The sequence below is a fragment of the Vicugna pacos genome, chromosome 1 (assembly GCF_048564905.1).
Source record: "Vicugna pacos chromosome 1, VicPac4, whole genome shotgun sequence".
Classification (NCBI taxonomy): domain Eukaryota; kingdom Metazoa; phylum Chordata; class Mammalia; order Artiodactyla; family Camelidae; genus Vicugna; species Vicugna pacos.
In genome coordinates this window covers 65,552,111-65,624,199 of record NC_132987.1, presented here as the reverse complement: position 1 = coordinate 65,624,199, position 72,089 = coordinate 65,552,111, and the positions used below count along the sequence as shown (strand labels likewise).

Genomic DNA, 72,089 nt, shown 5'->3' with positions numbered 1-72,089 from the left:
AAAGTTTAAAGTCCTTTCCTTGCAGCTTACCTTATTTTTTTTCCTAAACCACAGCAGCAATGTCACATTGAGGTCTCTCTCTCTGTGCAAGCACCACTATACTAAGACATATTTCTTACTGAATTTCAATAGGAGTGAAAATTATTTCTGAGTCCTTAGTTCTTTTAGCCAAGAAGTATATAGTAATTAAAGTACTATATGTAAACAGGAACAAGAAGTAATTTATAGCTTATGTGCGATCATTTTATTCTTTCATGAATTTCCATATTTATGTATTTGAATAAAACCTATGAATACTAACTGGCTCTTTATTCCAGCAAATGAGATGGCTGGGGAGTGTACTGAAGAAGGAAGGTGTGGGGCACATAATTGAAAAATAAGATGGAACGATGGACTTGAGATGCATGTCTGCCACTAAATCATCTTGTGACTCTGACTAACAACACTTTGTTCTGATTCTTCACCAGGAAGATTATGGTAATAGAACTATTTGGAAAGCATGGCGTGAGAGTCTATTTTTTTAAAAGAACATCAAAAATATTTTTGGACTTTTGGGCCCAAACAGGCAAACCAAAACAAGAGTCTGGGAAATTAGAATCCTGGTTTAGCCTGAAACATTTTACCCTTGGTTAACAGTTTGTAATATTTGAAGAAGCTACTTTAAATCTAGGATTTCAATAGATTAATAATTCTCATGCATTGTTTATTCACCCAAAGAGACAGATGAATGGGCAACTTACAAAAGATGAATCCATTTGGCCAAGAAACATATAAAACAATTTCCATCTTCTCTAATCATATAAAAATTCCAAGTTAAACAACAAGGTAACTTTTTTTCCACTTCTCAGATTGGAAAAAAATAAATAGTCTGATGATACAAGTCTGGCTTTGGTTAGGATGTGGGGAAATGCACGCATTATTAGCAAGAGTATAAATTAGCACAGGAGTTTTAAGAGCAATCCGGTAGTAGTTTCAAGACATTTTAAATCTGCATTCCCTTTGACTGAGAAATTCCACTTCAAGGAATCTGTCCTACCAAAATACTTACTTATGATAGTCTTTGTGACATCAGCGTTTGCAATGACCTGAAAAGGGAACCTCAACATCCATTAATAGAAAGTGATTGAGTAGCTTACAGTGATCCATATTACCACCTGCTACCGTGAAAAAGAATGAAGTGAATCCACAGATACTGACTGGGGTAGGAAGAAGGACTGTGCATGAAATATTGTCATAAGAACAAATTATAGAACAATATGTAGAATATGATCTCATTTTTTGAAAAAGCTTTTTGTGAAAGATACTCAAATAGCAAGAGGAAGATTGTAAAAACAAGTTAAAAGTTAAAAGTTATAGGATGACTTCTTTTTTACTTTATATATGTCTACATTATAATTTTCTAAACAAGTATAAATTACTTTTCTGTTAAGATAGTTTAAAATCGTGTGTAATTTTACATGGACAGGCTCTTACAACTATCTCTTCCTCCATCTCCCTCACTGCACTGGGGCAAGTTTTTCATGTGGATTTTCTCTTCTTGTTTTGGTAGGCATTTTTATATAAACAACTTTTTCCTCTAATTATGAAAGAATATCTATTTATTGGAGAAAATTTGCAAATTTCAGAGAGTCTGTCAAATAAAATGAAACAACACTAATCTCACTCTGTAGAAATAAACTGTACATATATTTTTCTGTATCATCTTTCAGCCTTTTTGAAATAAATCCTTAAAATTTAGAATTATATGGTAACATACTGATTTTTTCTTGTATACTAATTTTTTAAAAATAATAGTTACTATTTTATTATTTTTGTTTCATTTGGGGGGAGAGGTAATTAGGTTTATTTATTTATTTATTTATTTTTAACAGAGGTACTGGAGATTGAACCCAGGACCTCGTGCATGCTAAGTACATAATCTATCACTGAGCTATACCCTCCTCTCTGTATACTGATTTTTAACTTGACGTTTTATTATGAGTACTTCCCCTTGTTATTAACCTCTTTTGACATAATTTTAATAGTTACAGAACATAGCGTGTTATGACTAATTCTGTCAAGTACTTCACATTAAACATTTTGGTAATTACTAATTTTTTGCTATTATAAAGAATATGTATATATATGTATATAAAAATATACATTCTGTTATATCCCTTGATTGTTTCTTCAGGATAAATTTCTAGGAAAACAAGGAGGAGTGCATAAATATTTTAAGGACTCAATACATACTGCCAAATTGGCTCCGGGGAAAACTGAATTAATTTACAATTTTACCAGAAGAGGATCAAAGGGAATGAAGCTTCAATTACCCTACTCTGGCCAGTGGCTTAATTTCTAATTTAAATAAATAATAAAAAGAAACTAAAATAATAAGAAGAAACCTGTTTAACAGGTAAAAAATATTTTCCTTTTTAAAATTTATATTTACTTCATTGTTAGTGCAGTTGAAATATTTAAACATATTTTTACTTCAGTTTGTAGCTTAAAAAAGAATATTTCTCTTTATAGTAAAAAAATTGTCATAATTAATAATTCCTTAATATTATCTAATGTCTATTTCATAGTTAGATTGCAGTATTTGTCTCAAAAATGTCTTTTCTGGTTTGTTCAAAACAAAATCCAACCTGAGACTGTGCATTGAACCTGGTTATTATATCTTTTAAGAGTCTTTTAATCTACAGTTCCTGCCTTCTTTTCTTTTTTTCCCATGCACTGACTTACTGAAGAGATTGGGCCAGTTGTCTGCAGAATGTTTTATTTTTTCCAGATTTGCCTGCTTTTTCTTCCCTGTGGTGCTGTTCACCTTGATCCTCTATTGCCTGTATTTTTTTTGTAAACAAGGAGCTAGCTCTAAAGGCATGACAGATTCAAGTTGAACATTTTTGGAAAGACTACATCATAAGCATTGTATATTTGTTACTGCATCATATCAGGGGACTGACTATTAACATCTTGTGGTCAGTCACTAGGGATGTTAAAACTGACCCCTGATGACAGTTGTGCAACCTTCTCCCTCCATTGTGCAGGTAGGATTTCCTCTTTGCAACTGCACAGTAATCTGCGTGGTACACTTTTGCACCAGAGGAATGTCCTCTGTCCATCCACCATTCACCTACCAACATTACTACCAATTGTTAATTTCTGTTTAAATCAGTGTTTTCATTTGGGTTGAAACTGATGATTTTAGAATTCTATTTTTCCTTCTGTAATGCTTATTTTCTAATATTCTATAAAATAGAGCTTTCTCTCAACAATTGGGATCACTTGTTTACTCTGAAATACCGTTGCTACTGGAAAGGCAAGATGTTAATTTTTTATTACCCTTTCATTACCATTTAAATGTTTATTGTCCACTTATAGTTCTTTTGTGAATTATGTTTTTAGTTTCCTTGCCTATTTGCAATGACAGTGTTCCTAATTCTCTTGTTGATATGTTGGCATTCTTTGTCAGAGTTGCATGTATTTCCCTCAACTTTTTATCTGGTTTTTAATTTTATTTGCTTTTGTGTACAGATATTTTACATTTTTATTTAATCTGGTCTCCTAATCTTCTTTGTGGTTTCTTCATTGCTTTCATGCTTAGAAATCCTTCTTTATCCCAAAGCCAGATCCACCTTTATCTTCCTATAGCTGTTTTAATAGTTGGCTTTTTTTTACAACTATAGAATGAGCTTATTTTTAAAACACCATTGCCTGCAGGATAAAAGTCAAACTTGGCAGCTTGGTGTATCAGCTCTTTGGAGTCTGGTCTTTCTTTTGGCTTTATTTCCAGTCTACACTCTAGCACCAGGAGACGGCAACAGTTTCATGAATTGTTAATGCTGTACCAAATGTCTATGCCTTTACAAAAATGGATCCCTTCTCTGTGACCCATGGCCTGATAAACATTTCTTCTTTTTTTATCACTTCTTTTTGTAAAAAGTTTTCTGTGTTTCTCTCCATCTCACTTAGTCACCCCTTTGTGATCCCCCTAGAGCTTCTTGGTCATGTTGACATTATCTTATTGGATCATTATTGTCTATATACATGTTTCTCTCCCCTGCTCCTGGCTGTAGGCACCTGAAGGGGCAGAACCATATCACTGTAGTCACTGACAGCACACAGAGGGCACACAATCTGTTAAATGTGTGAAAAGTTAATGAAAGTACAGTTTTGGACAATAAACCAAGATAATAGTTTACAAAGGCCTTTGCAGAGTGGTGGAAATGTCACTTCAGAATTTCCAACATACAGATAAAAAGTCTTTCTTCCTTTGTTTCTAAGAAATATGGCTGTCAAAGACAGTGCTGACCTGAACGAAAAATAACATCATGTAAATATGATACCTATATGATAAGGACGGCTTTGACATGCATGTTAGTGACAAAGAAACAATGCCACAATGGCAAAATTATGGATGAAACTGCAGTGCTGAGAAATCCTTGCCCTCCGGCCTATCTATCTCCACACTCTCTCCAGCACTTCATTTGTGGACTTTTGAATGATGGTCATTCTGACTGTGTGAGGTAATACCTCACTGTAGTTTTGATTTGTGTTTCTCTGATAATTAGCAATATTGAGCATTTTTTCATGTACCTATTGGCCATTTGTATGTCTTCACTGGAGAATTGCTTGTTTAGGTCTTCTGCCCATTTTTGGATTGGGTTGTTTGCTCTTTTCCTTATTAAGGCGTATGAGCTGTTTATATATTCTGGAAATTAAACCTTTGTCATTTGCATATTTTGCAAATACTTTCTCCCATTCTGTAGGTTGTTGTTTTGTTTTGCTTATGGTTTCCTTTGCTGTGCAACACATGTAATTTTAGACATTTAGTTTAAAGAGGAAAAGAAACATAAGATTAATTATGGTAATATATTTTAACCTACACGTTAACATATTATGACTTCAACATACATAATATTTTTAAAGTTTGACATTACTTCAGTTTTAAAATTTAAACTTAAATTTAACTGAAGTTAAAAAATTAAAATGATCAAAATTGGGACATTTAGTATTAATACAATACTGCTATCTAATCCACTGTCCATGTTCAAACAGCATTGGTTGAAATAATGTTCTTTGTGGCTATTTCTTCCCACAGTCCAGAATCTAATTCAGGATCATACATGGCATTTAGTTGTCATGTCTCTTTAGTCTCTTTGAATCTGGAAATAGTATCAACCTTTCTGGACATTGAGACTTTTGAAGAGTATAGGCCAGTTGTTATGAAGAACGTCCTTCAGTTTGGGTTTGTCTGATGTTTCCACGTGATTATTTTCCTTTTTGGCAAGAATCCCACAGAAAATCTGAGTTTTTTACAATAGACAGAGGGACTCCCTGCCCAGAGCTTCCTTCAAGGGAGGGCATGTGGAATGTTACAGACTAAATGTTTGTTTCCCCCATATTCACTTGTTGAAGACCTACACTCCAATGTGATGATATTAGGAGATGAGGTAATGAGGTTTAGATGAGGCCATGAGGGTGGTGCTCCCATGATGGGATTAGTGCCCTTATAAGAAAAGGAAGGGACACCACAGCTTACTCTTTTACCATGTCAGGATATAGGAAGAAGGCAGCCAGCCATCTGCAAGCCAGTAAGAGGGCCCTCACCAAGAACTAAATCTGCCAGCACCTTGATCTTGGACTTCCCAGCCTCCAGAACTGTGGGAAATAAGTGTTAATTGTTTAAGCCACTCACTATATGGTAACTTGCTATAGCAGCTCGAGTACACTAAGACGGGAGGACTTGTCACACAGCTACAAGGAGAGTGGTCAGCAGACAGCCTTAGCCAACAGCTCCTTTATTGTCAGCCTCAGTTTCAGAGAGCCACCTTGTGGGATGTCATATCCACCTCAGGAATTCCACATCTGGTGACTTAGGAAGCAAGACTATCAAAGCCTGGCCATGTGGCCTGGCATAGGACACAGTAAAAGGCTATACTTGCTCCAGAACTCCTGCTGGGCTGCCTGAGGCACTTCTCTGTCAGGTTTGCACGACATTTCAACTGCTTTCTCTGCCAATACTGTTTCTCCCCTTCCCTTCACAAGTGTTGGTCTCTCATAAACATTTCATACCCCAACTCCACTTAGCACCTATTTCCAAAGAACCCAACCTGTAATGTTACCAGAAATAGGATGATGCAAAAAATAGGCCATAATATGAATGTTTGCAATTGAATCATCTACCAGCTAGCTGGGGATAGATGGAGTATTGACAGCCCCACTTGTTAAATTCTTCAGCAGTGGTAGGTTGGGAGGGATACAGGTGGAAGGGAATATATAAGCAGGTACAATGTACCAAGCATCCAAGGTATATGGAGAAAAGAATAGCTGTGAAGGTAGTATTTTGGATGGTTATTGCTGACTGCCTTTCAGGTTCTACATAGAAATATAATAAACAGCCAAAGGCAAGTAACAGGCAATTGAAAATCAGGTATTAAAACTAAAGGACCACTTTGATTACTTCTATATAAAAAGAGAGAATCTCATCTTTAGCAAGAAGGCAGAGAAAGTTCAGGAGAAAGCCAAGGACTTAAGAGGTTAAAAGCTAGTCAAGGCAGGAACATTATGCCAAATTCTGATTCCTGGTCAGGAAGCATTGGTTGGAAAACAGGGCACATGAGAAAGGGTTATATGTACAGAGGACCCTGAAATTTTGACACCCCCATCTCACTCCTGTCTCCTCTGAACCTTCTGAGCTTGTAGAAGTGGCTGCGGCCCAGCCTTCCATATTACGAGCTGGTACCTGTGCCTCACACAGCAACATATGCCCCTGTCCTCACCTCTCCTTTTGGCCACCAGGTCTATGATGAGGGCTAAGTGACAGCATAACCCAGCTGAAGACATGGTGATCCTAGTAAGGAAGGAAAGAAGCCACACACTAAGGAGGTTGCAAGATCTTACCAACACATAGCAGAAGGAGTAGGGCAGTGTATGTGTGACTGGATTCTTAGGCTACTTAATCTAAGGGGTCAGAGCATATAATTGTATAAAGTTTACTGACTTGGGAGCATTTTCCTGAGATTCAGGATTTAACACCCAGCAAGAACCCAGGACCCCAATAGGTGTTGAGAATTCACTCCTTGGACTGCTCCTTCAAGCATGGAAAAGTGATGGCTCACATGGTGAAGCTGAAACACAGAATGGCCATGCCAGGCAGGAAAGGACAGGATTAAAAGTGGAAGTGAGCATGCTGGAATGGTTACACTACATAGGGCTGGTCTTACTGCTGGATGATATGTTCATGGGAAGGCCCAGAGGAATGAGCTGTGAGGAGTAGGGCATTGCTAAGCAGCTCAGTGGGGGCTCTCTTTGTAAGCCAGGGCCGATGGCAGCCAAAGCCATTAGAGAATCAGGCTCCCTGATATTACAAGACCCTGACCAAACAGAAGCTAAGTGTCAATGATTAACAACCAGACGCTGAGGTGGGACCATGATTATTGTAATGACTGGCAAAGTCGGAGTGGCAGCCCGCTGACCTGACTGCAACGAATTATAAAAATGGTTACTGGAACATGGCCTCTACTGAGGCAAAATAGATGGGCTGCTGACAAGCTTAATTTTTTTTGTTTTGTTTTGTGGGGAGGTAATTAGGCTTATTTTTAGTAGAGGTGCTGGGGATTGAACCCAGGATCTCATGCAAGCTAAACACGTGCTCTACCACTGAGCTATACCCTCCCCCACTGACAAGCTGAATATTGCTTGGCTCTTACTAACAGAAAACTGAGAGGCTGAGGGCACTCATCTCACAAAAAAACTCATGATTATTCCTAACGGGAACAATACATGAGTCTGGGTTCCAAGGGGTAGAAGCAGATTGGCATCTCGTATTATGACTATTCATGATGCATACGGGGACTTTGTATTTCTTGTCTCCATAACCCTGGGCTCTCAGGGGTTTGAGTTCCTGGTCTCCAAAAGTGCCAAATGTTTGGCAGGTGATAAAAGAGTCCCATTGGATTATGAGCTACAGCTGCTGCCTGAGCACTTTGGGCTCCTTGTGTCCAGGGGCCAGGCAAGAAGAGGGTCACTGTCTTGCCAGGAATTACGGAGCATCAGGAGGAGGTGGGGCTGCTTTTACACAACTGGCTGGGGTAGGGAGGAACACGGGTGGAATGCAGGTGACCCACTCAGGAGCCTCATTGTACTTCCTTGCCCAACTGTGACTACAGAAAATCAGGAACAACAACCACAGAACAGGGCATGATGACCAGGGGATGAGAGTCTGGGTTATGCCACTGGTAAGTCACTGAGGCCACCGAGTTGGAAATTGAAGACGAAGACAATTAGAATGGATAGTGAAGGAGGGGGATGATGATACGCATCAGTTGTAGCTTTGATACCAATGGTATCAGCTGTAGCTTGTCTCCCTCCCTTCCTACCTGTAAGTTTCCCCTCAGGAAGAGGTCCACCAGATTTCTGGAGAAGTGGATATAAGCAACACAAGGCGCTGGTTGTGGTAGATATGAAGCTAAGCTGCCTAGACACTTCTGTCAGTGAAGAAATTGCTACCCGGCATCAAGGAGTGTAGCCCCTTTGGGGTCTGCATCAGCTGCAGAGAACAGCCTCATCTGCGGTCACATCCTTCCCAGGATAGCCTGCATCTGGTCACTGAATGAGGTGAGACTGTACAAGATTGGTCATTTCCGCCCCATGGGACATTCTGATAGGCAGTATTGACTCCAGAGCGTCCCACTGGATCGGTCGAGGCTTTGTCAGGTCAGAATGGCAGTTCAAACTCTTCTGAATCCTGCATCTACTCTGTTAACCCCTTCATAGGTGTTAATTGCTAATACACATCTCGCACTCTGAACTCTTCCTTAGTATCTCCAGAAAACTCAGTCTGTGACAGTGTCCTTTTCAGTGCATCATATTAGGAAGCACATAGAGTTAGTTTGTCCCAAAATAGTGACATGAGCCTTGGTGACTTGGTGGTGTCTGCCAGGCTTCTCCACTGTAAAGTTTCTGGTTCTCCCTTTGCTTAGTAGACAATTTGGGGAGTTGTTTTGAGAATATATAAATATCCTGTCCCTCATTAAACTTTAGTCTACTTTGGCATCGGTATCCATTAACAGTTTTCTATGTCCGTTATTCTTTCTATATTACTCGGTCTTCTGTAAGGAAGAGCTTTCTCTCCTTATCTATTTATCTATATCTGTCTAATCTGTCTATCTATCTATCTATCTATTGTCTATCTATAGGCTTATCTATCTAGCATTTAAATTTATATTTGTATGGACTCACGGATTGTTCGTTTCACTCATTTTTGTTTCATTCAATGAGTTTTAAAAATTACAATCATTGTTTAGTTTGATACTCATATTGTCCCAGATCGGATCAGTGGGAATACCTTCAAGCTGGCTCCTATGTCCTTTGGATACATCTCTGCCATTCTTTAGCAATTCTTTGTTTTCTGGCACAAGAAAGTCCAGGCTTCTTTCTGTGCCCCAGGCCTGAGATCAACCTTTTATCCAACGACCTCTGGTCCCTTCTAGTGGAAATGGCATTTTGCTCCCTTATTTTCAGATAACTCCTTATTTTTTAACTCCCTTCCCTTACATGAGAGACCTGGCCTCCATTATTCTCAGTGTATTTATTCATTTGCTCAAGCCTAGGAAACACAGAAATAGTTTCAGAGTTGCTAATTAGACTTTAATATTTGTATGCCATTTTTGAGTAAAATTTACATACAATGAAATGCAAAAATCTAAAGTGTACCATTAAAAGAATTCTGAAAAATTTGTTAACCTGTGAAATTCAAACCCCTATCAAGATACAGAACATTATCACCACCCTAGAACAGTCCCTTATGCCCCTTTCTAGTCAATCCAACCACTAGAGGCAACCATTTTTATGATTTTCTTTTCACTATAGATCAGTTTTACTTTTTTAGATCTTCATTTAAATGGAAAAATACAGAATGTACTTTTTAGTGTCTGGTTTCTTTTGCTCCGCATAATATTTTTAAAGTTTTTTTTTGGTCCAGAATATGGTCTAACTTGGTGAATAGTACATGTGCACTGGAAAAGAATGTATATTCTGCTGTTGTTTGGTGAAGTGTTCTATAAATACCAGTTGTGCCAAGTTGGTTGTTAGTATTGTTCATGTTTTCTATCTCCTTATTAATTTTTTATCTAGTTGTTCTATCACTTACTGAGAAAAAATTGTTGAAATCTCCAACTATAATTGTGGACTCATCTGTTTCTCCTTTCAGTTCTGTTTGCTTTTGCTTTGTGTACTACTAAACTCTGTTATTAGATGCTTTTCTGTGTGTTATATCTTTTGATGAAATATGTCCTTTAACATTATGAAACATCCCTCTTTAACCTTGATAATATTTCTTGTTCTGAAGTTCAGTTTGCCTGATTTTAACATAGCTACTTCACCTTTCTTGTGATTAGTGATTTTTCCTTTAACATTCTTTTACTTTTAACTGATCTATGGCTCTAGATTTACAGTGGATTTCTTGTAGATAGCATATAGTTGGGTCTTGACCAATTTTTAAAATTCAGTAGGGCAATCTTGACGTTTCAATACTGTTTAGACCATTTACATTTAATGAAATTATCAGTATGGGTTGGGTTTAAATCTATCATATTGGCTGCTTGGTTTTTATTTGCCTATCTGTTCTTCATTTTATTTTTCCTTTTTTTCCCTTGCCGCCTTTTGGATTAATTGAGTATTTTATGGTATTTTAGTTTTAATTCCTCTATTGGCTTATTAGATTTTAGACACCTTTTTTTGTCACTTCTCTTACAATATGTCCCTTTAACTCAACACAATCTGCCTTCAAATTATACCACATCATGTATGGTATAAGAACCTTATAACTATATATCCAGTCACTATTCTTTTACATTGTTAACATATATTTTACTTCTTCATTTGTTAAAACCTCATAAAACATTGCTACTGTTTTTGATTTAAGTGGTTAATTATATATAGATAAATTTTAAAAAGAAGACAAAATCTTTATATTATGTTACACATTCACTATTTTTAAACACTATTTGTCTCTTCTGTGAATTTGAATTTCCACTTGGAATCATTTTTGTTTAATTTGAAGAACTTGCTCTAGCATTTATTATAATTTAGATATGCAGCAACAAATTCTCTCATCTTTTGTTTGCCTGAAAATACCTTTATTTCACCTTCATTTTTTGAAAGAAATTTTGCTGGATATAAAATTCTAGACTGATAGAGCTTTTTCATTCAGATTTAATTTCATTAAATTCTGGCTTACATTCTTTCTGATGTGGAGTCAGTAGTAATTCTTGTCTCTGTTCCCTGTATACAATGTGGCTTTTTCTCTGGTTGTTTCTAATATTTTTCTTTTAATTGTTGGTTTTCAGCAATGTAAGTTTCCTTGCTGAGGATTCTTCATGTTTGTCCTGTTAGGGGTTGGTTTGCTTTCTTGGATCTGTGCATTTACATTTTTCCTTAAATTTAGAAAAGTTTTGGCCATTATTTCTTTAAATATTTTTAAGTCATCTCTCCTCTCTTTCTGGGTCTCTGATTACATGTGTTAGGTAACTTGGTATTGTCCTGCAGGTCACTGAGACTGTTCATTTTCTTTTCAACTTTTCTTCTCTTCATGCTTTGGTGTAGATAATTCCTTTGTACTATTACCTCATTCACAAATCTTTTCTTCTGTAGCATCTAAGCTGCTTTTAAGACCATCCAATGAAGCTTTAATCTTGAATATTGTATTTTTCTGCTCTAGAATTTCTATTTAGTTTTTTTTATAGTTTTCATTTATTTCATTTGATTTATGTTTTCCTTTAAATTCTTGATATTTTAATAGCTTCTTTAAGTAATTCTCTGCTAATTTCATCATCTTTGTCATTTCTGAGCCTATTGACCAATTCTTCTCCTGTTTATTATTCACATTTTTCTGCTTCTTCACATACATAGTAAGTTTTATTGGGTACTGGACATTATAGGTGTTACATGGTGTAGTGCCTAGATTTTGTTGTCTCTCTTTAAAGATTGTTAAGTTTCATTCAAGCAAGCAGTTAATTTACTTGCAGATAAGCTTTTTCAGCTTTGTTTAAGTGAGGCTAGAATAGACTTTACTCTTAGGCTGGGTTAGCCTTATCTCTAAGTGTGGCCTTTCTGAGGTCTTTTTACCAAATGCCCCACATGTTTAATAAGGTTTTTCCACTCCAGCTGATCAAAACTTTAATGTTTCCAAACTCTATTCTAGCCCTACACAAAAGAGTCAAGGAGACTCACGCATGTTTCCGGAGCTCTTTCTCTGAACTTTGTCTCGATCTCCTAGTTCCAGTTTCTCTCTCCGTAGCTAGCAAGAGTACTGTATTCTGCTTAACTTTCTTCTATCCTGCACTTAGGCAAATACCTCCAGAAAGGAATCTGGGGAAATCTTTGGGTTTATCTTACTTGTTTTCCTTCTTTCCAGGATCTCAGTCTTACTGTGCTTGTTGTCCAATGTCTGAAGACACTAATTTCACATCTTTGGTCCAATTTTCTATTGTTTGTGGTAGGAAAGTTAGTCTGGTACCAGTTTCTTATTCATGGTTGGATCACCCATGACATTTTTAAAATGTAAACTTTCTATTGAATAATGAAAGACATACTGAAAACTTGCATGTATCTTAAGTGTACAACTTGACGGATTTTCATGAATTAAATACACTGGTGTAATCAAGACCCAGATCAAGAACATTATTAGAACTCCAGAAGCCCCCTAGTGGCCCTTTCCAAACACTAATACCACCTAAGGGTAACCAATATCCTGACTTCTACTCATATACTATTTTTGTCTGTTTTGAATATTCTATAAGTGGAATTGAGTAGTATATAATTTTTGTGTCTGGCTTATATCAGTCAGTTTTATGATTGCAAGATTCATCCATGCTATGCACGCAGTTGATGATTGTTCATCCTCTTTCCTGTATACTACTCCATTATGTGAATATTCTAAAATTTATTTATCCTATAGAATTTATATATATGTGTTTTGGTAACCATTGGAATACATTTCTGTTACATATATACCTAAGAGTGGAATTGCTGAGTTAAACCCACTCCAACAAACACCAAATTTATACAATTAGTCTAGACATTTCTTCTGAACTCCAGTTATATATCCAAATCTGTTTGTCATCTCCATTTATAAGCATCTCAAATTTAACATATCCCAAACCATTTGCTCCTCCTTCCATGTTTCTGAATCAGTAAATGGCTTCTTAATTCACCTAGTTACTTGCAGAGTCATCCTTAATGCTCCTCTTTTCCATACCCTTCTCAGCAAGCCAATTCATTATTAAGTCCCTTGGATTCCACCTCTGATTTATATGTCTCAAAATTATCCAACTCTTTGTCTCTACTCTACTCTACTCTACTGCCATCACCCTAGTTTAAGCCACTATCATCTCTGGCCTTGACTAATGTAACTGTCTCCAAACTGGATTCCCAGCAACCTCTCCTGCCCTCTTGCAAACTATTCTCTACAAACAGCCTAAGTGAGCTTTTAAATATGTAAATCAGATCCTACTTAACACTCTATTAGCTGCCCATTGACCTTAGGATACTTTCCAAAATACAGTATAAAATCTATAATGTGGCCAGGAAGAGCCTGCATAGTCTGGCCTCTGCCTCATCTCAACTCAAGCTTGCCCTCTACACCTCAACCACACTGACTTCCTTTCACTTCCTAGAACAGATTAAATTCTTTCATGCCCTGACAACCTCAGACATAATGTTCCTTTGCCCTGCAACATTCTTTAAGGCTCTTTCATATGCCTGGAACTTAAAAGGCACTCCTTCAAAGAGCTCTCTTCCCTGATAGTCCTGATTAATCTATCATCGCACCCACTAATTTTCCTTCATAGAACTAATCACAATTTATAATCTTGTAATGATTTATGCTTTAACATCCCTTGCTCCTACCATACTTTAGATTCCATGGAGTGTTGTTTAGATTCACTCCTCTAACCCAGTGCCTCTAATACCATGCTTGGCACATGGTATGCAGTCAGTAAGTGCTTGTTTAATAATGCATGACGGATACAAAAGCTGGAAGGGGCCGTAGGAACAGCATCTGGCACTTCTTTGCCAAGATTAGGTGCCTCCCCGTGTGTGATGGTAGATGGGGCAGGTCCTCTGCTTGTTCACTTAGAGGGGATTTTTCCCCCCTGCTCCTTCGGTGTTTGCTGTAGGGCCGCGTGAGAAACAAACTGCCTCCAGATACAGGCGGCAGGCGAGAGAGATCAGCCTTACTTGTGAGGGGCAGCATTATCTGTCACCAGAGAATTCTGCACTCTCTTGGAGTAGAAGCGTGAAAAGTAGCTGATCTTCCCTGGAGGGGGCGGGGCAGTGTGTCCTTCCCCCACTACCTGATTGGCCTGGCGAGCCGAGGGGACGGGGGCGGGGCTTCATCCCGCCGGGCGCCAGCCACGTTGCACGCGGGGCTGCCCCGAGGAAAGGCCACTCCCCGGCCCCACAATGCATTGCGGGCCGCGTCACTCGGAGCGGCGGGTCCCAGCTCGACAGGTACGGCCCGGCCCCTCCTAGTCCTCGTTCTTCCCTTCTCACGGTCGCCCGGACGCCTGGCTGGCCGTTCCCTCTCTCTTCGTCTTCTTCCACAGCCTCCGCCCTCTCTCTCGAGACTACAGACCTACTCCGGGCGGGAACAAAGCTCGTGGCGTGGGGGCGGGAGCTGGGAGTCGTCGGAACCGTGGAGCGTTGGAGGGGCAGGATTGTGGGACTTTGTCCCCTTCGACTTGAGGGGTCTGTGGGGCCGCGCAAATGGCAGTTGCCCTTCAGCTGACTTGCCCAGTTATGGGGCAGCGTGGGCAGGGGACCGAGGGGTGGGACAGTCGCTCTGGGCTGCCAGCAGTGGAGGGCATTCCCTGGCGCCCAGGTGTCAGAAACACGGTGACCTAACTGGGCTGCTTAGGTGGCCCAGAGAACTTGACGTGACATTTCCTCTTTTAGGCAGAGTGTCTTACTTTGCCTTTTGTGGGATCGAATGAGTATTGAGCCCAAAGATTTGCCCACGTTGACTCACGAAAGACTCTTACGGCCCTGTTAATGTTAATGGCACTTTGGGAACGGTGTTTCATTAGGGACACCTGAGCAATTGACGCCACAGATGGAAGAGAGTTCCGAAATAGGAGACCGAACCACCGCCGGCTTTAATTTGTCTGCCATTGAAAACAGCGTTGGCGTTTTCTCTTCCTTAGTTTCCTAGATTATCCACCTGGGGCAGTGGCAGAGCTTGAGAACCAGCTCCTCCTGTGCCTCTTCAGCCAAGGCAAAGCCCAGGGCTAAATTAGTGTCAGCCACCTGGTGGGAGATGTTGGGATCCCAGTTAACAGGTGGAACAGCCACTCTTTAAACTCTGAGTCACATTTCGGCTTAACTGGCATTTGCTCACGAGCTAAGTAAGATAATAAGAATTCAGGCAATGCCTCCAAAAGTACCTACAATTTCTAGTGTAGGAAGGCGGTGTAGCTCAGTGTTTGAACCTGATGTCTGTGACTATGCCCTGCCCTAAGTTAAGGGACATTTTGGCATTTCCTATGTTGAGAACCATGATTTCAATTTAGTGCCTTTTCTTGGTGTATGACTGATTCTTAAAAATCTAAGTGTATTTTATACTGGTGTATGAACAGAGCCCAGGTCTTACCAAAGGGGTGCCTGTGACCTTCTTATCCTTGTAGTTGAGTAAGAAGCTCAGATATGTTGAGAGGCAGTGTCTCACAGGACAGGTAGAGTTAGGCCCAAGTTTGTCTGTCACTTGCTAGTTTAGGGATTGAATAAGTTACTTTTCTGAGCTTGAATTTCCTCAGAGGTAAAGTGGAGCTGATAGTATCTACCTAACAGGTTATTGCAAGGCTTAAATGAGATAGTGTGAAAAGGTGTCTGGTAAATAGAGGGCAGTCAATAAATACTAATATCAAACACTTAATATTGTACTTTTAGTCTGCAAGGTGATGTTTCAGTTTCCTTACATGTCCCGATGAGGTAGGTACCATTAGTATCTTTTTTTTTTAAAACCCTATGGGATAGATACTGTTGGTAGCCACAATTGACAGATGAGGATATTGAATATAAAAAGGCAAAGCTTGCCCAAGTTTACACAGTTACTACATGGTGGAACCAGTTTTTGAAACCAAGGAAGTCTGGTTCCAGAGTTCATCCTATGAACTACAGTCCTATACTGCTTCTTAAAGAAAATGTAAGCTGGTTTTTAAAATTACTGTTATTTCGAAATGAGTAGCCAGTTTCTGTATCATTGGGTTCTTGCTCCTTGTTGGTTGTAGGAGGTAGCATAGTGATGTAGGGATACAAGAGAGTTAGGTTTAAGCACCAGTTCCGCTCTGTATTAGCAGTGTGTTGTTGATAAAGGGCTCCTCAGTTTCCTCATCTGTAAAATGGAGATTATATCTGCCTCACTCTTTGTGAACTGTGGGGTGTTACACAAATGATTGAGGCATTTGTGCATGTGTTGGAGGCCTTGTTCCAAGATGTGGGTATAATCTCCTCTGGAGCCTGAGGGCTTATACATATTGTGCAGTACAGGCACCTATAATAGCAATACCAAAGGCTGCTAGTAAGGTGGAGGGCTCAGGCAAAGCTGCAAAATAAACTCTGTTTGTTCTTGCTACCCTTTCCTCTTCTTTTCAAGCTCTATCTCCCTGGTGCCTTCTTGCTAACCTATGGCTGTATCCTTCCCTTTGCACTCAGTCTTGCCCCCACCCTGTGTATCACAGTTAGTATAGCTTTCTTCCCAAATAATCCCCCAGTTCCCACAGGCACTTTTAATAAAATAATATGTACCAAGATAGTGTTTCCCAAACTTTGGTAACATCAAATAGGTAAGATAATTTGAATGATAAACAATGAACATTAAAAAAATTCTCCCAAAATTTTCACACACATATTTTAGTGAAACAAAAGAAATATTCTGTGTATTTTAATTTAAATTAGGACAAGAACCTAACACCTTAAAACTGATTTCACAGATACTATTCTTAAGGATAGGGCAAAAAAAAATAAATCAATTGAAAGACTTGTATTTGGTCAGTAATAGTACAGGTGGGATGCAGATATGATAAGACTTCTAAAAATGGTACTTGAGTGAAGTTTGGAAAATAATGAACTAAAATAAAATATGAGTGATCAACCCATTATGAAATGTTTTTATCTTAAAAGAGGCATTTATGAAAACATCTTGCTGGAAAATAGATATAAAATGTACTCATATGTTGGGTTTTGTTATTTTTTTGAGAGATTGCCTCCCTGGTACCTTGGGCCCACAGTCATTACCCCAAAAGGTTGTGAAGCAGAGAGGTGAGCACCTTGTTATCTTGGGTCTAAAGGGTTGCTAACCACTGCTATTGGAGTTTGGCATTGCAGGAGTTTATTTTCCTCAGACTTCCATAAATGTTTACCCAGAGCCACCTAGGTTCTAACTTGGGCTTTTTCCTAGCAGTTACTATTGGAGAAAGATATACAGGCCAGGAGTCAGATTCCCTCTAAGTCTTCTCCTGCTGCGTAAAGGCACATGTTACATTTTCTGCGTTAAAAGTAAAGGAAAATGGACCAGTGACCTAAAAGTGTATCTATGACTCTGGTAGAACTATTACTGCTCTTGAATCTTCCCATGCAAGTATTTTTAACTTCTTCCTTTCCTCAGTTTCCACTGGCTCTTCTTTGGTTTTTCCAACCATGAAACTCTAAGGGTTTTCTAACCCTAGCTTGGCCTTGACGTGAGCAGATACCTTTTTCTCCTGCCATAGCCCAGATAAGATTAGAGCGTGTATCTGTTTTTTAAGGAACTGTATTAAGAATCGAGGTAAAAAGAAAAACGGGGTTTATTTATTGAGTTGATAAAGAAGAGATTGCTTATCCTAAGGTGATTGAAATCTGCCTACAAATTAGTTAAGCCTGGCATTGTTCACTTGACAGTCATCCCAATTTCTTTTCTTAGTTCACTGGTTTGGATGCTAGGTCAGATTACTCTAGAAGGAAGAGATTTAACTTTTTCTTCTTAAAGAAATCTTATTTACTGATAAATGGAAGCAGTTCTCTGACACCATTTCAAGAATTTAGATAGGAAGTATCTCTGCAGTATTGTGTTTTTGGCTACAAGCCTTAAAGTGTGTATTAGGAATATCTGAAAGGCAAGTTTGTCTAACCATAGTTTTCCAATTAGTAAAGTGGTGGGCAGCGTATCTTGTGTTTGCTGTTTTCATCTGAATTTCTTTAATTTTGGACTGCTGCTCCTTAGTGGTAGGACCTATCTATTCGTAATGTGTGACATAGCCCCTGACATACATTATGTACTCAATAAATGTTTGTTGAACAATTGGAACTTACAGGTTGGTATTCTTCTCTCAGTATATGTTTCAGGAAGTATGAATCATATCCTGTCTTTTGAGTCATAAAAAGGAAAACAGTAACTTTAAAGATTACATGAAAGTTGGCACCCTGTAATAAAGATTTTTCATAATATATCTTTTGGGGTCCTACAAAGATCAGGCATAAAAGAATGCAGTCTACTTTTAAATATTACTAAGAAAATGGATATTTGGAAACTTCAAGTCATAACCCTTGCCCTCATGTTAATTCCCAGAGTGGTCATTGTGTTGCAGTATGCTTCTGGAAAGACAAAATTTTATATTTAAATAATAATTGTGTAAGGTTATGAAGTAAGACATTTTCCTAATTTCTTATATACTAAGGTTAAATGTTACAGTTGTGGTTTACTAAATAAAACATGGTAACAATTTTTAAAAGAGGTTTATAGTATAGACATTATCCCTTGAGGGATCCCAGCTTTCTCTTGCTACTGCTTTTAGAAGAAAAAAGAAACTGGTTGAATAGGAAAAAAAAAATGATTTGAATATGTCATGTTGGAACTTTTGTTAAAAGTTTCCTTTATGGTAAAAGCTAATTAAATTTCTGCTGGGTTTTTTTTTCCTTTTAAATAAATGGGGGAGAAAAATATTAAAGGGTGATGACATATTAATACCAACTTTTCCTCTAATTTCCTCATGAAGAGAAAAGGGAAGTAAATTGAATGCATAGCTTTATTATTTGGATTAATCTTTATAGCCAGTTACCATCATGAATGGGCATTCAGATTTCAACTTGACATAGCAACAAAAGTTATAGACCGCTGGTTTCCAAACTCGGTATAGTTGATTTTCTATGTCATTTTTTGATATATTACTTCTCAGTTTTTCGTTTTTGGAGTGAGAAAATACTGACCTAGCTGAGCTGGGAAGGTAAGGATTAATTTAGTCTCTGAGATACAATATCATGAAAAAAACCCTATGAAATTGTTACCAGATTTTTCAGTTTTTACTAGTTGTGCCTAGTGCTAGTGAAGGGGAAGCATTTAGTGGCATTGTGCTCCAGTGGCCTGGCAGGAAAGAGTTATCACTGAATTTCAGACTGTGAACATGTTTTAATTCAGTGTTTTTCAAAGTATTATCATTAGACAGTAAGCATGGTAATTACCTGGAAAATTTGCTAAAAATGGAAAATTCTCAAGCCCTACTCCATAGTCAGTGAATCAGAATTTTTGGAGGATGGGCCCAGAAATCTGCATTTCTTAATAAAAATTCCAGTAGTTTTTATACAGGCTGAAATTTGAGAACCACTGTGTGTGTGTGTGTGTGTGTGTGTGTGTGTGTGTGTTTTAAATGAAAATTTGACTGTCTACCTGATTTCTTTCAGACTTAGGCCTATCCAGTCCTTTTATTTATTTTTTGTAAAACATGATTAGAATAAAGTAAAAGAGGTCATTATGATTTACTTTCTGGTGAAAAAATTGAGAAGCATATCAAAACTAGTATTCCTTTAGCTTTAAGATTTATTTTAAATAAAAATAGTTTTTTCTGATTATAAAAGTAATATGTGCCCATTGTGGAATATTATGGAGATTTAGGAAATTATAAAATGATAAATATCACCCATTACACTATTTCCTGGAGATAAGAATAGTAATTTTGTCATGTTTTCTTCCAGTATCTATTTCTCCATTTATCACTCCTTTCTGCTTTCTCTGTGTCTTTATGGAAAATAACATATGCAGTTTTGATCCTGCTTTTTCTCTACCTAACATATAAGCATTTTGCCACACTATTAAACTAATTTTCACAGACATAACTTTTAGTTGCATTATATTCCATCATAGGGGTATAATACCATAGCTTATTTAACCATTCTCCTATTGTTGCATGTTTGTTGTTTTCAATTATTTCTATGAGAAAATCTCTTTATATTTAAAATTTTGTCTAAAGCTGATTATTTTCCTTTAAGATAGGGTTATATATTTAAATGTATTGTGGTCATAGGGCATAAATATTTTTAAATTCTTGTTGAACATCACCAAATTGTTTTGAGAGTCGTGTTTATTCCAGTATTTACGTCCACATATACTTATGGAAATGCCAGAAAGCAAGTATTTTTTTTAATAGCTAATTTGTTGCAGAAAGCATGGTATGTCATTACTTTAATTAGTATGTCTTTATTAGTGAATTGCACGTTTTTGCACTATGTTTACAGCTGTGTCTTTAATTTCTTACCTAACCCAAATTGTTCATTTTGTTTTAGGTCCTCTCTGTCGGTTGAAATGTCTATGATTTTATCTGCCTCAGTCATTCGTGTCAGAGATGGACTGCCACTTTCTGCTTCTACTGACTATGAACAAGGCACAGGCATGCAGGAGTGCAGAAAGTATTTTAAAATGCTCTCCAGGAAACTTGCTCAGCTTCCTGATAGATGTACACTGAAAACTGGACATTATAACATTAAGTAAGACTTTACTTTGCTCCATTAGAATCATTTGCTTAGTGATTGTTATTTTAATGAAATTTAAGTGGTCAAATAGAAAGTAGTGTTTGATTAGAATTTGTTCAAGTCAAGAGTCATGTGGTTCTGAGCTTACGCTATATAGTCTTCATCATGTCATCACACTTCTTGCAGTTTCTCTGTTTATGTCTGACTTTAGAGAGTCTTATAGTTCTGCAGATCACAGGTGTTCTATCTTATAAGTTGAACTTTAGATATTTAATGGTGTTCTTACATGCCCAGGAAAACTGTAATGGGAAATATGAAAAATTATATATGAGACTTGCCCTCAAAGAACTTAAGAAGTTGACATCCAGTGAGAAGGGGGTAGTGCACATCACTACATATTGTATATAAAGAAAGTAAAACTGGGTGATGAGATAGAGTGACTTTATGGTGGTCAAGGGCCTCTCTAAGAGAGTAACATTTGAACAGAGATGTAAAATATGTGAAAGAAGTTGGTCTTATGAATGCTTTAGATGAAGAGCAAAGCAGAGGTAACAGTGCAGAAGGCCTTCAGTACAGATCAAGGAATGGAAAGAAAACCAAGCAGTAAGGACAATTAAGAGAGTGGTGGAAGGTGAGGTTAGAAAGGTAGAAATGGGACAGGTTTCGTAAGGCCTTCTAGGCTGTGATTAGGAATTTGGATTGAGTGTAATGTAATAGGAAGCCACTGGATAGTTTTAAGCTGGAGAATTATATAATCTGATTTTGGCTTTGAATAGATCATCCTTGCTGCTCTATGAAGAATGGACTCTTAAGGGAGAAAGAGTGGAAGCAAGAGAGATCATTTAGGAGACTTTTAGAGAAGTTGAGGTAGAGGTGATTCTTATAACTTAAATAAAGGTGATAATGATGAGAAGGTGTATTTGGGCTATATTTTAGGAGTAGCACTAACAAAACTTCCTAATGGATTGAAGTGGGATGTGAGGGAAAGAGAATAATCAAGAGTTATCTCTAGATTTTTTGACCTAAAGAATGTCCATAATTACTTGGATAATGGAGCTGGAATGTGCAAGGCTATAGGATGTGAATTTCAGTGGTAAAAATCAAGAGTTCTGTTTGGACTTAGGTCCGAGATGCCTACTAGACATCCAAGGGGCACTATCAGGTAGACAATTGGATGTATAAGTCTGAAGTTTAGTGAAGAGAGACAAGTATGAACATGTAGATTTGGTGGTCAGCTTACAATTGATAATCAAAACCATGGGAATAGTTAAGACCACCTCAGGGAGCATACACATGAAACAATTGGAGAGCAATGAACTCCTGAGCAGTTTGATACTGATTGTGCATACAATGGGAAATCAGACAAGAACAAGGTCCATATGGAATATAATAAGGACAGGGCTTTGTTACTGCGATGAGACATGAGCCATGTCCTGAAGAATTAGTAAAATTTGGCTAAGGCAGAGAGGAGGACGTTCCAGCTGTAGGGAGAAGGCAAGATAAGTAAAGAATGTAGCATTGTAGGTGCATTAACCTGCTTGGCCTGGCATAGTGAATGGTGATTCAGAAATAGTTATGGTAAATGTGAGATAATTAGTGTGGGGCCAGATCCTGGGTTTCCCTGAAAGTTCAGTTTGAGGGTTGTCATTTCGATGATTTGATAGGTTATAGGAAGCTGTTACTGCAGGTTTGAGGAAAATGACTTGGTAAAAAAACAATGCTGAGACAGTGAAATACAGGGTGAAATGGAAAGTCTGAGGAGAGGAGAGAAATCAGCTTATAATTAGGGCTTGAGCTAGTAACATACAAGTGCAAGTGAAAAAGAAAATGCCAACCAGAAAGACACTTGAAAAGAATCATTTAAGCCTGGTAATATGGAATGCCAGAGATGAAGAGAAGAAAGGGACAAAGAAAACTTAGAATTGGAATTACAAAACAAGAACTTTGGAAAGGGTTGCTTGTGGGGTGAGGAAGAAGAGGAAGACAGTGAAGCTCCATCTTGAACATCTTAATTGAGCTTATGACAAGGAGGACCAGTTAAGGTGGTAGTAGAGACTCATTCACATGGAAATTGGAACTGTGAGGGTAGAAATGCCCACAGAGTTTCTGAGAGGCACAGAATAGTACCTTGGAGAAGGTCTATATTTACTTGGATCACCTGGGATAATGAGCTGTTATCTTTAATTGGGCTTTCTAAGAGTTTTAATTAGAAAATGTGGTGGTGGTGATGGTGGTTTAAAATATATCTAAAATCTCGGCCTACTTCTGTTTTTTGAAGAAAAAGCCTGAAGCGTTCTAATATTTAATAATCAGGCTCTTTTAGTGCCCTGGGTGATTATTCTGAGTTTCAGTTTTTGTATAGTATTGTAGACAGATGTCAACATTACAGAAGATTGGCTTGAATGTATATTAATTCTGGCAGGTATCCTGGACTTAAAAAAACACAACTTTTTTGCAAATGTTTTTGTTCCTCTACCTTATTGTCTTAAAGCTAGAGTAGAATGTAGTAAAATTTTAACAGTCCTCTAATACTGTTTAATTGTTAATTCTAGATTTTGTATTATTTATTTGCACCCCATGTTATTCCACAAAGGATGTCAGGCAATTTACAAAAAAAAAAAAAAAAGAATTCACGAGAACAGGTAAGAGAATTGTATGAAGGAAATAAACCAAAGTAACATTTCCTTCTAAAGAGACAAACCATGTAGTTTGTTCATTTTTTAGGAAAGGGCTATGGATATTGTCCTGAACTTCCTTGGAGGCCAAAGCAAAGAGGGATAAAAAAATATGCTGTGTGGACCATTTATAGGATTCACAATATCCATTGGATAAAAACATTGCTTATTATGTTACTGAAACCTGATGTACATAAAGAGAGACAGCATTTGGACAGCATTCTTCCAGCAGCCACAATAATGAGCTTTTTATGATTTTTCTTATAGTATTCCTTAGCGTAAACAAATGACATAATGCAGAAGGCAGTTTTATGAGAGTGTTTAGGAGTGGAATGAATCAGCAGAGGTCTAATCAGCCTGATCTAAGAATACAATTTAGAAATGTCTAAAGGAATAAATAGATTACATGGCCCTTAGAAACACACACAGAAAAGCCTTTCATGTATTATTTTTGTAGCCAAGTTTTAAAGAAGGATTGAACAACAGAATTTTTATTTCTAGTTCCTGACAAGAACCTGGACTTTATATATTTTCTATCATTGATTAGAAACCTTGTTAGTTGGTTTCTAGTTTATTGAAGTTTTTATGCTATGTAACAATAAATTTAGCCTGAAATATATAAAATTGGGAATTTACGTGTGTACCTGACTTATTTAAAATTCTCATATGACACCTTTTTCTAACCACCATGAGTTTGCCAGGTAAAACTCAAAGATCTGCAGTAGTTGTCTAGCACAGCGTGAAACCAGCACTAGTTTGGTTTCCTAGCCATGTTTCTAAATGCTTCTTTTTCTTTCAAAGCCCAGTTTACAGCTTACTTCTTTTGAATCACCTTCTGCCTCATTACTACTGTTTAACTTCTCTAGTGGTTGCCCTCCCTTCACAGATGATCTGTAGAACTTGATAGACTTTTTCATCATTTTTTTCTTTACATTTTTAAAAATTTCTATATCCACTCTCTACAAATAGGTTGTAACTAATTGAGAGAATTGATCTGCCCTCCTCTATATTATTTTTGATTCCTCATCTCTTAGTATTGTGGTCTTCAAATTTGTACAGAAATCAAAATGCTCTTTGCAGAATACCACTAAGAAGCAAAACTAAGTGTATAATTATGTGTTAAATCAGATTATACATCACATTAGATTCTACTTCAGTAGGTAGAGAAAGACCAGAGTTTTGAGGGAAAAAAAAATAGGTAAGTAACATTTAAAATTGAGAACTTCCCTTTAATTTTCTCACCCTGTATATGGGAAACTGATGAATTTCATCAGACTATAGTAGCTGCATACTTTAGTTCAGCTAATGGAGCGTGTTCTGTAGAGACTGGCTTGTGCTGGCACAGAGCCTTGCACATACAGTAGCTGCTACATGAGGGAGGGGTGGTTGTTTGTGGGATATGGCAGTGTTCAAAGTGCCATGGAGTTAAGTCTTCATTTTCTTCAGAATTCTTCACCTTGGCTCATTGATTGGGAGTGGGGGCTGCATAATCCAGTTTTGCGATTTCTCTTCATATTACATAGTGATATAACAGTTATTTGTATAAAATTTTAAGGAATTCATCTCTTTTATTAGTTGAAGGATACTTCCCTTAAATTCTAATAAATAATATATAAGCTTACATTACTACTTAAGAAACAACAATGATCATAGCAATAATTATGAACCATATGAAAATTAAGTTGTGTCTTACGAGATCTTAAAACTTTGAGGTTGGTTTTAGGTGTTTAAAAATCATAGTTGTACATTTTGAGATCCCTTTAAACGTTGAGACACTTTTCTTATGAAAATACAAACCCTTTGGGAGGTCAGTCATACTCTGTTGAGTTTTAGCGCAAGAAATAAAATTCCTTAGTTCTTTCACAGCAAATTCATTTGAAGTCTGATAGTGGCTGTGGGCTTCATAGGTTCTCTTCTTACCCTAGAAGTCACTTTCTTCATATTTGTCCCCAAACTGCTACCTCCAGCTGGGAATGCTGTTTTAGCTTAACCTGCCTTTTGGTTTTTGTTTCTGGATTTCCTTTCACTCTTTGGTGGTTTTGTTTGTTTGTTTGTTTCGCTGATATTTTCTGATTACAAGAATAACAGCTTCAACAATGACCCAGTTATTAAAAATACCAGCAATTGCCAGGTGCTTTACTTATCATTAAATTTAAGTTAAATTTAAGAAACTTATTCAAAGTCCCAAAGCTAATAAATGGTATATCTTGACATGCAATCGTTTGTCTTCAGCATTCACATTATTCTCTGGTAAAAGAAGAAGTGGCCTCCCTTTACCCTTAACCTCTTTCTTGACAGGGCACATTCCTAATTCTCCTAATTCTTTTCATTTTATGGAAGGAGAAATTAACCAGGGAAGAGAATTTAGTAAAACTACTCTTCCCCTTTTGGTTGAGAAATGATGAGCAGCAGGGTATGTGTGAAGTCTGGAATTGATGAGAGCATGGTCTCACTAGACAGGGTGTTTAGGAGGGAGGGGGTGTAGCGGGGGAATGCAACCCACCTATAGATACCAAACCACTTGGGGGAGGAAGATAACCTGTGTTTTGTCTCATTACTAGTATTGTATTCCTTTTCCACTGCTTATTATGGTAAAAGCCACAGCTTTTCAGCACCATGTATGTTAAACAGGCTCTTATAAACTGGAACCTAATTGCTCTTAAATTACAGTTTCTTGTAGGAAAATGAGTTTTAGGTGCAATAAACTTGTGGAATACAACAGTAAAATTAGGGGCTATCTATGATTGGTTACCTAAAATAAGTCAGGATCTTCATTCTCTGGTGTGTGAAGGTGTTAGGGTTAGTGGGAAAGGTGAGTTAGGAGGTAGATTAACTCTGCAGAAAAAGAAAATGCAGGATGTCAAAGGCAAATTTTGCATCCAAGGCTCTGATGGTATAATCACCTTTGGCCACTTCAAATCATCTGATTCTCCTTTAGCTGACTGTTGTAAGTTGCTATCATCTGGCATATTACATATTTTCTTATTTGATGAGGTTTAAATTAGTGACTAAAATGGGTCTTTTATCCATGGGATAATGTATTTATGATTTAGCTCTTCACCGTTGGAGGGTAATTAAAGGTTGGCTACCTAAGAGAGGAGTAAGTGAGAAAATACGTTCTTGTAGAACGCTGCACATGGAGGACACTCGGTGTTTGTGAGCTCTTTCTGTCCCACTGATGGTGAAGTCTTGTTTTCACTTTGTTTCTTATCAGATAAATTTGGTGATAATAAATTCATAGGGCATATTCACTTTCATAAAGTCAAACCATTTTTTAATATTTAAAAGTTTAAGTGCTTTATTTTAGAGAATGGAATTTATTGTGGAAAGTTCTGTTTAAAAAATAACATTTTTCTAAAATGTCACGAAATTTTGACAAGAGTTGCGTTGGATCTGTAGATTGCTTTGTGTGGTATGGCCATTTTGATAATGTTGATTCTTCCAATCCAAGAGCACAAGATATCTTTCCATTTCTTTGTATCATCTTCAGTTTCCTTCATCAGTGTTTCACAGTTTTCAGAGTATAGGAAACCTCCTTGGTTAAGTTTATTTCTAGATATTGTTTTTGATGCAATGGGAATGTTTATGCTAGTTATAAAATCCTGGTTTTTGAAGTGAAAAAAAAAGTGAATGAAGCGCTGCAAATGGCAAAATTAAAAAAAAAACAACCTTTTTCTTATATTTAGCATCTTTAAGAATAGATTAGCAATGGCAATGTCCTACTAAAGAACTTGTCTTCACCCAGGAGGTGGCAAACATGGCTACAAGGGATAAGCAGATTTTCTATGTGCAGTGGTACAGTTGGAGGATGAAAATTATGTGTAATATAAATATTATTACTGTTTCAATTTATAGTTTGCTATATACTTTAGCATGCTACATGCTATATCTTCCATGTTACAAAATACAGTTTAGTTTCTTTAATCTTGTTTTGTATATCATTGTTTTAAGTGCATTCCCGACACCTAATTGCAGGTGCCTGGAGCCCAGGGACTTGGTCTTGACATCAGAGTCTATAGAGTAGAATGCTAGACATATGCTGGGTGCTCTGTTATTTGCTGTGGGGAAGACCAGTGTTTTCACTAATTATTTAGTTTGGTGCAGCAAGCTAGAATTGTCCTAAAATGTCAATGTTTAATTGGTGGTGTCTAAAATTTCTTTGGCATTTCATAAATAAAATTAGATACCAGAAAAAATGTAATGTCTAAACTGCTTACTCATTTTGTTGAACTTTAGGAATCACCTGAGTTATGGCCTGCTTGGATGCAAGGTAAAATTAACTTTTAAACAAAATGATTGAAATAGGTAAGTTCTCTTTATCTGGAGTTTGAACTTCCACCAGCTTTATCTATTCAAGACACATTTGATCCTGAAAGACTGTAAAGAAGTGACTAGTGTGTGTGCTGGAGAAAAACCAAAGATACAGTGAGGTTTGATAAATTCCTTGGCCAGAAGAAAGGAGGTAGCTATAGAGATAAAAGCCCATAGGCCCTAAAGCCCAGAAGTGGAAGGAAATAAAAAAAGAAAAATAAAGTTAGAGCAAAGTAGGAAGAAAACAACTGCAATTTAAGATTTGTGCTCAAGTTGGAGAAAAAAGGACTTTGAAGTTGTTGTGAAGATTAGTAATGACTGTGATAAAAAGAAAGCAGACATACTTGTTAGACTGTTATAGCTATCTGGAGGTACTCACTACAGAGGTGAGTAGTTCTACATGGTCCCTCTCTTTAAAGTATGGAGATGTTGAAGTCTCAACTGATCTGAACTCTGAAGCTTTCTGGGAACACTGACCTGGAAGAGCAGATGAAGGCCTGTTTTCTTCTGTCATTAGTCAAGTGTTTATTGAGTTGCTGCTTTATGTAGATACTGCTGAGCTGTATAATTGTCTGTGCACAATATACTAAGCAAACTAGGTATAAATGAGTAAATGAATCATGCCATCTTTGCACTCATTTTTTTGCTACTTTATTGAGCACTTATTGTGTACTAGACACATAATATTCTAGATGCTAAGAATACAGTTGTGAACCATACAGAAATCATCCCTGCTTTCACAGAGTATACATATTAGAGGGACATTACAGCAAACATACAAATATATAATTACAGACTGGGTTAATTAAATGAAAAATAACAGGTGCTACGATATAAGCATGGAGGTGGGATCAATTTAGATGATTTGCTCTGTAAAGGGCTTTTGTTTTTTGCCATGTTTGTTGGATTTATTTTAATTTTTGCAACTTGCGTCTTGATTTTCATTTATTAGTGTCCTGGAGGGACTTTTTAAGTCTAAGAACTGAAGGATGAGTAGGAATAGCCAGGTCAGAATTGGAGCATGGTAGAGGTAGGGTTGGGGATATTGCAAATGGGGAAGACAGAATTCGTGAAACTTCTCAGATTGAGAGTTAGAGGATGGGAGGTAGAGAGGAAATTGGTATGCTTGAGGAGCTGAAACAAGACTAGTGTGGCTGGAATGCAGAGGGGGAGTGGAGTTTTACAAGATGAAGTGGAGAAATTGGTAGAGCTTCCCAAATACTTTTTTGATATGAGTTCCAAAATCCTCAAGTTTTATTGCTCTTAATTACAGGGAGAAATAGAGATTGATTTGTGGCTTGGAAAAAGTGAAAAAATGTTGGTGAATTAGAACATAATTGGTTTATGCCATAGGAAGTTTTGTTGTGGAAAGAATGTTGGCTTTGGAGTTAGAGCTAAGCTCTTCCCAGCTCTGTTTCGTAATGTTGTGTGGCCTTGGGTAAATTACTAAGCCTCTCGGAGCCTCTGTTCCTTCATATATGAAATGGAGATGGTAATGCCCCTTTATTGTAAGAATGAAATTGGATAAAATATGTAAAGCACTTAGCAAAGGACCTGGTTCATACTAAGTGGTCTGTAAATTGTACCTGCTACTGTTACTACTGCTTCTCTTCTTCCTCCTCTTCAAAGCAGAAGGACAACCTCCAGATTGTCTATAAAAAGTGAACTAAATGAACCTGATGGACAGGCTAAAGCCTGCACAAACCGGCATGCCTCTAGTGACCTTTGACTATTTGATATGAGTAGTCCTCAGTGCAATGGTAGGAGTCTTTCAGTTTGTCCCAGTGATATGAAAAAAGCAGAATTTTTGATAACAAAGGTGTAAATCCACTGAACTGTATATACTTTTGGAAAACTGGCTTTGCATTTCAAATAAAGACAGTTTTGTAAGGGGTAAGTTCACTATGAAAAGTCATAATATTATAGAACACTTTAGAGTATTTTCATAGAGCATCATGCAATTATAGTAAAACAAAGGCTTTGGAATAAAGACTCTGAAAACGTTAATGTACAATCTTAAAAACATAAGATTTCCTTAATGTTTCTATTTCTTTTCACAAATAATTCTCCACTTAAATTGAATGCAAGCAAGAGAAATCATTTGGGATAAACTGTCCTGTAAATATCTGTGGTTCACTCTGTTATTAACATGGAAATGCAGTGAACCCCCTGCCATAATACAACAAATGGAGTCTAAAAGCTTCAGTCATGTTATTGGAGGATAGTGAAATAACTCCTAGATAGCCACTTGGAAGATCCAAGTGTGTCGAAGCCAATCACCAGTTGTGTTCTATCAGAATTCAAGTTGCTGGGGGGTATATTTGAATGCTAATGACATGTCAAAGAATTTTGATAATGGCAGTGACTTTTTTTTTTTGGAAAGAGAAAAGTACTTGGGAAAATCATACTTTGACTTTTGATTTAGTTGTCAATTTTGTAGAAAAACACTGTATGTTATGGCTAAACCTTTTTTGATTGTGACCCATAAGAAGAGATACATTTTACCTTGTGAACATTACTTACATACAAATAGGAAACTAAAACAAAATTTTATGAAACAACATGCATTCCAGTATTTTCTGTTATATTCTATTTCAAGTTTTAAGAAAATGCTGTGTGTAATTCACTGAACTAATTGTATGAGTTACAACTTGCAGTTTGAAAAACGTTGCATCAGATGACTATGTATTAAGTGGAACTTCAGAAAAGGAATTCCAGGTTATTCCAGAAGCTTAAGATCAGCACAGTTTCACTAGCAGTATATCCCACATCATTAATAATTGAAGATTAATAGGTGCCAACCCCACATTATTTGGCTGCCTGGGCTGATTTTTTTTTTTTAAGAAAGAAAGATACATGTTTATTTACTTGCATATGTATAGAATCTCACTGGAAGGATACACATGAAGTTAACAATAACATGAGTTGCTTGAGGGACAGAGAACTCCGTATCTGTGAGCAGAGGTGAGGGTAAGACACTTTAAGTATAGTATATCCTTTAATTTTTCATTCTTAAAATTTGAGTCATGTGAATATATTTATTCTAAAAGTTAAATTAAAAATAATAAATTCTGCTTCTACATTATTAGAGAAAAAAGGGAAGGAAGGACTCTAACATGAATCAGGGTTTAGCAGTAGAAATTGCTGTGATAGATTAGCAGTGTCTGGCACAGGAGTGGGAGTTATAGTCTGTGTGCTGTTTGCTACCTGTGATCTACCTGTTGATTGACAGTACTATAAAAGAATGTTTAAATGACTCATTAAAAAGGGTCAGTTTGTGTTCCATGCTCTGCTTATTATAGTGAAGTATATACTTTATTTTAGAAAGTTTTTTTTCAATAGAAGGTGGTTGATTTAAACATTTTATTGCTAAAGTAGAAGCTTTTTAATTTTTAATGTCTTATTTAGAAAAAATTTCAAGCTTTCAGAAAAGTTATACAAATAATACCTGTTCCCAGGCTCATGTTTTGTTAACATTTTACACCATTTGCTTTATTGTTTTATCTACCTACCTATCTATCTGATTTATTTTTATCTGTTACTTGAAGAAACTTACAAATACTGTGCCCCTTTATTCCTACTACTTCAAAGTATATTTCCTAAAATTAGGGATATTCTCTTATGTAACTATAGTACAGTCATCAGGTCTAGTAAATGTAATATTGATACCATGTTTTTACCTAATCTGCCTATTTTCCATTTTTGTCAATTGACCCAGGAATGTCCTTTATAATAAACATTTTCCCCCCTCTCTGGCACAGGATCCAGACTAAGGTTAAGTATTACATGCAGTTGTGTCTTTATTTATTTTTAATATATATTTATTTTACTTATTTTTTAGGGGAGGAGGTAATTATGTTTATTTATTTATTTTTAGAGGAGGTACATACTGGGGATTGAACCCAAGACCTCATGCATGCTAAGCACATTCTCTACCACTGAGCTATTCCTTCCCTGTCACTTGTGTCTCTTTGGCCTCCTATGATCAGAAACATTTCCACAGCCTTTTTTTTTTTAAACAACATTGAGATTTTTAAAGAATACAGCCTTCCCTTCACTTTAAAGAAAATAGAATGTTGATCATTCTGATACTCCTTCATGATTAGATTCAGATTATGTGTTCTAAGCCAGAATACTACATAGCTGATATGTCTTACTGAAATATTGCATGTGGAGGCACAGGAAGCCCATCTGCCCTTCATTAGTGATGTTAGAGTATCCTTGGTCGAGGTTTTGCCTAGTTTCTACTGTATAATAAATATTTTCCCCTTGTGGCCAATAAGCAATCCATGAGAAGACACCATGCAAAATTTCCTGCTCCTCACCAAAATATCCACCTAGATTTGGCATCCATTGATTATCTTTGCTTGATCCAATTTTTACTATGTTGGTTGCAAAATGTAGATTTTTCCAATTCTAGCACTGTCTCCCCATTTACCAGTTGGCATTCTTCTATGAACAAGAGTCTTCCTTTCTTCCCTTTTATTTGTTGTTATGAATGCATAAACTCTCCCCCCACCCCCAATGATTTGCAGTTCATTATTATGTGAAGAGAGGATTTGATGCTGGGGTCAGTGGATGACTTCAGGAGGTCAATAATCACCTTGAAATTATATGCCAAGTTCTGTGTTGTTTTTTCTTCTTTCTGGGCAGGGTGTCCATAACTTTCATTAGAACCTAAAAAGTCCTTGATTCAAACAGTGTTAAATTCTTACTAGGTTGAAGAGTTGAAATCGTAAGGTATCTGTAACTTTTATATATTTGTATGTTCTTTCCCTTGTTTTCTACTCCAAGTGATAAATAACTGAACCATAGTATATGTCCCTCACTAGGTACATTCCATCTTTTGGTCTACTGTTTTTAAGCCACAACTGAAAATAGTATTATATTTTGGTTCCTTTAATTTTTTGCTGAAGTATGTGATAAATGTTAATATCTTTATTGCCTCTGTAGCAGCAGTTTATGGTAAATAGAGCCAGTCTTGTGAAGCAACGAATTACCTTGATTACATTTGAAATTTTAAATCCAATGTTTTTTACACTGTAGTTTTATTAGCTCTCTGGGAGTGAGCTACATGATGTTGTGCACTGAAAATTACCCAAATGTTCTGGCCTTCTCTTTCCTGGATGAGCTTCAGAAGGAGTTCATTACTACTTATAACGTGATGAAGACAAATACTGCTGTCAGACCATACTGTTTCATTGAATTTGGTAAGGGCCTGATTTTTTTTTCCTTTTCATTATCCTGTCTCCATCCAATCATAAGCAATTTCTCATCTAATACTGAGGGGCAAAGGGAAAACAGAAAATTCTGCTGTCTTGATTTTGATAGAACAGTTTGACAAATGGTCTGTAAATTATGACAACTTCTTCATTTAGGTGCCTATTAGAAAAATTGTATTTGAGCTGTGTAGGAGATTGTGATTACTTATGCAAAGAATTAATCCCGGAGGACAGTTTCTCAATGACAAACTTATAAGCCAGAGATTCAGAGTTTTGCGTTTATGTGATAATATTTTCAGGCTGCTTAATGTAGAACAAACGGTGGCAAACATTTGTTGAAAAGGACAGGATAATACAATTTTAGGCTTTAAGGATCATATAGTCTCTGTCACAGCTACTCAGCTCCTGCTATTACAGCTTGAAAGCAGCCATTTGCAATGAATAAATGAATGAGTATAGTTATATTCTGATAAAATTTTATTTACAAAAATCAGCAGGCTAGATTTGGCCTGTGGACATTAGTTTGCTTGACTCCTGATGTAGAAGGAAAAAGAAAAGTAAATCCAGGTTGTAAATAGTGAAAATAAAATTGGAAGATACTTAGGAAGTGTCTTTTATTGATTTCATTAAATGTTTTCTTTAAAACATATATTCTAGTGATATAAGCAATACATAAGAAAACAGATTTATATGAACATGCAATTTATAGTGTATGTTTTAATGTAATTACAACTGATAAATACTGACAGACTTATGTTTATGAGATTAGAACCCCTATAAAAATAAAGACTTTGATTTAAATTTAAAGGGAGCTGTTTTTGGGTTTTTTGTAGAAGTTCAAAGTAATTCCTTGAAGTGGATATAATAGAAATACTCTCACTGTCATGTGATGTTAAAACCCTAGTTTATTTACAATTATTAATTTCTAGAGTATAAATTCTGGTGAGAAAAACTGATGACGCCATGATATATTAACCATTAAACACAAATAATATTAGGACATTCCATGACAAATTGAACAGTTTGGAGTAACAAATTAAACTGTTTATTGCAAAATTTACTATCCATAAACATCATACTCTCAAATGATTTAATTAACGAATGACTGCAAGGAAATTTATTTTTTATTTTACATAGATAACTTCATTCAGAGGACCAAGCAGCGATATAATAATCCCAGGTCTCTTTCAACAAAGATAAATCTATGTGATATGCAGATGGAAATCAAGCTGAGGCCCCCTTATCAAATTTCCATGGGTGAACTGGGGTCAGCCAATGGAGTCACATCAGCATTTTCTGTTGACTATAAAGGTGCTGGTAAGATTTCTTCCGGTGAGTTCTGGATCTCAATTACTTCATTGAAATTTTTTTCTAAGACTGAGGAACTCTTAAAAACACTTTACTCTAAAATTTAATTATTTAAAAATTTTAAAGCAGGTATATGGGAGAATGTAGAAATTCAAAGTAATCCTTTCTCCCAGTATTTTATATAGTAATCTCTCAGATATGTGACTAATCAAGAAAATACTTTTAAACAACAGTCGCAAAGGAACTCTTTGCTAGGGAAACATTTAAAAAGGTTTCTTTGTATACATTTTTCTAAAAAAGAATAGTAGTTTATTGTAATATATACATGGAGGCATGTAAAGTGCTTTGTGTTATGTAAAAATGGCTACATTCAAAGCCAGGGTTCTTGACTGTCACAGAAAATGTGATTATCTACTCAAACCTCCCTCTTAAACAAGGAATACCATCCTCAACAGTTGTGACATGTTGAAAATTTCTATTTAAAAGCAGAACTCTTGTTATTTTATGAGGTAATATATGCTGTTGTTGACTTGCTTATTTAAAAAATTCTTTCTTCTGTTTTGAGCTAAAATCTATTCTCTATAATGCCTACATTTGTTTAATTTCTTTGACCTCTCCCTCCTGCTCTTCAGCTGTACCAGAACTTTGAAGTCAGCAATTCTGTGTCCTTTCTATCCTATTAGTCTGATTTGCTTCATATAAAATGGGCTCAGTTCCCTTAGCCTTTTTGTCTATGGTATTTTGAAACCCTCCCCATCCTGGAAGCTTCCCTTGTATATACTTTTGTTAGTATTCTTCAGATGTGACATTCAGGGCTGAACACAACACTTCGTATTTGGTTTGATTAATACAAATTATGGGAGAAAAGGGGAAGCAGATTTCACTAAAATAATCCAGCTAGTCAGGAAACAAGTAAACAAGCAAGTAACAATAGCAAACCCTGGGGGAGAGGACGTGGATTAGTACCCAGAGTTGCTAAAGTATGTTACCTAAAATGTCCAGTTTCTAACAAAAAAATTTACAGAACATGCAAAAGAGTGGAAAGTGTAATTCATACATTGGGGAGAGTGAGGGGGTAAGGCAGGCAATAGAAATTGGCTGTAAGAGTGATCTGATGTCAAATTTAACAAAGACTTCAAAGTAGCCATTATGTTTATCTTCAGAGAACTAAAGGAAACCATGATTAAAGAAGTAAGGAATTTATGATGATGATGTCATATCACATAGTATTAATAAGAGATAGAAATTATAAAGAAAAAGGACCAAATGGAAATTCTGGATTTGAAAAATACAACTGAAATAAAAATTCACTAACACCGTTGGGCTCAATGGTGGATTTGAAATGGCCGAAGAGTTAGCAAACTCGAAGATAGATCAATAGAGATTATGTAATTCAAAAACAGAGAGAAAAATGAATGAAAAAAAAAGAACAGAACTTCAGAAAAATATGGGGCACTATATGCATGATGGGAGTACCAGAAGAAAGGAGAGAAAGGAGCAGAAAAAGTATTTGAAGAAATAATGGCTGAAGAGTTTCCACTTATTCCTCCAGGAAGCTCAAGGAACTCCAAGTAGGATATACGTATCTACATGTAAGGATCTCTTACATGTATCCTACTTGAAATTCCACAAATAGGTGAATCATATTAAAAATGCTGAAAGACAAAGACGAGAAAATCTTGAAAGCAGAAAGAGAAAAACAACTTGTCACTTACAAGGGAATCACAACAAGATTGACAACTGGATTCTCAACAGAAACAATGGAAGCAAGAAGTTGGTGGGATAACATTCAAAATATTCAAAGGGGGAAAAAAGAAACCTCAACCAAGAATCCTCTATCTAGCAAAGCTATCTTTCAAAAAGAAGGTGAAATAAAGGTATTTTCAGATAACCAAAAGATGAGAGAATTTATTGCTGACAGACTCGCTGTAAGGAATTACTAAAGGAAGTTCTCAATGCTTGAAACCAAGACCCAAACTTTATCCCTTCCCACCCGCTTACCCTCCAGTAACCAGATGATTTACTATGTCTATGAGTCTGTTTCTGTTTTGTAGGTTAATTCGTTAGTGTCGTCTTTTTTCTTTTTTTGGATTCCACATGAGTGATACCATATGGTATTTTTCTTTCTCTTTCTGGCTTACTTAGACTATCTCCAGATCCATCCATGTTGCTGCAAAAGACATTAAAAGAAAAACATTAAACCTAAAGCAAGTAGAAAGAAGGGGATAATAAAGATTGAAGCAGAAATAAATGAAATAGGAAGTAGAAAAACAATAGAGGAAGATCAATGGAATCAAAAGCTGGTTCTTTGAAAAGATTAACACAGTTGACAAACCTTTAGCTAGATAGACCAAGAGAAAAAGAAATTCCAAGAATCAGAAATGAAAGAGGGGACATTATACTAACCTTGCAGAATATAGGATTTTAAAGGAATTCTATGAATAATTGTATGCAAATGAGTTATAAAACTTTGATGAGATGGACAAATTCTTAGAAATACACAAACTACAGAAATTAACTCAAGAAGAAATAGACAATCTGAATAGACTTACAACAAGAATAGAGATTAAATTAGTAATAAAAAACTGCTCACAAAGAAAATTCCACATCCAATGGCTTCACTGGTGAGTTTTATAAGATAGTTAAAGAATTAACCAATTCTTTACAAACTGTTCCCAAAAATAGAAGAGAAGGAATAATTTTCACCTCATTTTATGAGGACAGTCTTATCCTTGTACCAAAACCAAATAAAGACATCACAAGAAAACTACAGACCAACATCTTTTATGAATATGGACACCAAAATCCTCAACAAAATACTAGAAAACCAGATCCAGCAACATATAAAAACTATTATACACCATGGCCAATTGGGATTTATTCCAGTGCTGCAAGGTTGGTTTAACATCTGAAAACCAATTGTGATACATAGTATCAGTAGAATTAAAAAAACCCACATGATCATCTCAATAGATGAAGAAAAAGCTTTTGACTAATCCAGCAGCCTTTTATGATAAAAACACTCAACAAACTAGAAATAGAAAGGAACTTCCTCAGCCTGATAAAAGGTATCCACAAACCCCCACAGCTAACCTCATACTTAATGATGAAAGACCAGATGCTTTCCCTTAAGATCAGGAACAAAGGCAAGGATGTCTGCTCTTACTGCTTCTATTCAGCATTTTACTGGAGGTTCTAGTCAGGGCAGTTAAGCAAGGAAAAGAAAAAAAGGCATCTAGATTGCAGAGAGAAAATAACTATTCTCATATGAAAATCCTAAATAATCCCCTAAAAATGTATTAAACTGATGCATCTAACAAGATTGTAGGATACAAGATCAAAATACACAAATCAGTTGTATTCTAAATACTAGCAATGAACAATCTGAAATGTAATTAAGAAAATCTTAGCAACTGCTGGCCAGAACAAGACAGGTTATACTTTCTGTCGTTTGCAACTGAAAAGAAGGAAAAAATCCCATATGCTGAAAACTACAAAACATAGGAAGAAGTTAAAGAAGATCTAAATTAATGGAAAGTAAAGTAGACCTTGTGTTCATGAATTAGAAAACAGTATTATTATAATGGCTCTACTCCTCAGTTGATAGACAGATTCAGTGAAATCTCTATGAAAATTCCTTTTTTTTTTCCAGAAATTCACAAGCTGATCCTTAAATTCATATGGAAATACAAGTGACCAAGAATAGTCAAAATAATCTTGAAAAAGAAGAAAGTTGGAGGGCTCACTCTTCCAAACTTACTGCCAAGCTAGTTAATCAAGACTATGCAGTTTTCATAAGGATACACATATAGATCAACAGAATAGGATTGAGAGTACAGAAAGAAACCCTTACATTTTGATCAATTCATTTTTAACAAGGATGCCAAAGCAATGGTGAAAGAATAGTCTTTTCAGCAAATGATACAGGGACAAGTGGATGTCCACATGCAAAAGAAAAATGTTAGACCCCTACCTCACAAAATATATTAAAATTAACTCAAATGGATCAAAGACCTAATTTAACAGCTAAGACTATAAAGCTCTTGGAAGAAAACATAGGTGTAAATCTTTGTGACTTTGTATTAGACAATTTTTTTTTCAGATTTGACACTGAAAATACAATGAAAAAATAGATAAGGTGGATTTCATTAGAATTTAAAATTTTGTTCTTCAAAAGACACCATCAAGAAATTGAAAGGACGATTCATAGACATGGAGAAAATATTTGCAAATCATATATCTTTTAAGGGACTCATGTCCAGGATATACAAGTAACACAACTCAAGACAATCCAATTTTAAAATGAGAAAAGGATTTGAAGATACATTTCTACAAAGAAGCTATGCAGCTGACTAACTAGCATATGAAAACATGCTCAAGATTATTAGTCATTAGTAAAATGCAAAGCAAAATTATAAGGAGATAGCACTTCACATCCACTGGGATGGCTGTAATAAAAAAGACAGACATAACAAGCATAAGCAAGGTTGTGGAGAAATTGGAATCTTCTTACATTGCTGGTGGGGTTGTAAAATGGTGCAGCTGCTTTGGAAAACAGTTTGGAAGTTCTCTGAAGGGTAAACAGAGTTACCATATGACTTGGCAATTCTACTTCCAGATATATACCCCAGAAATTGAAAATATATGCCTAAACAAAAATGTATACATGAATATTTGTAACACCTAAAAAGTGGAAATAACCCAAATGTCCATCAACTGATGAATGAAGACAAAAATATGATATATTCATACAATGGAATATTACTAAGCAATAAAAAGGGAATGAAGTATTGATACATTGTACAACATGAATGAAGTTTAAAATGTTATGCTACATGAAGGAAGCCAGATACAAAAGGTCACGTATTTGTGGTTCCATTTATACAAAATGTCCAGAATAGGCAAATCCATAGAGACAGAAAGTATATTAGAGGTTGACGGGAGCTGGAGGGAAGTAGACAGTGACTACTGATGGTTATGAGGTTTCTTTTTTGGATGAAAAAAATGTTGTGGAATTGGATGATGATGGTTGTACAACTCTGAATATACTAAAAACTTCTGAATTGTACACTTTAAAAGGGTGAATTACTGTTTTTGGATTATATTTTAATTTTTAGAATCAGTAATAAATGAAAGGGTTATTACTTTGAAGACTTCCAGTAATTGTGGAATAGGTAATTCAGACCAATAGTCCCACTAAATACATGTAGAAAAGCTAAATGGAATGTATGTATTCTATAGAATATGTAGGTATAATATAGAATTTAATCTAAAATAAAATCTTCCTGAAGTCCTTGGAGATCCAACAAAATTACTAGGAGTTACCAGGATACAGAGGAGGATGGAGGCTCAGGGAGATGAGCCCAATGTTTGGATGCTATTTTTCCCTTTGAGACTTTCACCAGTTCTGGAGGGAACTGCTGACAGCCTCTCAAGACTAGAGAGACTGGGATTAGAGAGCAGGACCCACCAAGATGGTGAATCTCATAAGCAACCCTTCAGCTTTGGGTTAGGATCTTGCATGTCTGCACTCTAGGAATATGGGTAGACAGGAAATGCAAAATAGATAGACTTTTATCAGTACTGCAGCTTAGTTTTGAATCATATTGGTCTCTAAAATTGGATTGAGCTGATTACACAGTGCTTTGCTCCAAAGATCCTGACAGAAGCAAACAGATAGCCTCACAACCTTCAAGTTATGTCTACAGCAAGATTTTGAAAATAGAATGGCAAATAATCATAAATAAGCAGGCTCTTGAATAGACTATGTGAATGCAAATCATTACACACGCACGCACGCACACGCACGCGATCTTAGGAATCATGGAAGCCAGGGGACAGGTATCAAGCCAGGGGAATGATACCTTCTAAAGGATAAAAGAAAATAACTGCAAACAGAATTCTATGCTTAACAAAAGTGGCCTGAAAGAATTAAGTATTAAAAGTGGATATCCTTGCATTGTTCCTGCTTCTGATCTTAGCAGGGAAAACATTCAGTCTTAAACAGTAAAATATGATGTTAACTTAAGAGTTTGTATTGATGCCTTTTTACCAGGTTGAGAAAATTCCCTTATATTCCCAGTTTGATGAGTTGTTTCATAGAAACTGAAGTTATTTCCTGTCAAATGCTTTGTCTGCATTTATTGAGATGATTATATGGTTTTTCTTTTTAAAATTTTTTTGTGGTAAATTACTTGATTGCTTTTTAAATGTTAAATCCACCTTGCAGTTCTGTGATAAACCCCACTGGGTCATTATGTATTATCCTGTTTATATATAGTCAGATCTAATTTGCTAAAATTTTGTTGAGATACTTTGTATCTGTGTTCATGAGGGAATTGTTTCATAATTTTCCTCTTTTGTGATGTTATTGTCTGGTTTTGCTATCGGGATAAAGCCGGCCTCATAGAATAAATTGGGGAGATATTCCCTCTTCAAAAATTGAGAAATGTTTCTATCTAATTTTTATTTCTTCTTCTTTAAGTATTTAGTACAGTGAAGCCTTTCTAGTTTCTAGTTTTCTTTTTGAGAAGGTTTTTAACTACAAATCAATTTACTTGGTGAATATAGGGTTATTCAAGTTATCTGTTTCTTCCTGAGTGAGTTTTAGCAGTTTGTTTCTTTTAAGGAATCTGTCCATTTCATCTAAGTTATTTAATTTTTTGGCATAAGGTTTGGCATCAGTCTTATTAGAGTTTATAATTTTTATTGATTTTTTTAAAGAACCAGCTTTTGCTTTCTTTGACTTTTTATTGTTTTTGTTTTCTCTTTCATGATTTATGTTCTGATCTTTATTAATCCCTCTCTTATGCTTCCTTAGGGTTTAATTTGCTTTTCTTTTTCTAGTTATTAAGGTGGAAGTTGAGGTCATTTGTTTCAGAATTTTCTTTTCTAATACAGGCATTTGGTACTTTGTATTTCCCTCTGAATATTGATGTAGCTACATTTCATACATTTTAATGGATTGTATTTTTCACTTTCATTCTGTTCAAAATGCTTTTTAATTTTCCTTTTGACTTCTTTCATGATCTATGGGTTTGTTAGGGATGTATAACATAATTTTAAATATTTAGAGATTTTCCAGATTATCTTTCTGTTATTGATTTCAAATTTAATTCCATTGTGGCCAGATACCAAATTTTGTATGATTTTAACATTTTTACATTTATTGTGATCTATTTTATTCCCCCAAAATAAGGTCTTAGTCATTTTTCTACATTCATTTGAAAAGAATGTATATTCTACTGTTATTGGATAGATGGTCACCCAATATCAATATTAATGATAAATATCATTTAGATCAAGTTGGTTGATATTGTTCAAGTCTTTTATATCTTTTTGATTTTCTGTAGTTCTATCAATTATTGAGAAAGGGTGTTGAAATTTCTGACTATATTTGTGAATTTGTTTTTCTCCTTTAGCGCTATTTTTATTTTGTATATTTTAAGTCTTGTTAAATATTTAGGATTGTTTTGTTTTCCTGGTACATGTACTCCTTTGTCACTTTGAATTACCTTCTGTATAGTCATATTCTTGGCTCTGTAATCTACTTTATTAATATAGCTATTACATCTTTTTTTAAAATTAGTGTTGGAATGATACGTCTTTTACTATCTTTTTTCTTTTAACCTTTTGTTGTCTGTATTGAAAGTGGTTTCATCTAAAAGTAGCATGCAGTTGGGTCTTTTGAAAAAAATCCAGTTAGAAAATCCAATCTGCCTTTTTATTTAGGTATTTAGACCATTTACATTTAATGTGATTATTGATATGGTTGGGTTTAAATCTACCATCTTGGCTATTTGTTTTCTGTTTGTTTTGATCACTTTTCTCTTTTTCTGCCTTTGTTTGTATTGGTAAGTTTTGAGCCATTTTCTGTTCTTTGTTGGCTTATTATGCCTCGTTGTTTCATTTGTTTGTTTTTATGGTTGCTTTGGGCTTTATCATATATATCTGGTATTTGTGGTAGGGCCACTAGGTTCTGCTGTGGCTAACAGGCAACCAAGAACTAGTTCTCAAAGTGAAAACAGTTTTTGCCTAAGGGCCATGTCACTGCTTCAAAACCCCGGAGCCTCTTTTATGATTCTTCTTTCCAGGTTTGCTACAGGCTGAAAACATCATCCCTATTTTCCACAGATATTTTGATCACCATTGGATCCATGGCTCATACAAGCAGAGTGGCATAATGTCCTGTACTGAAGCCTAGATCCTTCTTGTTGCTTTCGGCCCTCCTCTACCATTGTCATTTAATAAACCTATTGGAGCAGCATACACAAATCTAGTAAGGCATACTAAGCAGTGTATCTTTTCTTAGTGGTATGGGTTGCAAGGTGAAACTTGATCTTTACTTTCAGTGTACTCTAGACCGTTAATCACCAGAAACTTAACTGAGGTGGTAGGCTTCTATAATTTTGTAATTACTTTTCACTCTCTGGCATATATGTATCGTCCCAGGGTATCTAACGTAAGGCATATACTGTTTGTTCTTCAGGTCCTATGAGCATAAAGTCATCAGTAAAGTAGATTAATATAGTGTTCTATGAGGTATTAAGATATTAAGTCCCTGTAAGCCAAGAGGCAGCAAACTTTTTCTGGAAAGGCCGGACAGTAAATATTTTAGGTTTTATAGACCATATGGTATTTGTCACAACTACTCAACTCTCCGGTGTAGTATGGAAACAACCATAGGTAATATGTAAAAAAGGTGAGGCTGTGTTGCAATAAAACTTTATTTACAAAAATGGGTGCTAGGCTGGATTTGCCAGCCTCTGCTATAGACTAACCACTGGCACAGAGTTGATATAACCTAGTGGCAATATCAACTGTAAATGTACTGATATCTCTGTTAGATAAAAGCAAAATGCTTCTGATTTTGTTTGTTTTTTAGGATAGTGAAAAAAGTGTTTGAAAACTGGTACCTACATGCCAGGGAGTTAATTGATTTGTTCCACATGGAGACTGCATCTGAAAAAGCATGTGCAGTTGGAACCTACAGTAATCTGTTGTCATTCTCTAAGATGCATCCATTTTGGAGACAAATTGGAGAGTTAAAAGGAGTATGGTAGGAATTACTATCCCTGCCTCTTTTTAAATAAGCCTTGAATGGTGGCACCATTCTCTGCAGTTCACCCTAGAGATTAACATTTTGATGATATTTGGGTTGAGTGAGCCTCAAGACTTCCTTTGGACTTTCCTTCTCTGATAGTTTTAACCATTCCACAGATCTGGCAATTGCTAAGAGTATCTGTCCATTAATATACACACTTAGGATTCAGGAGAATTCCCTTCATTTGGGGGTAGAGGTCCAACTTGACCTACTAGGAAGCAGGCTCTGTAGGAAACTTCATGTGTTACTTGATTTCTGTAAGTCTCCACTCTGAGCTGTAGATTGCAGTGTTAACCTGGATCACCAAATAGGAGATACTTGGAAAATGGGAAGAATCTGGGATTTGTTATTGTTTTAAGAAAGAGAAAGAAAAGCTTTAAGAAAGAGAAGTTTTAAAGATAATTCATGATTAGAAATTATTTTAATATTAACTTTATTTGCTTTTAATTCAGACCAAGCCTGCATAATATTTTCTGTAGTCTCCCAGTTTAAATATATTTTCCTGTTTTACAGTTTTCTTTCCTAAATAAAGTTATTTACTTTTTGATACCTGACCCTAGGGTGATTCTGGCAGGAGAACAGTGTCCCTGAGTGTGAGAGTGTCATAGAACAGGTAGTTAGGAGTGTGGGCTCTGGATTAGGGGCTTTTGCTTAGGAAAGGCCCTCTTGCAGATGGATTGTTTGCTATCTCTAGGAATTAGAGAGGCTGGGGAGAGGCACTCCTTTGATGTCAGCAAGGCCCCAAGATTTACTCTGTCAATACAGAGTTTAAAAAAGCCATAATTAGTACACGCTCCTATCACAATATAGACCATTTCCATCTCCCTAGAAAGTTCCTTTGTGTCCCTTCCCAATCTCTGCCCTACTCCAGACAACCATTGTTCAGATTTTTTTCACTGTAAGTCAGTTTTATTTGTTTTAGTGCTTTATATAAACAAGATTATATAGTATGGTTCTTGTGTTCAGCTTTTTTTGCTTAACGCAATGTCACATATATTTTGCACATCTCTGTAAATTGTTCCTTTTTACTCCCGAGTAATAGTCATTGTATGAATATACTACAGTTTATCCAGTGTGGATGAACATTGGGCGTTAGCTTGTTTCCAGTTTCGGGTTATTATAAATAAATCTATTAAAACTTTCATCTTTTGCTGACATTTGTTTTCATTTCTCTTGAGTAAGTATTAGAAGTGGAATTGCTAGATCAAAGGTTAGGTGCATGTTTAACGTTTTATGAAACTGCCAGGTTTCTAAAGTAGTTGTACCATTTTATATTTTTGCAAGCAGTGTATGAGAGTTTTGATTGCTCTGTATCCTCACCAGCATTTAATATTGTTAATATTTTAAATTTTATATCCTTTTACTTTTTTAAAAAAACTTCACAAACCCTGAACTTAATGTACTTTCCTCAGTTTCTTTGATGCTTCTATTTTTAGGATAAATACTTGATTAATCAGCCTTTTTCAATCTGTGTAATTTTCTAGACAGTTTGTGAGTTGACTGAAAATGCTGCTATATTCCCTGGTGCCCCGCAAGGGAAATAGATTTCCCGATCTGTTTCTCTTACACACACACACACACACACACACACACACACACACACACACACAATCTAACAGGTATTTATTGCTTTTTTTCTCCAGACTATTATGCTAAATGTGGTAGGACATTTTATAAAGATAATAAAGCACATTATACGCTTTCAAGATGGGAAAAGAATAAAAGCCAATATGTAAAATACAAGGTAGAATGTAATACATGCTCCAAAAGAGGTAAAAAGGAAGTAACAGTTCTAGCCCTTGGAGCCTTGAAGGACGTGCAGGCTTTTGACAGGTGGTGATGATATGGAAGGGCCTCATAATGAAAAGAAGAGTGTATTTTTGTATCATACAATTAGTCTCATTTAGTCAGAATTAAATAGTACATTATGCTCATTTAGATAGAACTGACCTGAAATTTCTCTCTTATGTTCCAAAACCTCTTTCTTCAGATATTTGGGCATAATTGAATGACTGTACCTTCTGAACTTTGACTCAGAGCATAGACACTATTATATTATGATGGGGTTTGAGGGTTAGAATGGTACCATCTTTTTGGATACTCACCATGAATGTTCTGGTACTCTGTTTCACCAGTTATTTTTCCTTTCTCTTGATTCTTCTATTCTTCACTGAATTTTGTTATTCCACCCATAAATGTATTAAAATCTCCCTTCTACACCCCATTACAGGGGAAGAATAATTTGTTTTCAATCCTGTTATATCTGTCAGGCTGTCATCCTGTTTTTTTCTCCTTTAACTGCACTAGTATTCACTACTGCTTCTATCTCTTACCTTCATCAGTTATTTAACCTCTTACTGGCTGAATTTTGCCTTCAACCACTCTTCTGAAACTATTTTATAAAGGTTCAAAACCCAATCTCTTAATCAGTAAATCTTTTTTTTTTTTCTTTTTTAGTTCAAATTGTCTTTGGCCTGTCTACAGGCATCATAAGCTGCATCTTTCTTCTTGATGGTCTCCCCTTCCTAGACTTCTGTGGCTCTTCACTCTTCTTGTTGTTCTACATCTGTCTCCCCTGCCTCGTCTTCCTCCCTGTAGTGGTAGTGTTTACCAAGGATTTGTCTTGGCCCACTTCTTTCCTTTGTAATCTCATCCAAACCCTTCCCATCAGATGCAGACCTCATATGTTCCTTCAGTCCTGCTGCTCTTACATTCTTCAGTTGCTTGTTAAACATGATTCACCATCACTTCAAGTTTGATATGTTTAAAATGTCCCATTCTCAATCAAACATGAATTTCTTCCACTGGGTCTTTTAAGAGCACCTTATCTTTCCAGTCACCCACACTTCAAACCTTGGCATTTTCCTTGATTTTTTTTCTCTTTTGTGTCCCACATCTAGTTAGTTGCCAAGTCTAATAGTTTTTACTCCTGTAATCTCTCTAACTTCTTTCTTCTCTGTTTCTACTGTCACTGTCCTAATTCAGCCCTTATTTCAGTCAGTCTTTGTCAGTGACTCCCTCATGAACTTCCTAGTGCAGAATTGTAAAAGAGCATGGGCCTATCAGACCCAAGCGCTAATTGTGAAGATGGCACTTACTAGCTATCTGACTTATAACAAATTATTTAACCTCAATTCATAGATGAGAAAATTCAGACACAGAAGTTAGTCATTCCTACCTCATGAAGTACCCCATTTTGAAGGCTAAATGGGACAGTGTATGCCTAGTGAGAAGGCAGTAAGAAAATAATATTTATCTCTACTTTTTATCTCTTTACAACCCACTAATAAATATTTTTAAGCACAGCTTTAATCAGCAATTTCTTGCTCTTCTGTGTTTCCCCATTGTCCAATTTGCCCATAAATTTTTAGCATCATAGTTCACACTGTCTGTTAATTAATTTGCTTTAGCCTTCCTTTCTGACCTTATTTCTTCCTACTCTTATAAACATCATTTTAAGTGAAACAAAACCAGTAGCAGTGCCCAACAGCAAAGTGGTTAAGAACGTGAGTTCTAGAGTCAGGCTACCTAGATTTAAATCCCAGTTTCTTTTCTCAAATTGGGGAAATTACACAATCCCCCTAAACCTTAGTTTCCTGTCTGAAAAACCTGGGATAATTATAGTGTCTCCTGCATAGGGTTGGTTCTTGGAAGGATGAAATGAGATCATGTACATAAAGCACATTGAGAGCAGCCACTATGAGAAGGTTTAGTAGAAGGAGTAGTAATAGTTTTTGTTGATGCTGTTATTATTTGCTTCTCCCATTTCCATCTCCAGGCTCCTCAGATACTTTTCTCTGCATGAAATGCAGTTCTTCCCATTTGTATCTGTCTAAATTTTAAAATTTTAAAGATCTATCTTTAAAGATCTTCCTTGATTCTCTTACCACTCCTATGTCACCACCTCTCCCCTACTTATCTTTCCTCTTCAGAATTCCTTAATTCTTTTAGTTTAGAATGCTTATGACTTTCATGTGTTTATCTGTCTGTTTCCCTTTAAAAGACTAGAAATGCCTTGAGGACAGACTGTGTAATTCATTTTTTCAATTCTCTAAAACCCAGCATCTTACACAGAATCATGCCAGAAAGTATTTGCTGAATAAATATATTAATTCACTATAACCAGTAGCTTTTTAGTTCCAAGGGATTTACTCTTACTTCTTAAGGAACTTTTGTAAACTCTCCATTAATTCTTGGTATATGAAAAATTTAATTTTGTCATGAAAATGCTATTATTGGGCTCAAGGAGACTAATTAAAATCATTGTAGCAGAACAAAACAAAAAATGACCAGGTGACACTGTTTTGGATTCAGCAAAATAATTCTTTTCTACATTGCCTCTCATTTCTTCATTTCTTACTGTTCCAAATCCACTGTATACCTCATAGTACCTATCACAGTGCCAAATTGAAGTGTGAAGTAAGCATTTGTGGATAACAGTGGATCTAAAATCTGTTTTACTGGAATAAAAATATATATGTATAACATAATACATTAAGATAGATTAAATACCTTGTTCAGCTTGTCTTTACAAAGTGTCATCCTCATGTTGTGTGCAGATAGTTTTTTCTTGGTAACCATTCCCACAGCTCCTGGGAACGGGGTTGGGGTGGGAGTGGGAGAATCTCTACTTGAGAATTTTCCCTCGCAGTGACCTGGCATAGCTCCAGCCTGTCCTTCAGCATAATGCACGCCTTGTCCTTGTTAAAGGAGGCTTGTCATTTGTTTTCATGCCTTTAAAAATGTTTCTGGTCATTTTGAAATAATTTATAAATGATATAGTGTCACTATAAAGAGTACTCCAAGGGCAAGAGGCAAGTGTTAGAAGCTTAGTACAGATATTTCATTTGTATAGAATAGTATTTATTTCTTAAATAGGTATTGATCAACACATTAAAATGGTAATATTTTTCCTCTCAAGAGTGGCCATCCAGCGGGGAGGGTATAGCTCAGTGGTAGAGTGCATGCCTAGCATGCACGAGGTCCTGGGTTCAATCACCAGTATCTCCATTAAATAAATCAATGAATGAATAAATTAATAAACCTGATTACCCCCCACTAAATAAATAAATAAATAAATAAATAAATAAATAAATAAATAAACCCAAAAACAACAGCACAAAAATGGCCATCCCTTATTTGGCCATCAAAAGCTTAAGTTTCTTTAATTATAATACAAAATATTGTTCGGATTCTTCGGTAAGGTAAACTTGTATACTTTATAAGTGTTATTCCTATAACCTGTTCAGTTATCAGGTGGCTTTATGCTTGAGGCCCATAATAAGGATTTCTTTTTTCCTTAGAGGACAGTTCTGCCTTACATACTGCTCAGAGAGGGTGCAGAGGTATGGAGGGAGGGATGCAAAACATGACTGATTGGTAAACCAGTTGGATAGATTTTTAGATTGTGAGGTTTTTTTTTTCCTCTAGTGATAGAAAATTTGGTATTGGTACTTTACAAAGAAATTAGCTTTTTATTTTCGTATTAAAATCTCAAGGAAATTGATTGGGAGACCAAGCAGTCACCTTGGGCACAAAAGAAACTTAAGAAAATGTTATCCTATATTAGCATTTTCTACTGAACTTGAGGAATAAATACTTCTTGTGAAATATGGGTTTTTGTGAATTGTCTGGGAAGCTTTTCCGTTGTAATGGCTGAATATAAGTTGCAAAGGTTTAAGCTCTTCCTTATATTAATGTTCCACCTCATTAACTTCATTGTTAGGGCTTTTACACTTCAGTGATTTAAATAAAATGATCTAAATGTAGTTCTGTTGTCCTCTCTTTCCCTCTCTCTCCTTTCTGAGGTTTAGATGATTATGTATTTAGTTTTGTGTTTTCATTTAGACTCTATTGTTAATTCTGTTCACTGCAAGAGGATGATGAAGGGAAGCTATTGTATATCTAAAGGTCTTATGCTCTGAAGCCCTGACAGATAAGGGAATGTGTTTGTAAAATAAACCGGTCACTTCAGCTAGTGTTTTAGTATTTTTACCTTCAAGTGGTCTTCAGAGACCAGGAACCTCATAACTATGAAAGTCCATTCTCTTGCAGAGTTCAGATTAGTTATTATATATGAGCTTTAACATCTGTCTCATGGTATTTATGGCCCTGGAACCCAGATAAGGGAGAACTTTGCTTAAAAGCAAGCTGTTTGTCTTTAAAAATGTTTTCTAAGCATTTTCAGAAAAAGTAGGAATTATGCAGTGTATTTCTGAGCAAAGTCACCTTTGCAAATGGTAGACATATTTAGGCAGTTAGGTTTTTTCCTATGATTTACTGCCAAATGTGTGCACTCCTTAGCACTGTGTACCCAAAATGCAAGTTAGGTGTCTTTATTAAAAATGTAGAGAAAAACTGTTCACTTTGGCAGCACATATACTAAAATTGGAAAGATACAGAGAAGATTAGCATGGCCCCTACAGAAGGATGACATGCAAATTCATGAAGCATCCCATATTTGAAAAAAAAGTAGAGAAAAAGAAGTTAATTTAACTTGAGTTCAGGGGAATGAAGCTGTCATCTTGTCAGACATTCTGCATTTTAAAAAATATTTATTACTAAGATACATATATTAAATAATTTTATGATGATTCGTCTATATTTGACCCATTTAAATTAAGCAGTGAATTTCATTTTACATAAGTGTAGGTATTAATGTGAGATACTCATGTTCATTTCTAACTATTTGTTTTATTTTTCAGCTCACCAGAGGCTGGAACCAGCAACTCTGGCAGGGATTGTGGCATTTATCCTTAGTCTTTTATGTGCAGCTCTGAATCTAATTCGAGGCTTTCATGCCATAGAAAGTCTCCTGCAGGTACTGTGCTGTTTTTGCAATTTCAGGTGACTGTGCCTGTTGATTCTACTTGTTACACGATTGATTTGAATTGATTTGGGTATTAGTACAACTTACAATGCGTGGTCAGATTTTGTATTCTTTATACCTACTCTAGTTTCCCCTCTAAAAACAGATTTCTTGCTGGCTTCTTTGGTTTAATTAGCACATACTTATTTATTATCTCCATTGCAGGAGGCATTGTTTAGAGGTATTCTGGGGACACCAAGGTATGTGTGACATGGGCTCTGCAGTCTCAGACCCCAGAGCTGAATTGGGGAGGTAAAGAAGGCCACAAGTAAATGTCAAGTACAGAAGGTCTGGAAGGGGAGCAAGTCAGTGTGAGGGAGAAGGAAGCTTATGCAGGGGGGGGTGGGCTGGACCAGGAAGGATCTGATTGGACAGAGAGGAGTGGAAGGAAGAAGAGGGTGTTCGTGGACAGGTTTTTGTCCTACCTCTGGGTAGTCCTACTTATCTGCTCTTTTTTCTTTTTTGTTGGTGGCTACCTGTGAAAACACTCATTTTCTTCAGATATTGCCAACTATTTTGTTTTCCAGTTGAGTTTCTTCTAGAGACTACAGCTATCAGAATATACTTTTTCTCTTATTCTTTTTGTAAACTTTTGAAACTTCCTTTCTTAATGTTAAGCACATTTCAGCTTTCCTTTTCCTATTTCCACTTTTCTCTGAAGTTTTTTTTTTTTTGACACTTCCACGTTGTAAATTAGTTCTCTTTTTTAGGGGGGGCAGCATTAGGCTAAGAGTATCATTTGTAAAAACCCGCTCAAGACACCTTATATTGTGTTTTTAAATTGCTGTTAGTTTGGGGAATACACAAGAGAGTGCCATTCTGAGTACTCTCTGAATATCCTCAGCTGTGTGACACTAATAGCAGAGAACATTACAGGTTCCAGGCAACTGAGCTGTCCCTTGAGGGGGTTTGGGGTCTACTCATGACTTCCCAATTCCTTTCCGGAACATCCTGGGCCTTTAGGTAAAGCCCCTCTTCCCTTTCAGGCATAGGACAGCTGGCTACTGTCCATTGGCATTCCTGCCCCATTCCGTAGCCAGTTCAGCTTTATTCCAGCAGGAGTTCAGTTTCGAGCCAGTTAAACAACCTGCCAAAAGAAAAACAAAGGCAATTTGGAGACTGCCAAGTGAAAAAGCTAATAAAAAAGGTCCTCTTTTGCTTTTTTTTTTTTTTTTAATGTGATGTAGTGGAAAGAAGAGTAGCATAGGTGTGTGGAGAGTTGGTTTTTATTTGTGGAAGAAAGAAGGAGGGTTGGCTCCATCTCAGCTACTGATTAGTTCTATGACCTTGAATAGCTCACCTTACTTTCTGGTCATCGGTTTCATTGCTTATGAAATGAAGGAGAAAGGTGGATTTGATGAGTATTTCTCTAAGTATAGGACACATTTACCTCTGGCTACACAACTATCTTCTAGGTAGTAGAAGGGTAAACATTTTTAATTTTAAGGGTTAATGTATTTAATGTATATTAATGTATAATGTCTCTTTGGTAAGGGATACTAGTTTCAATTAATGATAGTGATATAAAATTTTCCTTTTAAAAGAAATTAATTTTAATAAAAAGTGACCTTTATGAAATACCTTAATAAATAATGGTATAATTAGTATTTAAAGTTGGCAAAAATTGTGAATGTGGTACTCTGAAGTTAAAATTCTATTGTTAAAAAAAATTCTCTGGTTGTTTGAAATGAGCAGATTAATAAATAAGGGGAGGGCGCAGGCCTGGGTAGAGAGAAGCAGAGCCTTACTACCTCTGACTTGGAAGACAGTACATAAGTTGGGGAACCTGGGGTTTAGGCCACATTACTTGTAAGTTAAAATTGAGGAAAGCTGCCCATATTTCACAAAACCTTTTAACGGGTGATTTTTTTCAGGCACTCATATCTTATCCCTCCTCTTCCTAGACTGATTCTTTCCTCTGATTCACAACTTCAAAACTAAGCAAAGTAGTATAAACACAGCTTTTCATGCTTTTAAACCACTATCCCTGGCTAATGTTTGCCTTGATTCCTAAGTGTTTCATGTTCTCTCTCTGGTTAGTAATGTCTGCCTCATTGTATTTGAGATTTTCAGAATACTAATCTGATTAAACTAATCACCACTTTTGCGTAACTGACTGATAGCACTGAGATTTCTCAGCCTACTTACATTTTAAGAAGACCAACGTTACCGTCCAGTATCTCTCATGAACACATATGCAAAAATCCTCAATAAAATATTAGCAAATTGAATCCAAAAATGTATAAAGAAAGAATTATACACCAAAACCAAGTGGGTTTTATTCCAGGTATGTAAGGCTGATTCAACATTTGAAAATCAAATTAGTGTAATCCATTATATCAGCAGGAGAAAAATCATACGGTCATATCACTAGATGCAGAAAAAGCATTTGACAAAATCATGATAAAACTCACAGCAAACTAGGGATAAAGGAGAACTTCCTCAACTCGATAAAGAATACCTACAGAAACCCTACAGCTAACATCATACTTGATGAAAAACTAGATATTTTCTTCTAAAGATCGGTAACAAGACAAGAATGTCCCCTATCACCACTCCTATTCAACGTTGGAAGGCCTAGTTAATGCAATAAGACAAGAAAAAAAAAGATACACAGTTTGGGAAGGAAGAACGACAGGGATGACATGATTGTTTATGTAGGAAATTCAAAAGAATCAGCAAACTCCTGGAACTAATAAGTGATGGCAGCAAGGCCATAGAATTCACATCAGTTGATTTCTTATATATCATCAAGGAACAATTGAAATTTGAAATTAAAACTACAATTCCATTTATATTGGCACCACCCAAAAATGAGACACTTAATAAATCTAACAAAATACGTTCTAGATCTTTATGGGGAAACTATAAAACTCTAATAAAAGAAATAAAAGATTGCCATGTTCCTGGGTAGGAAGACTCAGTATTGTTAAGATGTTGTTTCTTCTCGACTTGATCTGTCGTTTCATCAACAATCCCAGTCAAAATCCCAGCAAGTTATTTTGTGGATGCTGACAGAGTGATTTTAAAGTTTATGTGGAAAGGCAAGCCCAGAATAGCCAACACAATACTGAAGAAAAAGAACAAAGTCAGAGGACTAACACTATCCAACCTTAAGACTTACTATTAAGCTCTAATTAAGACAGTGTGGTACTGGCAAAAGAGTAGACAAGCAATTCAGTCAGTGGAACAGAATAGAGAGCCTAGAAATATATCCATACAAATATGATCAACTGATCTTTGACAGAGGAACAAACAATTCAGTGGGCAAAGAATTCTTTTCAACAAATGGTGCTGGAACAGGTGGCCATCCACATGCAAAAAAAAAAAAAAGAGTCTAGGCATAGATCTTAACTCCTTTCACAAAAAATTAACTCAAAATGGATCACAGACCTAAATGTAAAACATAAAACTATAAAACCTATGAAAGGTAACAGGAGAAAACCTAGATGATCTTGCATTTGGTGATAAATTTTTAGATACAACATCAAAAGTATCCATGAAAGAAAATCGTAAGTTGGACTTAATTTAAAAACTGCGAAGGACATCAAGAGAATGAAAAAGATAAGCCACAGGCCAGAGGAAGATATCTGCAAAACACACTTGACAAAGGGCTTATATCTAAAAACATACATGGAACTCTAACACTGAAGAAAGAAAAAACCCAATTAAAAAATGAGCAGAAGAACTAAACACAGACATCTCAGCAGAGTAGATATGCAGGTGGCAAATAAGCATATAAAAATGCTCAAATTTGTAAGTCATTAAGGAAATGCAAATCGAAACATCAGTAAGATACTACTAAACATCTATTAGAATGGCAAAATCCAAAAAACTGACAATACCAAATGCTGGTGAGGAAATGGAACAATAGGAACTCTCATTCATTGTTGGTGGGAAATCAGAATGGTATAGTCAGTTTGGAAGACAGTTGGGCTGTTTCTCACAAAGCTAAACAGATTTACCATACGATCCAGCAGTCATGCTCCTAGGTATTACATGAGTAGTCCCAAATGAGTGGAAAACTTCTGTCCACACGAAAGCTTGTACATTAATGTTTATATCAACTTTATAATTTCAAGAAACACTGGACAGTATTAAGATGTCCTTCAAAAGGTGAATGGATAAACTAACTTCAGCAAACCATACAATGGAATGTTATTCAGTAATAAAAAGAAATGAGCTGTCAAGCCACAAAAAGACATGGCTAAACCTTAAGTGCATATTGCTTAATGAAAGAAGCCAGTTTGAAAAAACTACATACTATAAGATTCCAACTATATGACATTCTGAAAAAGGCAAAACTTTCAAGACAGCAAGTGAAAAGATTAGCGGTTGCTAGAGGTTTGGAAGAATGGAAGAAGGAAGGGATGAATAGGAGGAACGTGAGATTTTAAGGGCAGTGAAACTGTTCTGTATGTTACTGAAATAGTGGTTATGTCATTATATATTTGTCAAAACCCATACAATGTACAACACAAAGAGTGGGCCCTAATGTAAACCATGGACTTTAGTTTTTTTTTTAATTGAAGTATAGTTGGTTTACAATGTTGTGTTAATTTCTGGTGTACAGCATGGTGATTCAGTTATACATATAATGAATTTTAGTTAGTAATAATGTGTCACTATTGGCTCATCAGTTGTAACAAATGTACCACATTAATGCAAGGTGTTAATGACAGAGGAAGCTGGGAGCAGGGGAAAGTAGGTATATGGGTGCTCTCTGTACTATTGGCTTAATTTTCTGTAAACCTGAAACTGCTCTAGAGATAGCAGTCTATTAATTTAAACACACACACATACCAGCATTAAAACAAAGGCCAGAAAGGGAGGAGCATTCTCTGGGCATTGATGTTGCAATAGGTGTGGCTCCACTTAGTTAAAAGTTCAGCCTATTACACCCAGCCAGCTCCATTTAACCATTTGTTAAAATAGTGGATGGGACTTTCTCTTCTAATGGAGGGGCTTAGCATTCCTCTTCATACAGGCCAGGTGGGGACCTCAGAGCCCCAGCCAGAGTGGAGCCTGGGTTCAGGGATCTGATTCATGTTTTATGGTCAGATGTACAGTTTTGTGCCCTCTGACAAGGGCCATGTGAAAGCCAATGAGAAACAGACCAGGTCCTCTGACCTTGCACCCACCAGTTGCTTTCAGCTTAGCCCTAACTGCCCTCACCAAAGATAGCTTGAGAAAATAACTATATTTTAATTTGCAGTAATTTGCATAAAGAAACTCTGGAAAGATAAGAAACTGATAAATGTAGTTGGAACTGGACAAATAGGAAGCAGAATGGGAATAAGACTGCACAATCTTTACTGTCTTATATATAATTTTTACTTTTTGAACCATATGAATATATTACTCAGATTTTAAATGATAAAAATTAATATTTTTACCACCTATTATGTAATCAGAAAAAACCACTTTTGTTGATCCAATTTAAGAGGTAGATTTTCAAGTAACAGAAGTTTCAGGCAGAGTAAAGGCAAATATTTTCATGGAAGATAGGAGAACCTGAACATTTTCCTTACATTTTTGTAGCTGCTTCTTGAGTCTTTATTTTAGAGTCTACAGTTTTCCTAGAAGGTTTTTTGTTTGTTTTAAACGGATCCTTAAAACTGTAGTGGGTGGTATGAAAGCAGCATGAGGGAAGTTATGAATGGGGAAAAGGTTAAAAATGGTCTTTTTCATTAGTTGATCATTTACAATCTGGGTACTCTGGATGCTTGTATCTTTGAAGATGTATCTTTCTGATGGTTGATATGGAATTCTTTCTTTTTCATTGTCCTCCTAGACTAAATTCACCCCAACATCATTTCTTCCTCACTTGACTTAGGGAGCTATAAATTGGTCCATGTGGGATTTTTAGTATCTGAAAACTAGGAACACCTGCTTATGTTGTTCCCTTAGCATTGTTTTAAATCTTTGATCTGCTGTAACCCACATGCATTCATCAGTAGTTGAGGTTCCTAAAACAATGATGCTCTAAGAGAGGAGTGAGGAAACAAGAGTGCAAAGATGGGGGGCATGTAGTCCACAAATAGTTTGTCACTCATGGGTAGTTTTAAAGTATTTTCCAGTAAATTCTGACCCTCTCACGTAAATGAGAATCATTGCTTTAGGAAATTTACTGGACCAAAAGTAGAGATTCCTGTTGTTCTAGTTACTGGGGGGGTTATATCTGTACAGAGGAAAATGTTCTGATAAGTGACTGATTCTGGGAGATGTTTTTTTCTTGTCTTGTTATGAGAATAATGGGGGGTTACTCTGTAGCACTGTATTCCATGTTCTAAAAGATGGAATAGACAATAAGCAAACGAAAGGAGAAAATGAAATGTCAGAATGCAGAATGTACTGTGATAAATTTAGAACCTAAGCAGGGAAGGATTAAGGGTGCAAACTAGATTAGTTTCAACAAGTACATCCTTTATAGCTTGGATTAACCTGAGAGAAAATATATATAAAATTAGGGACCTGAGATCTCTCACTTTTAATTTTCCCTCATTAGCTTCTATTTTATCATTGTTCATGATCTGTATTAGTTAAAATGTCCTTTTTATTCTCACTAAAGCCATTGAACTTAGGACATACACTTAGCTTTCTCTCTGGCTCATCGTATTTTGTGTTAGGAGTAATATCTAGAGTCACTATAGATAATTTTTGGTCAATAAAGTAGATCTTTTTGAGGTGGTTTGTTATGTAGACTTGAGTGCAAAATCCAGGATATGGGACTTAAGCTTTTATGTTCTGAAGTTACCTGTAGTGGAGTTACTCAAATCATGGTGATAAAGGAGGCAGAAAGACAGTAGCGAGATTAAGTGGCCTCAGCATTTCTTTAATACTTGACTTAAGAGCAGAGGATTCATTTGGAGATCATATTTTTAGATCTAGCTAAAAATGTGTAGTGTATTTCCTGAATATGAGCAATATATCGCTATTAAAGTTTGCTTTTTTTAAGGCTGTGAATTCTAAATACTCTTTTCGAATGCTAAAAATGATAGCCATGTTTATCTTCTGGTAATGTAACTTGGTGCCTGAGGCACATTTAAATTTGAGGACCCATGTGAATCAATATTCCTGTATATTGTTAATGTTTGAAGATTCAGCACAAGCTTGTTTCTTCTAGATTAATAGCTGCCTCTTAGGGCGATAACAAACGATTTATTTAAAATACCAAGTACTGAAGTTTTCCTTTGATATCTAAGTTCAGACTGGGGACATTTAGGGTGAATGTAGTTTTTTTTTTAAGTTGTAAATTTGATTTGGTATTCACAGTAATGTGTAAGTTAGATTTTTTCACTCATTTCCATACTTTGTTCTGAGTTTAGAGATGTTGATAAGTTTATTGTGAATTGGCACCTCACAAATACATAAGCTTTTGTCACATTGGGTTTATATTGCCTATGTTCCTTTAAGGATCAACCTTGAAGCAATGATATTAATTAGGCTGATGCCAACCTAGAAGTAATTTGCATGTGATGCATTAGAAAAAGTATTGAGTATTCTGATACAGCAGTAGAAATGCTGACCTGGAAGACAGAAAACCTGGGTTGCACCTGCCAGTAACTAACTTTATGACCTTGGATGGGTTACTTTACCTTCTTGGATCTCATTTTCCTATTCTGCAAAAGGAAGGCTTTACACTACATATGCTTATGGACCACTTCAGTACTAGTGTTCTAAGACCCTCTGATTCTAAAATTGTAATGGCTACTACAAAACAGAAGTAATCCACTTGCTTTTGTTTTTTGAGTTCTTTATTTCCCATAGATTTGTTGATACCTCTTAAAGAAATTACATACCTATTAAAGCTCAAAGGAAGTTTTGATTTATTTAGTGGCATAATATTTATGCTAAGATGCAGTGCTTTCTTTCTTTCAAAAGAAATAAAAGTATTTTTCCTGAGTTCTATGTTCATATATGGGGGAAATATATAACGAAGAAAAAAATTACCCCTAATTTTTCTCTGTATTTTATTAATATATACTGTATATATACACATATACTTGTATGCATATCATATCCATTATGTAACTTTGTGCTCTTTTTTCATTTAAGATTAAAAAGTGAATGTTTCCCAATTACTGCAAACATTTAAATAGTGTCATCCTAATACGTTGTGTGGCTGTTATATGAAGCTTCTGCTTACCTCTTCATCCTCACCTTAAAAAAATATTCTTTTCCTTTATTTGTCAGTTTTCAAAGCAATATGTTGGTACCCTAGCATCCTCTGAAGGTCAGTGTGATTTTTTAAAATCTGACTCCTTACCTCTGCCCTTATTTCCTCACCCCACCTTCATCCGTGCTCCAGTCCACCCTGCTCCCCACCGCACTCCCACTTCTGTCCTCTCTAAACCTCTGTTCCATGTTTCCCCAAGCTCTAGCTAGTCCCTCGCCTACATTTCATCTGCTTCCTCTCTACTGGCTTTATTCTCTCAGCTCGTAAACATGATATATAGCCTGCTGGTCTCTAAAAAATAAGCAAACGAAAAAACCTAAAAAACCCTCTTGATGTATGTTCCCTTCTAATATTTTAAAAATATAGACTACATTTGTTGCCCCCACCCCCTTACCTCTATTCTCTTAGTCTGCTGTGATCTCTTTCTGCCGTTATAATTCTTTCAAACACTGACCGTTAAGTTCACTAGTGTCCTTCTGGTTGTCACATATTGCAGCCACTCTTGAGGCCTTGTTTTGTGTGTCCTCTCTACCTCATCTCACAAACTGTTCAGTTATTCCTCTTAAAAATAACTTGTTTAATTTCAAAAATAATGTTTATTTTAGAAAACTTAGAAGCAAATAAATCACTGTTAATAGTGTGATGTGTTACTTAACATTCTTTTTGAGCTAATCAGTTCCATGGAACAATTCCCTTCAGTTCCATGAAAGTTTTCTCCTGTTGTATTTTCTCCCTTTCTCTTCCTGTTCCTCAGTTTATTTGGTAAACTTTCTTCCTCCACCTGCCCTTTAAATAGTGGCGTTCTCTGGTGTTGTGTCCTTGGCTTTATATTCTTCTAACGCTACACCTCTCTTTGGATATTTTCAAAATGATTTTTAGAAAATTTAACAGATGTATATCCACAGACATCTAGAGTCATGCATACACACAGTAAAATGTGTACATGGTAAATTTCAAATCCTGTAATTTTCAGTAAGTAATTCTCTTCCCACTTCTCCCCAGAGTCAACCACTGGGGAGTAGAGTTGTGTCCTTGTAGAGAGATAATGTGTATATGCTAGTACATATCTACTTATATATTTACTTGCATAATTGTTCTTTTAAAATTACTCCTTGTAATAAGTATATGTAAGTATACTATACATACTGATTTGCATCTTTTTTACCTAATAATATGTAGATCATTTCATTTGAGCATATAGAGATTCTTTTTAGTGACTGCATAGTATTTTTTCATTTGTTTTCCGATTTTCCCCCACTACACAACATTTTATTTTGAAAGAATTCAAACTTACAGAAAAGTTTTTAAAACTTAATAGTAGACATAATTAACAGCTACCTGTATACCTACCTACCTACCTTTCTTTCTCTATTCATTTTCTTTTTTTTTCCTGAATCATTTGAAGTAAAACTAGGTATTGTGACAGTCCAAAATTATTCAATATGTATGTCTTAAGGACTAGGACATTTTCCTACATAATCACAATACCTTTATTACACCAAAGAAATTTAAGATCAGTGCAGTATTATCTAATATAAAGTCTATATTCGAATTTCACAATTCAAAATTGACCCCAAATAATCCTTTATAGTGGTTTTTCCTCTCTCTGATCTAGCAGCCAATCAAGAATTAAGCTTTGCATTTGGTTGTCATAGTCCTTTCTTTCATTTAACTACTGTTTAAATTCATGACTACTAAACTAGATCTCTAGGTTAAACTCTTCCCTGAAGCTAACTTAGATGTCTACTAAGCATAATTATTTGGCTGTCCCACTAGCAAGTCCAAAATAGTGTGTCCAAGATGAATTCTATTTTTTCTATGCTCAAAACTACTTTTCCTCCTATATTCTTAACTTAGTGAATGGTATTGTTCAAATTTGCCTAAACAGGAGACCTTGGAGTCATCCTAACCTCTTCCTTCTTTGAAACTGCACAAGCTATGTCCTTGGCCTGAATTCTCTTCCTACCTTGTCTACCAGTTCATCCATCAAGATGCAGATTAAGCTTTACTTCCTCTGGCAAACTTTCCCTGATCCTTTTTTTCTCCAGGCAGAATTAGCAGTGTCCTCCAGTAGGTTCCCTTAGTACCCTGTACACACACCTATCCCATCAGTTACCACTTCGGGTAGGAATTGTTGGTGTCTGTATCTGCCTTCCTGATTAGAGGGTGAGCTTCTTGAGTTGGTGTTGACTTGTTTTCTATCCTTGGTCTAGAAATGCAGTACTTGGCCCTTAAGTGTTTAATGAATGAGTATTTATTGAATGGAAGAATATGTTTATAGACATTCTCTTTAGCAAGTAGAAATAAAGATTTTTCAAAGTTCAGCTCAATTTGGCATGCATTTGTTGAATCCTACTATGTGCACATGCAAGTTTCATGCAAGTAGTAAGTTTTATTTTCTGCTTTGAAGAAAGGTTAGGATCTAATTGAGAAGACAAGGCCAGCACTTTAGAGGTTTAAACAATACTAAAGGTAACCCCAATTATCTGATGAATAATGTATACAGTAACCTCTCGGAGAGAGAAGTTAATGTTTTTGAATACTTACTGTGTGTCAGTTACTGTTCTTTGTATTTGCAAATGTTATTTCATTGAATCTCTGATTGACTCCAGAAACATACTCTTAAGTGTTCCAAAGGCAATTAAGAGAGTTATAAAGTGATGGTGTAAATTTAGGGAAAATATAATACTCAATTGTAGGAAAATAATTACATTATTGTATTTCCCCACCATTAAAGGTTATATAATCATTACAAACTAAGTGGCTGAGAAATATTTAGTATCTTGAAAACATGTTTATGATATAATGTGGAGTACAAAAAAAGCAGTAGGTAAAAGTATGGTTCTATTTTTTTTAATGTACATATATTTTTGTACAGAAAGGATTAGAAGGTGGTACATAAATGGTTAGCTCTAATTCTCCCAAAGTTGTGGCGTTATGGACTATATGAGCTTCTTCTTTGTAACAATCTGTTCCATATTCTCTACAATGAACATGAACTTTTATAATTAAAAAAATAACTTAAAGGACTAAAGGAAAACAATCAAGCAGAACTTATTTAAAGCCTTAGAATTATTAAAGTAGAGCAGTTTTATGTTGACCTTTCCTACCTCTGGGATAGAACTGGCCTAACCAGACAGTTGAATGGTTTCTATTTTAAGATCATCTCACTAGGATAAGCCACTGTCCCTCTGCCTTACAGGCACTTTCTTGCCCAATAGCAAATGGAAAAGGAATTTTCTCTTTATATTATTTTGTGAAGACATGGTCATGAGAGACAGTCCCATGTCTTGTATAATTTTTATTGTATAAAGAGATTTTTCCTGAAATAAGGACCACATTTAATGCTCCTACCTGGAAGAATAATTTGATAACTCCTGCCTGGGTTTCATGTTCTACTTTGTAAAAACATTGAGATAAATGATACATATAGATATTTAAGAGGAATCAAAAAGGAATAGAAAAAATGGGTTGTATATGTCTCCATTAGTTTTCTTTTAAAAGAAGTATTTTATTCATGATCTCTCTCTGGTTTTCCTGTGGGTGCTATTTTTCTAACATAGTGTGTTATGACTGACTTTCCTCGTTGGGATTTAGCACACTCTAGTGGGCAGTAGCTTCTCAATTTTGGTTTTTTGTTTTGTTTTTTTAATCATGCCAAATGACTTCATTGGACAATTCAGTGATGCACTTACTAGATGGTAAAGTTTGTCAATATTTATTTGAGTCAAATAGTAATCCTAGCTAGCAGGCCTAACTTTATAAGCCACTGGGGTGTTGTACTTTTTTATGTGGTTTCTTTAGTAGAGAGGGGAGAGGCTTTTTATGTTACATGGAAACTTGTTTCCATTGACTTTCATCTTCTCTTGGATAAAATATAATTGATGGTGAGGCCCAGACAGAAGAACGCTGGTAGTCTTCCTCTGTCTCACACTCCCTGGTTATTATATTTTATGTTTCTATTTTAGGACTCGAGATTTTTATATGCCACTTTGTGAAAATTTTTACCATTTGTGCATAAATGCTGTCATATTCTATCCCAATGGTTGCTTTTGGAAATTGGCTTCCACTTAAAAAAAAAGTAATTTCTTATTTTGTTTTTACAGAGTGATGGTGAGGATTTTAATTACATCGTTGCGTTTTTCCTTGGAACAGCAGCCTGCCTTTACCAGGTGGGTTCTCTCCCATTTTTAAGAAACACTTTCCCATTATTGCTTGTTTCAGGTGTCAGTTCTAATAATTCTTTATGCACTTTAAATAAATAAAAATGTCTGAATTCTATGCCTCTTTTAATTTGAGCCTCTGTTAGTTTTGTTAGTTAGTTGAATTGATGTAGATCCCAGTGAATTCAGTGTGAACCGTCTCCTGTGCTGGGGCTTCGGTGGTGGCATGTCGTCTGCCTACAGCAGTAAAGGCTAATTCTGGTTATTCTGGGACTGATTATTCAGCTTCAAAGCTCTGCTTGTACTCCAGACTGAGGATTTTGTACTCTTGGGGAAGTCTTTGAATAGACAACAGCAAAGGCAGGATTTTAAGATATTTGATTTAGCAGTGATGAATAGGATGGGTTGTCAGAGCGGAGAGACTAGAAGCAAGGAAATTAGTTGAGAGGTGATTCCATTACTTCAGATGGAAGGTATTGAAAGCCTAAACTATGGTAATGGCAGTAGGAATAGGAAGAGAAAGGACACGGAGAAGGAAGATTCTCTAGGACTTGATGGCAGAATAGATCTGAGACTTTCAGGAGGGAGGGATTTTGCCCTTGAGTGATAGGGAGTTGTGTGCTCTCATTTCCAAGACCAGAGGAGGCACAGATACATAAGGAAGGGGGAGGAACCATGCCAGTGACCCAGACTCAGCAATGTCTCTACTCAAACATGTTAGAGCCAGCTAAGTCTTCTGGCCTAACTTGTGTCTGTCTTGCAATGAAAAACGTTAGAAACAGTCAGGACTGCAAACAAAAGGCTACCTAAAACTCAGTGGAAGTCTTTAGAGAAATATTTTAAATATAGGCACTTGACTTTTGTGTAAAGACATCAGAAATTTTAGTTTCAGTGTCTCCATTTTTTTAAATTCCCTAATTTTTCTTAATCATTTATATTAGCTTCAGAAATGGTTTTTCTGTCAAATTTGACGGATTCAATTATAATGAATGACATTTCGTGCAGGAAATGTGAAAACTTGTATTCATTGATGTCTCAGTACTTTAATTTTATGAAATATTCTTGTGTAGATTTTCTACTTTAATCTGCAGTCCTGTCACAGGTATATTATCCTCCTTTTGAAAACGAGAAATCTGAGGCAGTTTCAGTAGTATCCCGAGATCACATAGCTTAACTCTGAGTCTTCTGAAGTGTCGTATTCCTTTCATTCTGTCTCTAAGTAAAATTCCTCTGTTTATATGATTTTTATAATGCTATAAAATTTATAATTTAGTAACTTTTATGTGTATTGTTTCATATGATTCTAAAACAGTGTGAGGTAATTATTAACTTTCAAATAATTTCATGAATGATTATTCTTGTAAAATCTACTTCTAGCTTTTTGCCTTAATGAAATAATTTTAAATGCTAATAATAATGCCAAATGTATCAAGCTCTTACTTTGTGCTAAGCCCTTTGCATTCCTTGTACCATTAAATCCTCACAGAAAGCCTTATGCTAATCCCATTACCATCACCATTTTTCACAGGGGCCTAAACTGTTTTTACAACCAGGGACTTGAACCTAGGTCTGTGTGACTCCAGAACCAGAGCTCTTCCTACAGATAGGGACACCTCTGTTACTTTCCTCAGAACAGCTGAAAGTATTTCAAGAGTTGTCTCATGGTGGAGCAGTGTCACCCAGGTGTTCATTTGAGGAGGGTAAACAAAGTGTGATGCTTTAGAAAAGAAAAGCAGAAAACAAATTTTCTGGGGTGGGTATAACTCAGTGCTAGAGTGTGTGCTTAGCATCCATGAGGTCCTAGGTTCAATCCCTAGTACCTCCATTAAAAAAAAAACAAACCTAACACTAAATAGATAGACCTAATTACTCCCCCAACCCCCCCAAAACAAAACAACAAAAAACAAATTTCCTTTGTATTGACAGGCATGAAACTGTATGCTTTCCAAATATGCTGAGCAGAGTGATAAGAATGTTGTTTTTTTCCACAGTAAAATTTAAGAGATTCTATTTTACCACATAATATGTTCTGTCTCCAGTTGTCAGGATATTTTTTAATCCCCTTCAGATCAGCCCTCAAAGGCCACTGGTACGTGGTTTGTTGCCTTTGTCTCCAGGCTACAATTCAGTCAGATAGGGGTAGTCTTGATATGGAACATTTAGAATAGGAAATCAGAAGAAGTCTGAAGAAATTAGAGACTATTTCTTTTCCCTCAGTGTTTTATTTTGAAAACCTTCAAACTTACAGATAAGTTGGAAGACTAGTACACCTAGAATCATGAATTTGTAACATTTTGCAACACTTGCTTTAACTTTCTCTGTATGCTTGTGCATATAGTGTGTATATTCATTGTTCAAAAAGTAAGTTGTAGATAAAAATGAATGTGTGAAGTTGTTTTTCTTATTAAACTTTTTATTTTGAGATAATTGTAGAGTCATAAGAGAGATCTTGTATAACCTTTAACTATTCCACCCCACCCCCAAAATGGTACCATCTGGCAAAGCTGTAATACAGTATCACAACCAGGATATTGATGTTGATGCAGTCAAGGTACAGAACCGTTCTGTCACCATGAAGACTCCTCATGTTGCCCTTTCATGGTTTCCACCTGCCCCAACCTGTCCTTAATCTCTGGCAACCACTAATGTGTTCTCCATTAATATAATTTTCTTGTTTTGAGTATGTTATATAAATGGAACCATATAGTATGTAACCTTCTGTGACTGGCATGTTTTACTCAGCATAATTGTTTGGAGATTTATCCAAGTATTGCATGTATCAGTGATTTGTTCCTTTTTATTGCTGAATTGTACTCCATGGTATGGCTGTACCATAGTTTGTTTCATTATTCACTCATTTGAAGGACATCTGAGTTGTTTCTAGCTTTCAGCTATTATAAATGAAGCTGTATAAACATTCATGTACAGGTTTTAGTGTGAACCAAAGTGTTCATTTCTCTGAGATAAATAGGAGTGCAATTGCTGGGTCATGTGGTAGTTGCATGCTTAGTAAAAGACAGTTTTCTAGAGTAGTGTACCATTTTACATTCCCACCAGCATTGTGTGAGTGAGTGATCCAGTTTCTCTGCATGCCCATCAGCATTTGGTATTGTCACTATTTTTTGTTTTAGCCATTCTGATAAGTGTGTAATGATACCTCATTATGGTTTTAATTTGCATTTTCCTAATGGCTAATGATGTTGAATATAATTTCATGTGCATATTTGTCATATGTATATCCTCTTGGGTGAAATGTCTAGTCATGTCTTTTGCCTATTTTCTAATTGGATTGTTTGTCTTTTACTGTTGAGTTTGAGAGTTCTTTATATATTCCAGATATTAGTCCTTTGTCACAGTTATGCAGTTTGCATATCTTCTCCTAGTTTTAACTTATGTTTTCATCCTCTTAACAAGGTCTTTTGTAGAGCAAATGTCTTAAATTTTTATGGTTTAATTTCTCAATTTTTTCTTCTATGCGTCATGCTTGTGGTATTGTCTAAGAACTCTTTGACTGCCTCCAGATCCTGAAGATTTTCTCCTGTTCTTTCTAAAAGTTTTATAGTCTTATGTTTTATATGTAAGTTCATGATCCATTTTGAGTTAAATTGTATGTAACATGTGGGGGTTTTTGTTTTTTGATTTTTTTGCTTTGCATGGATGCTTAAGTTCTCCAGCACCATTTGTTGGAAAGGCTTTTTTTCTCTACTGAACTGCTTTTGTATTAAGAAAGTTGGGCACGTTTATATGGGTCTATTTCCGGATTTTGTATTCTGTTCCATTTATCTGTGTCTGTCCCTCTGCCAGTACCATATAGTTTTGATCACTATAGCTATGTAATAAGTCTTAAATTCAATTTTTAAAAGATTTCTGAAGCCCTGGAGAGTTGAAACATCTCCTTACAGCATTATAGGCTCCCCACGTAGGCTTTGATGGGATGGGTGTGGGCAGTCACAGTTTTTTTTAGTGGTGTTTGGCTGGGGTAGCATAGTTATCGTGTAAAAGTTCTCTGTCTTGGTAAAGTGCCCCTTTCTTGGTCTTTTGGCTATAGGGAGCAAGATTTTACTTGGGAGTTTGTTTGTTTTTTAATGTGCACCTATTGGTGTTTCTAGTTGTCAGCTGCTTCAGCTCCAAGTGTGGGATCTATGAGGCAAAAAAAAAAAAAAAAAGGCTTAGGTAATTTACCGCTGTGTCATTTCTTGAGTCTCAAGGTCCTTAGCCTGTCTGCCTTCTTCTCTCCATCATCCAGAGTCACTTGTTTGATATGTAGTGTCCAGGGTTTTTAGTTGTACTTAGTGGGAAGAATAAGGGAAAGTACATCAACTTCATCTTTCCAGAAGCGGAAGTTCCTGCACAGTTGTTTCTGAAGTAAGTTACAAACATTAAGATACTTCATTTCTGGAAACTTCAACGTGTATCTTTTGAGAACAAAGATACACTTCTACATAGTGATAATACCTTTATCACACCCAAGAAATTTGACATTGATACAATATTACCTAATACAGGAGTCATATTCAGATTACTTCAGTTGTCTCCAAAATGTTCTGTGTAGCTGTTCTCCTCTGATTCCAGATTATGCACTGTGGTTGGTTGTTGCATATCTTTTAATCTATATTGCCATCTTCTGGCCTTTTTGTTGTTCTGTTTTTGTCTTTCATAACTAACAGTTTTTTAACAGTCCAGGCAAGCACCTTATAGAATGGCCTAAATCTGGTTATGTCTGTTTCTCATGATTAGATTCAGGTTAATTATTTTGGTAACAGTACTGTGTAGTATAGCATGCTGTATATCTCTAATTCAGGAAGCATGCAGTAAATTTGATCATTTGGTTAAGGTGATGCCTACCAGATATCTCTATTGCAAAGGTATCTTTTTTCTCTTTGTAGTTAATAAATAACCTGTAGGGCAAAGACCATTACATTTTAAAGCCCTTGAAAACCACAAATTAAATATTTATTTAAAAAAATACCAGAAAATCTAGCTCTTGTAGATTTCTAGATAGTAGAATTCTAATTAATAAATGTAGGGAATGATAGAAATAGAAAATGATCATTTGGCAAACACCATGATAATAATTGTTACAGGCAGGAATCATCAATAGATGCTAAAATTAATGGGCAAAAGTATGATGGGATAGGATATGTACATAACCTCAGAGTATCCTCCCACAGGTACTGATTACAAAGAGAACAATAGTAACTTCAGTGGAGAAACCTGTCAGATACCACCTTACCAAGAGATCAGAGTTAGTAAGTAATTTGACATACTACATACACATCAGCTCTGTGGTATTCTTGCCGAGCTGAGTATCAGTTCAACCTTGGAACAACATCAGGAAAACCAAAATTAGGGAACATTTTACAAAATAACGGATCAATACTCTTTAAGACTGTTAAGGTCATTGAAAACAAAGAAAGAGTTGAGAATCTGTTACAGATTTGAGGAGACATGACAATTAAATGCAATGTGGAATCCTGGATTGGGTTCTGGACCAGAAAAAGGGCCTTATAGGACAACCGGAAAAATTTCAATGAAGTCTGTAGTTTATGTAACAGTATTGTATCAGTGCTAATTTCCTGGTTTGATGATTATTCTGTAGTTATATATGAGGACAGCATTAGGTCAGGGTAAAGGGTATATGGGAATTCTTTACTGGTTTTGACAACTTTTCAGTAAGTCTAAAATTATTTCAGAAGAAAAAGGTTTTTTTCCCTCTGTTTTTCAACTTTTTTTTAATATAATGCAAAACACCCCAATAAAATAAATGCTTCCAATTCATTTTACTTGGATAGGAAGCACAATTCTAATCTATGTAAGAACTAAACACATTAAACAAAACATCTCCACATTCTTTCTGTATTGTCACAAATGCCCTAATGTCCCTCCTATTCTGAAGTCTGGATACAATTTCACAGAGACCTGTGCTTCTTTCTTAAGGCTTTGTGATCATATATGATTCCTATATTTACTGGACTGTGAATTTTAGATATCTTCTAGAAAACAGTTCATTTAACAAATTTTTATTGAGCACGTACTATGTGTCAGACACCGTTCTGGGCACTGGAGAAAAATGAGTGAACAAACAGTTAAAAACTTCTCTCTTCATGAAGCTTAGATTTTATTGGAAGAATACAGATGACAAATAAAATAAGCATATTTTTGAAGTATGTTTATAGTATTGTTACGGGGAAAAATAGAACAGGGAGAGTGAATGCCAAGGTTTGGGAGCAGGAGAGTACTTTCTTTACTGTATTTTCTAAAATAGCACTCATTGCATTCTTTGTTCCCTTTTTCTGAATTATCTTTAATATTTTTCAGAACACAACTACTTGATTTTATACATATATTATATATATAAATATAAAATATGTATAATGTTTATAGTCTGTCTCTGTCCAGTAGAACGTAAAGTCCATGTGAGCGAGGTCTCTATTTGTTTACTGAAAACTAAAGAATAGTGCCTGTCTTGTAGCAGGTCCTCAATAAATATCTGTTGAACGAATTCTCCCTCAAGTGTTCAGTCAGATCCTGCCTAGTTTAGCTCCTTGCATTCAGTGGGGTTTGGTAAGTATTTATTGATTTCATTGCTATTTAGATTCAGGTTATATGCGTCCATTTCGCTGAAGAGCTTGTGTGAGTCTTTTGTGCTTTTCTGGGATCGAACCCCCTGTGACGCTGGGAATGCTTCTTAGTTGCCTGTCATCTTGAGGAATTTGTTCAGCCTGTTTGCAAGGGAGTTATCCTTTAAATATGATACAAATCTTCTTTCTTTTGAAAAATGAAAAACGTAAAAGGAAAAATCGATTTCCCTTTTAAGCTATGGTGCTTTCACAGCTGAATGTCTTAAAGATGTTACATTATCTTTATCTGTAGTTGAAAAATCCCCTTATTCCACTCTCATATTTTACCCTGTGACCTGTTACAGTTTTATAGTGGAAGCATTTATTTTTTTCCTGTAACCACAATCGTCTTTCATTTTTATATTTTCAACAGTGTTATTTACTTGTCTACTACACCAGCTGGAGGAATGTCAAATCTTTTTTGACTTTTGGCTTAATCTGTCTATGCAACATGTATCTCTATGAACTGCGCAACCTCTGGCAGCTTTTCTTTCACGTGACTGTGGGAGCGTTTGTTACGCTACAGATCTGGCTAAGGCAAGCCCAGGGCAAGGCTCCTGATTATGATGTTTGACGCCATCCTTCAGACATACTGCCTTGGCTTCAGGGGAAAAGGAGGGAGACTATCATAACTACCACTGTGATGAAGAAACTGTTCACCACAAACCAGAAGCTCTGCTTTCTTTCTCTCCAACTGTTTTTGGTTTGAGTCAGCGTGGCATGCCTGTGAGCATGCAATACCTGCTAGGCAAACTCCTCTCAGCAATGATGGCCGTGAAATTATCATGAGGAAGAGGAAGAGGAGACCTCTCCTCAGGGCCACGGCAGTGGAAGAACAGTCAGACGCCATTGAAAGACTTGGCCAACAGCTGTGAATCCTGGCTGAAGCGTTCAACTAAAAACTTTGTGTGGTACTTGCTGTGAGAACCAAGCAGGAGCTCTACAACCCGGGTTTGCCTTTGTGAGGCATTAGTGTAGACCAAATAAAAAGATGCTGCAGTGAATTGGGAAGTTTATGTGTAAAACAGATGACTTGGTAAATATCAGATTATTTGCAGATTTATGGTACCATGAGTTTATGAAGTCCTGAATGGTGTGGAATTGGTTCTTTTCCCTTTTATGTTTTTGCTTGAGTCTTAACTCTAGAAATTACCCAGTGTAGGAGAAGGCTGTGGTGAGCTCATCCCTGGAGCATCACAAGTGTTGAAAATACAGTGAAAATACGTATTTCTTTACTAGACCATGTTTATACTTTCTTTTGAAATCATTTTTTTAAAATACGATTTGTTGGACTATAGCTGTTTTTTCCCAGACTTCAATTACTTGAGTATTACATAGGCTATTATTTACTTGATATTTATGTTTTAAATTTTAAAATATTTTAAAAGAAACTAACCTCTACTCCAAGTGGAAAACCAGTATCAGTTTGCCATAAATAAAAGATAACTACAAAATAAATAAAATTAAAACAAAAAATGTTACTAAATTCTAGCTGGATACTAATACCTGCCAAGGCTCTGAATCTAGAAAGTCTGTTCTTTCTTTGTTACAGTGAGAGAGGTTATCCAGCACCAAAATGGGGCTCTCTCTTTGGAATTATCAGAAGTATAAAGAAAATTATATAGGGAATGACATTCTCACTGTGATTCAACGTTATTAAATTCATTGTTGTGTACCACCTAAAATCATCTTGCATGCCACCAACTGGTATGGGTCCTGCACTATGGAAACACTGAGCTGTTCTAAGAATTAGAAGGTGCCTGACTCTTCTCTCAGCACCTCTTATTATTTTATGGCTTTGAGGAGTTAAGCACCTACTACCTTAAAAAACTTACTTGCTTTTTGATAACATTATAAAGGCTGTTCAAGCAGTTACACATTAATAATAGAGGAAGCATAATTTGGTTCCATTAACAAAATCAACTCTTTTGGTTTTGAAGCCATCTTCATGAGTGATTTTCTTGAGAAAAGATTCCAATTAAGGATCATGAGGTACTAAAATTTGATATCCAGAAAAACAGTGGACCTATTACATATACTTCATGTTCCTGGGCATATTAATTATGCAGAAGAAATAGTCCAAAGGGGTAAAGTCATTGAACTGCATTGTTTGCAGAACCAGTATACATAGATATGTTTACAGTGAAAAATCTTGCTTAACCAGAACCTTTCTGCTACACTATCCTTTTAGGAGAATAAGGCAAAAGGAAGACAATACACTTAAAATATTGGGAATTTATTTAAAAACAAGAAACCCCAGTTCTCTCCAATTTTCTGCCTATAGCAGAACTGCCCAGAAATGATGTATGTTCTAAGATATCCCAAGGTGTCACATGATCCTAAATCATCAAAATAAAATTGATTTATGTTTGACATTTTGTACTTACTGAGCCAGGAAAGTAAAGTAGTTCAATTTAGAAAGTTTTTTCTAAACTAATGGTTAAAACAAGAAGAGTTTTTTTGTAAATAGTCAATTGACCAGGAGGTTGGAGTATTCTGGTTAATTGTGATTTTGCTGTATATTGGTATTTTATAGCTCTCTTACCAGTTTGGTTCCCCTTGTTACTGGGTTATAATGTTTAGTATTTGGATCCATTCAGCAAGGACACTTGAAAACTCACCAGCTGTCTTTAAAGGCTTAATTTGTTTTTTATTTTTGTTTTGTTTCTTCTCCAGCTATTTTGGATAAGGGGATGTTTACATTTTAATGTAAAAAATGAAAACAGTTATAAATAATGTTTTATGTATGGAAATGCTTTCTTTCATTATTTAGTGCCTGCATCTCTGAATGTTTATACAACTACCTTGCCTCTATCATGTTGCTGCCAAAGAAACTATGAATTTGGAAAGAGAAAATTTTGCCACGCACGTACAGAAGTT

At 35.9% G+C, this 72,089-nt stretch overlaps 1 protein-coding gene and 1 non-coding gene across 7 annotated transcripts; both read left to right on the top strand.

Annotated features, from left to right (window-relative positions):
• Window positions 1-14,403: 14,403 nt before the first annotated feature.
• Window positions 14,404-70,213, top strand: SEC22A (SEC22 homolog A, vesicle trafficking protein). 6 transcript variants are annotated; one of them, XM_072963976.1, is made up of 9 exons: window positions 14,687-14,733; window positions 15,931-15,972; window positions 20,575-20,775; window positions 23,313-23,402; window positions 32,793-32,956; window positions 34,106-34,300; window positions 50,084-50,199; window positions 62,533-62,598; window positions 69,583-70,213. In XM_072963976.1, exons 2-9 carry the CDS (start codon window positions 15,968-15,970, stop codon window positions 69,781-69,783), a joined length of 1,038 nt encoding a protein of 345 aa, XP_072820077.1. In that variant the 5' UTR covers window positions 14,687-14,733; window positions 15,931-15,967; the 3' UTR covers window positions 69,784-70,213. The 6 variants fall into 6 exon arrangements, with proteins under 6 accessions (XP_072820080.1, XP_006215820.1, XP_072820077.1 ...); XM_072963979.1 differs by lacking the exons at window positions 14,687-14,733; window positions 15,931-15,972 and adding an exon at window positions 14,404-14,496; XM_072963978.1 differs by lacking the exons at window positions 14,687-14,733; window positions 15,931-15,972 and adding an exon at window positions 16,123-16,186.
• LOC116282079 (U6 spliceosomal RNA) lies at window positions 49,739-49,843 on the top strand. The gene has a single exon (XR_004191559.1). It is a non-coding gene; the product is annotated as a U6 spliceosomal RNA (small nuclear RNA).
• Window positions 70,214-72,089: the final 1,876 nt, after the last annotated feature.

Bases quoted from the DNA above. Each gene is read 5' to 3' on its own strand.
- SEC22A (XM_072963976.1), top strand. The intron at 32,957-34,105 runs GTAAGGGCCTGA...TATTTTACATAG, and splicing joins ATACTGTTTCATTGAATTTG to ATAACTTCATTCAGAGGACC. The intron at 50,200-62,532 runs GTACTGTGCTGT...TTGTTTTTACAG, and splicing joins CCATAGAAAGTCTCCTGCAG to AGTGATGGTGAGGATTTTAA.